This window comes from Sorex araneus, chromosome 4 (genome assembly GCF_027595985.1).
Source record: "Sorex araneus isolate mSorAra2 chromosome 4, mSorAra2.pri, whole genome shotgun sequence".
NCBI lineage: Eukaryota > Metazoa > Chordata > Mammalia > Eulipotyphla > Soricidae > Sorex > Sorex araneus.
In genome coordinates, this window is record NC_073305.1 from 10,957,249 (window position 1) to 11,025,243 (window position 67,995).

The window sequence follows — 67,995 nt, forward strand, 5'->3', positions numbered from 1 at the left end:
GGCGTCCCCTGGGATGCAGACCCGATGGTGAGTCTTCAGCAGCCAGCTTGGAGCATGAGGTGATATTGGCAAGGGAGATTATGCCAGGTGAGCAACAAGAAAAGGCCCGTTCCCAAGTCCAGGGGGTGACCTATCACCTGTTACCTCTTTTCTGATTTTCACATGGCCGAGAAATAAATTTCTAGCTGTGTGATCTGAATGTGTCGCCGGCAATCTCTCCCTAATGTTTACACGTGAGGGTGAAGAAACGAGGCCCTGAGAGGGGCAACGACTTGTCTGTGGGGGTCTCGGAGCTGCTCTCTTAGCTGCAGAGTGCAGTGGGGAGGGCTGCTTGCCTTGCATGCGGGTTCCATCCCTGACGTCCCATAGGGTCCCCAGAGCAGCACCAAGAATGACTCCTGAGCACAGAGACAGGAGTAACCCCTGGGCATCGCCAGGTGTGGCCCCCAAAAACAAAACAGAACATCAACAACAAGAATAACCCCCCACAAAGAGCAACAGCCATCCTTGGGGGAAAGAAGACGGGAGGCATCACCTTCGCCAACTTCAAGCAGGGCTACAACGCGGGAGTCATTAAGTCACCAGGGGCCTGGGGTGAAGACGCAGCCACGGGGCTCTGGTTTCCGGGGTGGGCCGTGCCGTGCCTCGCCTCTCCGCCTGGGCAGGCCGTCCCAGAACGCCTCAGACGCAAGGGGTGGGGCCTTCCACGCAGAAACAAAGGACTCGTGGTGGCCACACGTGGCCATACCCCCCTGAACTGTGGCCACCAGATTCTAAGATGCCAAACCGGATCAAAAGAAAACCCACCTCATGGGGCTGGAGCAATAATAGCACAGCGGGGAGGGCGTTTGCCTTGCACGCAGCCGAGCCGGGTTCGATTCCCAGCATCCCATATAGTCCCCTGAGCACCGCCAGGGGTTAATTCCTGAGTGCAGAGCCAAGAGTAACCCCTGTGCATCGCCAGGTGTGACCCAAAAAGCAAAAAAAAGAAAGAAAAGAAAACCCACCTCAGGCCAAGTCAAAAAAGACATGGGGGGAGGGGAGGGGTGTATTTTTGGTTCACTGCACCCCAAAGGCCATGCTGTCTGGTGCTGGCACGTATTGTAGGCACTTTGGGGGGAATCTAGATCCTGACCCCAGACTCTGGGACCACCAGTCTGACCACACACTGCCCAGAGCCCCTCCGAGCCCTTCTGTTCTCTTCTCTGGGGTGAGGGCCGGAGGGGCTCACCCAGCAGTGCTCAAGGGACCATGTGGTGCTAGGGACCAAACCCTGGGATTCTCACATGTGAAGTCTGTATTCCTGTCTCGGAGCCATTGCCCTGGGCTCCCCCCGCCCGAGCCCACTGCCCCCCACCCCTCACTCGCAGCTGACTTGCTTTTCCCCAGGGAGCTGTGTCAGCTGAAGGCCACATCTGGACCGAGGCCCACAGCGGAGCTCAGATCAAAGGGAACCATGAGTGCAAATGTCCTGGGGTGGACACATGCCAGAGCTGTTCCCGAAACAGCCAGGAAGCCCCGCGGAGCGGAGCACGCTAATGGGCTGCGATCCAAGAGGCACGGAAGGACCAGCTGGGGTGGGTTCCTCCAGCAAGGCTGGCCTTTCGAGGGGCTGCAGGGCAGAGCAGGGCCAGTGATCGTGGCGTGGTGGGGCTCTGGCTGGGACAGAGAGGAGGCTGCAAGAATCCCCTGAGGGGGGCTGAGAGGCGGGCAGCGGGGCTCAGGTTGGGAAATGGGGGAGGGGACCCCAGCTTACAGCCTCCTCCCCTCGAGGGGACTGTGACTCGGGCCACCGCCCCACTCACGCTGACGCTCTTACCCGCGGGGGGTCCTCCTGCCCACGGGGAGCTCCGTCCAAACTGCACCGTTATTTCTAGGTTATGACCGTGACGTTGAACCCTTCTAGCCCAGCCACCCGGGAAAGGCCACATCGCTTGTTTCCTTCCGTCTTAAATGTCAGCACGTTTCTCTCCCGCTGATTCAGAAACCCTGAGCTGACCCGACCCGCACCCAGGTTTGGGTCAGTCATTTGCCTCTTAGCGACTCTTCGGCTTAGAAAGACTCACACGGATTGCAAGGGGGGAAAGTCGACGAGTGAGCCCTGGGGGGTGGGGGGGTACAGGGCTGCGGGGTGAGGGGGATGCTGAGGAGGAGGAGGGGTATGGGCCGTGGTGGGGACATTGGAGCCTTTCCTCTCGTGGGTCCCAGGGAGCGTCTGCTTTTTCTAGAATGTGCCACACCCTCTCACCCCTGGCCTTTGCATACCCCATTCCTCTTGCCAGCTTGCATGTCGCTGCTGAAAATTTTTTTGCAATTTGTTAGTCATTTATTTTTCACATTTAAATGTTGAATCCATCTGGAGTTGATTTGGAGATAGAAAAGGGTGGGGGGGGAGGTCGAGTTTTATTTTCTTCCAGATGGACGTTCACTGGTGCCAGGACCATTTATTCTACAATCTTCTCTTTTCCCACTGAATTGAAATACTACCTTTGTCGTCTGCTGCATTCTCCTATATGCTGGAATCTCTTTGGGGGCTCTCCATTCCTTCCCACTGTCTATTCCTCTGCCAATGCCAGATTGATTTGATTATAGTGGCTTTTTAGCATGTTCTTATTTCCGGTAAGGCGAAAACCCCAAGTTACTCTTTTTCCAATTTTCCTTGGTTATTCTTGGGCATTTATTCTGCCACATAATTTTTGAGGTCATTTTATCCAGCTTTTAAAAAAAATGGCCCTGTTGGTATTCTAGTATGAAGTCCATTAAATTATCCAAAGAATAGGGGAGCCTTGACATTTTTATGGCATGAAGTTTTCCTGTCCAAGAATATAGCATAGCTTGTTTCCCCCAGATCTTATCTTTAGATCTTCCAGAGGATTTCATCCCGTTTCTGTCTCTATACTTTTACTACAGAGCCTCGGGTCCATAAACAACATATAGCATGTGTCATGCCTCAGGGAGTACCAGCTCTGCTCCCAGGGCGGGCTCAGAGGACAGTGCTGCTCGATCCCTGGGATGACAGATAAAAATGCTGGTTCGGTTCTTTCTTTGGCTAAAGCATCACGCGCCTTCAGCTGCTCCTTCCTCCTCCATCTCTCTCCCTGCTGCCACAGGCATCTCACCCAAAGCATGGCGCACTGGTGAGTTATTCAGTGTCCTTGAGGTGAGCCAAATACCTTTTCCCTGAGCCTCCAAATCCTTTCCTTCCTTCCTTCCTTCCTTCCTTCCTTCCTTCCTTCCTTCCTTCCTTCCTTCCTTCCTTCCTTCCTTCCTTCCTTCCTTCTCTTTCTTTCTGTCTTTCTCTTTCTTTTTCTCTCTTTCTCTTTCTTTCTTTCTTTCTTTCTTTCTTTCTTTCTTTCTTTCTTTCTTTCTTTCTTTCTTTCTTTCTTTCTTTCTTTCTTTCCTTCCATTCTTTCTCTCTTCCTTCCTTTCTTCCTTTCTTCTTCCTTCTTTCCTTCCTTTCTCTTTCTTTCTTTTCTTTTTTCTTCCTTCCTTGCTCTCTTCCTTCCTTCCTTCTTTTCTTCCTTCCTTCCTTCCTTCCTTCCTTCCTTCCTTCCTTCCTTCCTTCCTTCCTTCCTTCCTTCCTTCCTTCCTTCCTTCTCTTTCTTTCTGTCTTTCTCTTTCTTTTTCTCTCTTTCTCTTTCTTTCTTTCTTTCTTTCTTTTTTTCTTTCTTTCTTTCTTTCTTTCTTTCTTTCTTTCTTTCTTTCTTTCTTTCTTTCTTTCTTTCTTTCTTTCTTTCTTTCTTTCTTTCTTTCCTTCCATTCTTTCTCTCTTCCTTCCTTTCTTCTTCCTTCTTTCCTTCCTTTCTCTTTCTTTCTTTCTTCCTTCCTTGCTCTCTTCCTTCCTTCCTTCCTTCCTTCCTTCCTTCCTTCCTTCCTTCCTTCCTTCCTTCCTTCCTTCCTTCCTTCCTTCCTTCCTTCCTTCCTTCCCTTTCTTTCTATTTCTCCCTTCCATTCTTTTTCATTCTCTCCTTTCTTTCTTTCTTTCTTTCTTTCTTTCTTTCTTTCTTTCTTTCTTTCTTTCTTTCTTTCTTTCTTTCTTTCTTTCTTTCTTTCTTTCTTTCTTTTCCTCTTTCCCTCCCTCCTTTCTATCTTCTTTCTTCTTCTTTTCCTTTATTTCTTCCCTTCCTTTTCCCCTTCCTCCTTTCTTCCCTCCCTCTCCTTTCCTTGCCCACATCTCTTTCGTATGTATGAGCTCTCTCACATGTCTGGAAGAGGGATGACTGGGTCAGGTGGGGAGGGGATTTATATCTCCCACTTGCGATATGACCAAATGCCATAGCAGGTGTGTGCTGACATCTACCTGGCCTCAGAGAGGGACAAATTTTGTCTAATCACCGTCCAGTGACACAGACTTTCTCCCTGACATTTCTTCTTCTTGGCATACTTCTCCATTTTTATTTTTTTATTTTTTTTTGAGTCACACCTAGCGATGCTCAGGGGTTATTCCTGGCTCTGCACTCAGGAATTACCCCTCACGGTGCATGGGGGACCATATGGGATGCCAGGGATCGAACCCAGGGATCGGCCATGTGCAAGGCAAACGCCCTACCTGCTGTACTATCACTCCAACCCCTCCATATTTACTTTTTAATACTTAAAATTTTTTCGGGGCCAGAGCAATAGTACAGTGGATAAGTTATTTGCCTTGCATGTGGCCAACCCGGGTTCGATCCCCAGCCTCCCAGTGGTCCCCTGAGCCCACCGGGAAGGATTCCTGAGTACAGAGCCAGGAGTTACCCCTCAGCACAGCTGGGTGCGTCCCCCAAACAAAAACATCTTTTAAATTTTTTCTTTTTAAAATCTCTATTGTACGGGATAATTATATCCTGGTGTGTTAGGTGTGGCTCTGTCTATTATCTGTTCACCCATTCTCCCTTTCTCCCATGCATCATTTATCCACCCAACCTTCCATCCATCCACCCAACCTTCTATTCATCCATCCATCCATCCATCCACCCATCCATCCGTCCATCTTTACAACTTCAACAACAGTTGCACAGTGAAACTCTCTCCCCTCCCTTCCCCCAGCCACCCAGACCCGGTTGTCCTAGTAGGAACCAACCACTGGTAACAATTTCCCTTGCTTCCTACCGAGAGAAATTCTACAAACCTGCCAGCAAGCGTGGCCCCGTGGCCCCTCCCCAACCCGTCTGTCGCCCTGGGCAGCCCCATACTTAGCCCTGATCACTGCGGGCCTGGGGAAGGATCCAGAACTGTGGAAAGGCTGGCAGAGGCAGAGCCACCCCTTGGTTCCTTCTTTTCAGGTTCGGGGAGCAGCAGAGCGTGCCCGTTGGCTCACGTGGTGACACTCGAGTCTCACATCACAAGCACTTTGGTTTCCAGCTGTTCTTCAGTCATGCGCGGTGGCAGCAACTTCCCAGGTAAGCTTTGCAAGGGGGGGCGCCCTTCTCTCAGACAAACTTCTTTTTTTTTTTTTTTTTTTGCTTTTTGGGTCACACCCAGCAATGCTCAGGGGTTACTCCTGGCGGTGCTCGGGGGACCATATGGGATGCCGGGGATTGAACCCAGGTCGGCTGCGTGCAAGGCAAACGCCCTACCCGCTGTGCTATCGCTCCGGCCCCCTCTCAGACAAACTTCTATAAACGGAAATTCTTCTCCCACGCAAATCTGGGTCACTCTGAGTAGCAGTATCCTGCCCCCCCCTCAGGGAACGTATCACCAGTGGATACCCCCACGAGTATCTTGGTATCTTGATAGTATCAAGTCTGTGCCTATTTTTTAGTTGCTGGGGTTTTTTCTTGGAGGGGGGCTCCCACACCCAGTGGTGTTTGACTTACTCCTGGCTCTGTGCTCAGGGATCGCTCCTGGCGGTGCTCAGAGGACTATCTGTGATGCAGGTGAGTGGCCCAGGCGTGGCTGTGTGCAAAGTAAGTGCCTTAGCATCTGGACCGTTTCTCAGGCCCAAATCCAGTACTTTGCATTTATACTCATTGGTATAAATCAATGATTCAGTTTCTCCACTACCTCTCAGCAGTTGTCCTGTGGTATAAAGTCACCTCCCGTATACTCTGCTGCTTTTATTTTATTTTTTTATTTACTTGTTTTTAATCGAATCACAATCAGATACACAGTCACAAAGTCATTTGTGATTGGGCTTCAGTCATACAATGTTCCAACACCCGTCTCTTCACCAGTGTACATTTCCCACCACCAGTGTCCCCAGTTTCCCTCCCACCCTACTCCTACTTCTATGCTCCATGGCAGGTAATTTTCTTCTCTCTCTCTCTCTCTCTCTCTCTCTCTCTCTCTCTCTCTCTCTCTCTCTTTCTTTTTCTGTTTGCAATATGGACACTGAAATGTTATCATGTATATCCCTTTACCTACTTTCAACACTCAATTCTTCTCTAGAGTGCCCAAGAACACACGACTGGAGAAAGAACCTGTGGTATATCTACACAATGAAATACCACATAGCTGTTAGGAAAGATGATGTCATAAAACTTGCTTATAAATGATGGACATGGAGAGTATCATGCTGAGTGAAATGAGTGAGAAGGAGAGGGCAGGTAAATAAAGACTGCATCAAAAAACAACAAAAAGTATGAGACTAATATCCCAGGCCAGGGGAAACAGAGCCAGGAGGAGGACTGGTCAGTGGTTGGACGCTTGCCACAAGCGTGTGGGGGCAAAGGACAGTTAGGATAAAGAAGGGACCAGTATGACAGTAACAGTCTATTGCTTTCTGCCTCTTTGAGTGAGCGTTAGCAAATACGCAGCCTAATCTCAGAGCACGGTCCTTGCCCAAACACATCCATGTTGAATACATGTGACATCTCCTTTCTCAGGCTGAGCATGTTGCCTTGGAGAGCCCTGTTCCTCCTTTTCTGGGGTCCACACGCCCCGCCTGTTTCCCCGTGGCATTTTTTCCCTCTTGGTTCCTGGGATCTCTTTCCGTCGCAGCCCTCCTGTTCAGGGGAGCGCCTCTCCTCCGCCCGGCATCCTGAGCGTTCATCCTTCGGGTGGCGAGAAACAGAATCTCTGATGCCGAGTCTGCTTTCCTTTGGTGCCCCAGCTTCTCGCTCATTAACTAAGAAATTGCTAAGTGGTTTACGACCTGGAGGGAGAAACACGATCGCAAGTTCCTGCAAAGCGAACCGGGAAGCGAGGGCTCGCAGGAGAGACGGTGCCGTGAGTAAGGGGCTTACCCTGCTGGCAGTCGACCTGAGTTTGACCCCTGGCACCACACACGTTCCCCCCCAACCCCCCTAGGAGTGATCCCTGAGCACAGAACCAGGGGTGTGGCTCCCCACCAAACAAAAAAAAAACAACCAAACCAAACCTAGAGAAGAAAAGGCAAATCAATACTTCAGGGCACCTGTAAACTCATAAAGCACATGGACAGCCCCCGGGACTGTTGTGGGGGGTGCATGGAGGGGGTACATGGAGGGGGTACAGAAGTACAGGGAGCACACGTCTGTCCCCAGGCTCTGCGATTTAGAGCTTCAACATTGCCTTGCCATGCAGGGATGGGGCCTGGGGTGGCCAGTGTCCCTTCCCCAAGGGAAACGGGAACGGAGGCTCCTTCTCTGAATCCCCGTCCTCGGAAACATTGGTCATAACCCGTCATGGCATGGCCCCCTAAGACCCGGGTGGCTAGTTTACAAAACATGGATCATAAATTAATTTTTTGTGGGTTTCCACACCTGGCAGTGCTTATGGGCGACTCCAAACCCTGGGCATGGGGCTTCCTCCCGGCGGCTTCCCGGAAGGCGCAGGGATGTGCGTGTGCGTGCAAGTGCATGCCTGCAGTCCAGGGACGTGAACTTGGGCCTTCCACGAGCAAGGCATGTTCTCATTGCATGCTCTCTCCAGCTCCTGGAGTATGAAACCCTCTCGCCACCCTGGAAGGGAGCGGCAGAGGCAGACCGTGTGCGTCAGGGTAAGAAAGTGACTTGCAGAAGATCTCTCTCGTAGGGGGGGTAGAAAGAAACTTTAGTTGGGGAATAACTGATGCCCGAGGCCATAGAGAAATGGTTTTGGCAGGAAGCAGGCCCCTGGGGCAATGGAGGGAAAAGTCAGGAAGGAACACTAGGACAGTGGTGGAGGGGGGACGTGCTTGCCACAGAGGGAAGCCGGGGATGCTGGTGGAGGGGAGTGGGCTCTGGTGAAGGGACTGACTGAGAAGAATAACCACAGAGCAACTCTGTCACTCACGGTGAATCAAAACAAAAATGACAGGGCCAGAGCGATAGCACAGCGGGGAGGGCGTTTGCCTTGCACGCGGCTGACCTGGGTTCAATCCCCGGCATCCCATATGGTCTCCCAAGAACTGCCAGGAGTAATTCCTGAGTGCAAAGCTGGGTGTGACCCTAAAAGCAAAAAAAAAAAAAAAAAAATGACGTGGGAGCTGGAGTGGTAGGTAAGGCATTGTAGTAAGGCAATTTGCCTCACACGTGGCTGACCCAGGTTCTATTTCTGGCACCCCATAGGGTCCTCTGAGCCCCCCCAGGAGTGATCCCCGAGCACAGTCATAAGTAAGGCCTGAGCATGCACCACTGCGTGTGCCCCGCCCCCCAAAAAATGCCAATAGTCAGGTTACATGTGTACACACACGTGTGTGTGTGTGTGTGTGTGTGTACATGTGTGTTGAGGGAGGTGGCAGCGCCCTGGCCTGAGCTGCCCCATGTCATTCCCGAGAGGAAATCAGGCATTACTGGGGAAAGAGGGCGGGCACTCCCCTGCCATTCTGGTCCGGGCTGGGCTGGGCTGGGCTGGGGGAGGTGGGTGGCCCACGGCTTGATCAGCCCATGCCAGCTCCAGGGGTGCTTGGCCCAAGCTCCCACCTCAGCGTCTGTAGCCTCCTCTCGGCTCCTGCTCCTCCACTGGCCCTGCCTCGCACACAGCAATTAATCATCGCCGCCTCCTGACAGTTCTGGGATAATTATCTTGTATTATGAGTGAAGACGCGCCCAGCAGCCCGGGCCTCCCCAGAGAGCACACAGACCTCTGTCTGACACACGGAGTGAGGACAGTCCTCTGGTGTGGAGGGGCCTTCCTGGGCCTTGGAGCTCAGTCTGAGGCCCCTGGGGACCTGGGCGGCAGAACTGGAGCCAGCCATCCCCGGGAAAGAGGAGTGGAGGGGACAGGAAGGGACAATAAAGTGAAATGACCCTAGTGGGGACTGGAGAGACAGTGGGTAGGGCACGTGCCTCGCACCCAATCGACCTGGACTCAATCCCCGTCATCACCTCTGCTCCCCCCGAAGGCCACCCACAGTAAGCCCGGCCGGAGCATGGCAGGGGGCTCACCCCTCCCACAGCGTGAAATAATAATCATCTGTCCCACGTGCTCTTGTGCCCATTCATACATCCCCAAAGTTGCAGCCGATGCCAACCGATAGGCATGAGTCCAGCAGCTGGGCGGTGGGGCCTGGGCAGAACAGACCCTTCTCCAGGGAGCCCACTGGGTCGGGGACAGGCAAAGCAAACACAGAGACACGGTGTCTTGCACTGTGCCAAGGGCTCTAAAGAAATATCACGCAGGTGGCCGAGGGGGAGCGCTGCTATGCCGGGGGCGGGATGGGCGGTGATCCCACCGCTGGGGAGCGACAACGGAGCGACCAGCTGTGGGCAGCCCCTGGTGTGGACCCCGAGCCGGACACATACACACAAAAACCACCGTCCAGCCGAGGCTGAGAGAAGCGGGGCGGAGGGGACCGACTCAGATGGTAGCTGGGCACAGGCGGGCTTCACTCTGGATAAAGCAACCACAGCCCAGGGTGCAAAACGGCCAGGGGGCCCTGTCTGCGCGGCCGGCACGTTGTGATGAGGGTTCCAAAGGCGCTGGGCTTTTTTATTCCAGACTCAGAGGCTGCGTCCCAGGAACCACTGCTGGGGCCTTTGACAGCTTCTCCCCGTCCGTAATTTCCTGCCCGTCCATCCATCCTTGCAGCAACCACTTAAAGCGCAGCAGCCGTGCGGCCGCCTGGCCCCGGGGCCAGGGCGAGGCCAAAACAGAGCCCCGCGGGCTTCGGGGAGAGCCCACCTCTCCCACCCAGGGGCCCCGCGGGCGGGGGGCGGGCCCCGGGCCCGGCGCGTCCCGCTCCCGCAGACCCCACGCGGGGAGCCCGCGGCCGCCAGGTGGCGCTGCGCGCCCGCTCATGGGCTGCGGCTCGGGGTCGCGGGGCCGCGGCCCGCACGGGCGGGGGAGGGGCGCGCGGGCGCGGGGCGGGGCCGGCGCCGCAGGTTGTGTGACTTTGGGTTTGACCTGCCTGGAGATGAGCTAATCCCACCGTATAATAGACTCCGGGGAGATAGGGAAAATGGCTGCGGCGCTATCTGCGTCGTCATGGGGACCATCGCGGGGGCGCGCGCGCGCCTGGAAAAATACAGCCTTTGTCGGCGGCGCGTGTCACTCCGGGCGCGGGGACCTCGGGCCGGCGGGCTGGGGGTCTCAGCCCAGCTGCCGAGAGCCGGGAGGCCGCCCGGCTCAGCCCCTCTCCCCGCGCACCTGGGCATCCCTTCCCGCTCGCACCCCGCGCCTTCCCCTCTGGGTTCCGCCGCACACCGGCTCGGCGCTCGGCCGTCTCCCTGGAGCCAGCTCGGGGGGCGTCCCGGCGGGGAGTGTCCAGCCCCAAGCCAACGCGCCCCTTAGGCCCACTCACTCAGGCCACCGGGAAAGACGCAGCAGCCGTCGAGCGGAGCCTCGCAGCCCTCCAGGCGCGCCCTGCGAGACCCCGACGCTCACGGGTTGCGGGGGCGCCCGCCCTTACGAGCGCGCAGTGACCCCCAAAGAGACAGGGCAGGAGCGACCCTGAATCCGCACCCGAGCGCGCCGCAGGCGGCCTCGGCTCCGGCAAGCACGTCGAGGATCCGTTCCCGGGACGCTCCCCCGCCGCGCGCCCCTCCTCAGCCACTCTTTCTCGCACGTGTCCATCACCCCAGGGGCACGCACGCACCCCTCCACCGCCCAGGGGAAGCACCCCCTTTCCTCTGCTCTCGCCAGCGGCCTGGACGAGCACCCCAGCGTCCGTGCGTGTTCAGCGCTCGGCCAGCGGCGCACCCGCAGGTCGGCGCTCCCAGGCGCGGGCGTGCGCGCGCGCGCGCGCGCGGGGGGCGCACACTCGGGTGCCCCCCGGCGGGCGGGCGGGAGGGCGGCGCGGACCGGGGCGCCCGAAGTGCCCCCCGCGGACGGCTATCGGCCTGCCCATCAGCGCGCGGATCTGCGGTGGTAAATGATGCATTCGATGGCGGGCGCATTTGTTGTGCGCGCTCTGAAAGGGCTCCGATAATCTGGAAGGCAGAGATAAGGAACGCCATTTATTCCGCGGCACTTTGGAAACAATTCCCAGCCCTGTACAACCCCATTCTCGGGCAGCCTCCGGGAGCCGGGCAGATAACGATTGGCTATTCATTATCTTCGCCGGGAACAAAGATTAGCCGGCCGAGATGAAAAATTACCCCGGACAGCGGCGCAGCCCCGCGCGGACCCCCCTGCCCGCCTCCGCCGCCCTCGCCTCGTGCCCCGCCCGGCCCGCCGGCGTTTGCGCTCACGCAGTCGACCCGGCCCAGGTGCTCGGGCTTCCCCAACTCGCTCCTTCCCGCACTCGGTCCATCCCACCCACCCATCTTTGCCCGTTTCCAAATGCCTAGGTCCGCTCTGGGGCGCAGTCCCGTCTCCCGGGGAGGGCTCTCTCCACTCTTCCCAGCTCTATTTTCACCCTCGCTCCCTCTATTCCTCTGGCCCCTGCGCCTCGGTGCCTGTCTCTCTGCTCAACAGTTTGGCCGCTTTTGCTTCCACCTCTAAAAAGTGGCCTCCCTGCCTTCCTGCCACTTTTTAGTTTGTTTCTGGCCCTGAGTGCGCCCAATTCACCCTCCCACTCTCACCCATATCTCTATTCCTTTGGCATAGAAGTAGATGAGTGGGTGCGTGTGTGTGCGCGCGCGTGTGTGCGTGTGTGTGTGTTGTGTGTGTCTGTGTGTGTCTGTGTGTGTAGAGAGAGTTTAAGGTGATGGCACTTACTTGCCTTGCCTGCAGAGGTCCGGGCTGGATGGAGTCCCTGCCTGCATCTGGTCCAGCGAGCATCACCAGAAGTGTAGAGCCAGGAGGAAAACCGTAGCACAGCTGGGTGTGGCCCCCAAACAAAACAAAACAAAACAAAACAAAAATTCTATCCTGGGGACACCCTGTCCTGACCCTATCCCTGGGTCTCACACCTCTGTCCCTGCAGAGTTTGCACCAGGCTCAGACTGGAGCCCGGGAAGGTGCCTTGGGGTCTGGCAGGGAGATGGTGAGGGGGGTGGAGGGGGCGGGGATGCAGACTGGGAACCCTGGTCCCGAGAAACACAGCCCAGCTAGGAAAAAGTCTCCCCCCAGTGCTCCTATGCACCCCCCCCCAATGATTCTCCCAGGCCCCTCCCCATGAGGGAATATGAGGGTGGAGGCCGCCTGGGAGCGGGGGTCCCAGCGAGGCCACCTCATTAAAACAGTTATTCAGCATGGCGCTGGCGACGACAGATAAGCCTTATCAGCTCATCTCCCCCTCCCACAGACAGACAGAAAGTGCCCCCGAAAATGGCACCCAAGCCCCCGCCGGCTGCCCGCCCGCCCTGCCACTGGGGAAGGTGTACATGGAGGCAATCTGGGCAGACACACCGCCTGTCACCCCAGGACACTCTCCACAGACCACACAGGCGCACGCACACACGCGCGCGCGCGCACACACACACAGTGCCCCGACAAACATGGGTCCCTTTAAATTCTCTGCAGAGACGCAGACACACCAGGATACTCTCTGCTCCCACCCCATCCTTCATAACTTACCCCCCCCACACATGCACACACACACACACACACACACACACCACACAACTCCGAGTAACAAAGTATGGAGACACACTCTGCAGCTGGCCCATGATGTGAAGATACCATTATAGACACACACGGGCCAGTATGCACTACCCATCACAGACTTCTGAAAACAGTGGGGTCAGGTGGACATGCACAGGGACACGGGCAGTGACAGCCCCCCTCTCCCAGGGGCCCTGCCAGGACTGCGCATGCAGCTCACTCCCGCGCTCCCAGGCCCCCCACACACTTGGGGGCCCACAGGCTCCCTGCCTGCGCCTGCCCCGTCCACCCACACACAGGGTGGACTCAGGTCACGTCCCCTCCCACTCAGAAACACACTCTCCTGGCAGAACCGTACCAGCTTCCCGAAAGACCACTCCCCAGCTGGCACTCCCAGAGAGGGGGCTGGGCACATACCCCTTTCCCGGGACCTCGAGCACTTCTCATGCTCTCTGGGCAAAGCACTTTCTCTTTGGATTTAGGACCCCCGAGCCACAGTCCACAGTCGATGTCCTGGGCGGCAAGAACAGGGGACCTGACCATGGGTTTGAATTTCCTGGTAGAGACTTTGAAAGTTCAAGGGCCACCAGGCTCTCCAGGAGCCCGAATCCAGGTGCCTCCTTCTGGGAAGACTCCCTCCCTTCCCGCCCCCCCCCCCCATCCACGCCAACCATCCACTCCCCCTTGCCCCTCGGGCAAGCTAGGGCCCTTCTGCAGGGGCAGAGAACTCCTACCACGCTCTGGTCTGCTCTGCAGTGGGTGAGCTGGGGTCTGGGGGCAGGGGGGGGAGGGCGGAGAGGGGGGTCTGCTCAGGAAAAGGAGAAAGTAGGGGTCCTCCCTTGCAGGCCCCGGAGGGGGGAGAGCCTGGGAATACCCGGGACCTATAGGGTATAGGAGCCGGCTGTTTGCCTGGAGCGTGTTGCACGTGTGTGAGTCAGGGGGACCCAGATCTCTCCGGCCGAAGCCCGAGAGCCTGTGCGCTCACACGTGTGCAGCGCTGTGCTCGTGGCCGTGTAAGCACTGGCGGGTTGGAGCAGGCGGCGGAGGACGTGCGAGCGGAGCGCGTGTGCTCGCCACCCGTGAGGGTCCCCCGGGGACAGTGGCCATAAAAGAGACGTGGCCCAGCTTTCTGAGCGAGCCGTCCTGCGGGCAGGGGTGCGGGGGGCGCTCGGGAACCCAGTGACTGGGACCAGGGGGACGGGGGCGTAGAGCTCTGAGCACCCTCCTGCTCCTCTGCGGTGCTCCCGCCCCCTCAAAGTGCGGTGGAAATAAAGAGCGGCGCTGCGGCCGCCGGCCGGGAGGAGGGACAGGCAACGGGGAGCTCCACGGCGGTGGCCAGGCCAGCGCGGCCCGGCTCCCGGCTCCAGTCTCCAGCTCCGAGCTGCGGGCGCCCGCCGGCCACCCCGCAACAAAGCGGCCGGCCCGGTACCAAGAGGCCGCTCCGAGCGCCCGGCGCCCCGCGAGCCGCCCACCCCGCTCCGGCCCCGGCCCCGGCCCCGTCCGCCCGGGGGCGCCGCCCGCCGCATCGCGCTCGGTAAGTCCCCCCCACTCTACCTGGCCAAATCCCCTTCCAGCCCCTCTCGGCCGGGGCGCAGCCCGCCCGGCCGCCTAATCGCACGGTCGCCGGGCCCTGTCGCCTGTGATTTGTGACCTTCGGTGCTCGCACGGGCCTTGCCGAGGGCTGGAACCCCACATCCCTGGGCCTCAATCGGAGGGGGAGCAGTGGAGAATCGGGGGGCTCCCGTCTTCCTTTCCGGGCCGAAGCCTATAGGTCCCGGGTATTCCCAGGGCGCCGCAGCACGTCCCTTCTCGCGGCCCCCTCCCCTAGCCCCCAGAGCTGGGGCCTTTGTTCCGGGCGCCCCATCTCGGGGCCGCGCGGATGCGCCCGAGCCGGGCCGGCGGCGGCTGCACCTGCCGGCTGGTCCCGTGCGCCGGCTTTGCGCGGCTTAACCCGGCTCGCTCCTGCGTGCGCCCCTGCGCGCCGCGCCCCGCGGCCCTTTATCCTAAGCGACTGGGGTGCGGGTGGGGGAAAGCGGCGGGTCTGGAAGCCCCCACCAACCCCGCGCCTCAGCCCCCCGCCCCCCAGCCCCAAGTCGCAATCCGTTTACTGGGATTTCAATAAGAATGAGACCGGCACTAGAGGCGCGGGCTTGCGCCGGCCGCGGGGAGGCGTCGGCGCGGTCTGGGTCCGTCTGGACGTCCGGGCATTCAGAAGCCTTTAGCCCGGGCCGGGCTTGAACTTCAGGTTGCCCCCGCTGCGAAGGGAAAGGCCAGGCGTTCGGGGGGCTGCGGGGGCGCCGGCCGCGCCTTTCCCGGAAAAGACGGGAGGAAATTCGTTATTTTGGAAAAAGCCGCTTCTTTCCCCGGGTGAGGGAACCTCCGGCGAGCGAGCTCCGGGTCTACGCGGGCCCACCCCGTGCAGGGATTCGTTTGTGCGCAGGCCAGATTCGAGACGCAGGTAGGGCCGAGGCGGCCGGCCGGGGCGTCTGGAGAGTGTCTCCCAGGCGGGTTGACAAATTGCAAACAAATTGCGTCTAACGAAACGGATTTAGCAGTTGTCACGCCCCGGCCGCCGGGTGCTCTCGGTTAAACCGTGGCTGTCCCCGGGGGAAAACTGGGCCGCGGTGGGCAGGTCTGAGGCCGGACCTGAGGGAGGCTGTGGGCCTGAGAGCTGGGGAGAGCACCCACACTCGGACCTGCCCCCCGGGGGCCGCCGGAGCCCTGGCGCCCTTCTCAGCCGCGGTGACTTTAGGATCCCGAGAGGCCCAGACATAGGCGGGAGGCCTCGAGATTTGGTTTGGGGGGGAGCTGACAGTAAATTCCAAAGCAGGAGAGGCTACGGAAGCCCCGATGGACCACGGGGACCCAGCCCCTCTTTCTGGAGGGACAGCTGCCTCCGCCTGACCCTAGTTGAGGCCTTTTCCTAGAGAGCACTTCTGACCCCACCCCTGGCTCAAGCAGCCCCCACTTTCTCCCTCGCCCCCTTCAAGGCACTCTTGAAGGCAGTTTTGGGGCCTAAGAGGCCACCCTATGGATTAGGAATTAAAAGGTCCCCCCTGGAAGGCAATCTCTCTGCACACGGACCTTGGCAGATCCCTCCCCCACCCCCAACACATACCCTGTGGATGGGCCAATTAGATGCCCATGGGGAAAGGTGAGAAGAATTAGGTCACAAAGGTTGGGGGGACAAACTTATGGTCCCCGAGGCCTGGCTCTGATGATGGAAGTTTAAACAAAGGGCACTACAGGAGGACTCCGGAGGGGGTGGCCGCTGAAGCCCAGGCAGCTGAGAGCCCCGCCTGGGCCTAAGAAAGGGAGGGAGGACCCCTGTGGTAACACCCCAGCCCGTGTCCACTCTCAGCGAGGAATCACAGCTCGCTTGGAAAATTGTTAGAAAATTCAGTTTCGCTGGGGCTGGCCCCCTCTCTGTCCCACTCAGAAACAGTGACAGGAACAGGGCCAGGAACAGTGACAGTCTCTCAACAGCCCCGGGGAAGGGACACAATGGGGAGGGGACCCAGGCTCTCCCCACGGTGTTCTGGAGACTCCCCCTCCGCAAGCCAAGACCTTATGCGGGAATAAATTTGTTCTCCTTCAGCTATCTGGTGCCCCCTCGCCTCAGGCCCCAGTGACACTGGGCTGACTCCTGAGCAACCTTCCAACCAACTGTCTGCTGGAGCGTAGGTGGCAGTGCCGGGTCCCGGCTGCCCAGTGCGTGAGGGTCCCAGCCAGTGTCCGTGGTTCTGGCAGACACAGACACTGAAGACTAGGGTGGGGGGCGCTTGCTTTATTAGCCAGCTGGGCACTCTGCCGCCCGCCGCCCTGGCGGCTCTGCAGGTCGGTTAGTTCCTGCGGGAGAACAGAGCAGTCCCGCGTCCAACGCAGGAAACTCCAACCACTGCGAAGGTCGGCGCAGGCAGCCTGCGGCCGGCCTGCCCCGCGGAGGAAGCGACCCAGAGGGCGGCCAGAGAACAGGCTGAGCTCCCCTTTCCCCTTTCCCAGCCCCAGACAGGACTGCGGGAAGGAAGGCGGCGGGTGCGGGTCTCCCGAGGCCGCGGCTTAGGCATTGCTTAACTGCCCTGCTAAGCTCTTCGGAGCGGCGATTTTCTGAGCCGGCGAGCCAGCTCATTAAATTCCCGCCCGCGCTCTGCTGCGCACCCGGCCGGTGGGCAGTGCAGGCCACCCCCCGCCTCGCCCCCCACCCAATCCGGTGATTTCCACCCCAGCTCTGGCCAGGACGCTGCCCGGAGGAAATCGGCTGCCCAGGAGCAGAGCTGGCGGCGACCAAGCTGCAGACCCGCCCAGAACTCTGCGTGTGTGTGTGTGTGTGTGTGTGTGTTGGGGGGGGGGGTATCATTTTAACTGCGTCTTCTTGAGGTGGGAGGTGAGGAGGCGAATTACCTGCTTCCCGGAGGGCACCGAGCGGTCACCTCCCGGCGAGCCGAGGCCGATCGCGGCCCGGCAGAAAAGCCTGCGCTTGGCTCCAGCGTTCACGATCCCGCGGGCGCCCCGCGGGCCTGCGGCAACTCGGGCTCTGGGGACCGGGGTGGAACCTCGCGCGGGACAGGCGGGCCGGACGGCGGGGACTGGGGAGGTTCCCATTTAAGTTCCGGAGACGCACTCCCCCCCCCAAAAAAAAAAAAAAAGAAAAACCCAAGAAGAAAAAAAAAAGAAAAAAGAAAGAACGAAGGGAAAAAAAATCCAGACGCGAGGTTCCGCCGCGCTCCCCCCCCCCCCTTTACGCGCCGATGAATCTTAAGCTTCAGCCGCGGGGACCCCGGCCCGCCCCGTGCGCGGCGGGGAGCGCGAACCCCGAGGCCCGGACGCCGCTCACCTGCCTGCTCGGCCGCCGAGGCCCGCGCCCCGGGCTCCCGCTGCTGCCGCCGGCTCGGGCGCGCCGTCCCGGGCGGACGCCGGCCTCCTCGCCCGCCGCGCCGCGCTCCGCCAGGCCCCGGCCCCGCACGCCCCAGCCGAGCGCAGCCCTGCGGCGCCGGGACGCGCGGGGTCCCGGCCGGGCGAGGCCCTCTGCTCTGCCCCCGGTCCCGCGCCTCTACCTGAGCCCGGGCCTCGGACGGGCGGACGCTCGGACCTCCGGACGCAGACGCGGCAGGAAGCCCCGGCCCGGCCCCGCGCCCCGGGGGCGCTGCTCGGCGTTGGCCAGGGACTGGGTGCCGGGGGCGCGCCCGCGGAGCGGGGCCTGGCCCGGCGCCCCCGGAGCCGAGGGGACCGAGGGCTTTCCTCCCTCCTCGGATTATTAAAAAGTTCATTTCCTGGCGAATCGGGTGACGTCAGGGGCCCGGCGTCGCGGTGGCGGGGCCGCCCGGCAGGAGAAGCCGCCTCCAGTTACCCAATTACCGACTGTCAATCCCGGCGCCCCTCCCCCCACCTCCCGGGGGGTGGCCCGGACCCCCACCCGCTCCCCGGCCCCGGACCCACCTGGGATCCCTCGGGGCTGCTCGGGAGAGAGCTGTGGGCCCGGTGAGGGGCGGGGGTCTGCAGGTTGCTGATGCCTCCCCGTGGCCCCCCGCACCTGTCTCAGCCACCACCGCCCCCCTCACCCCCCATTTTCTGCTTCCGACCCCCCCGGTCCTCGGCCTCGGGCTTGCTGGGAACCTGCGTCTCCTGCGTCGTCTGTACGACGGGCGACGGCGAGGGAGGTGCTGCCCCAGGGCCCCGGGGCGCAGAGCTGCACCCCTGCCCTGCACAGCGGTTCCAGGTGACCTAGAGGCCGTAGTCCTCCGACCACCACCTCCTCCCCCTCCCCGAGACTTAGGGACCCCCCCCAGAGGGAAGAAAAATTCCTTCTCCTGCCCCAGGCGTCTCCTTCGAGCCGGCGCCGGCGCCAGTCCGGGTCTCCACGGCCTCGCCCCAGGCAGTTCGGCCCGTTGGTCTGCGGAGGCCACGCCCGGGAAGGGGACGCCCCCTCCCCCCTCTGGAGCCGCCACCTCTGGCCAGGCCACCTCCAGCCGGTCCAGCACAGTCGTAAGCGGCCGTGTGTCCCGGCCCAGGTGCCCACCGAGGGCCCCGGGTCCCTGTCCCTCGTGGCTCCCACTACCCCCAGCCGTCCGCCCCTCGCACCCTTAGCCCAGGATCTGAGCAGGGACAGCGCGCGGCGAGGGTAGGTAGTGGGACTGCGACGCGCCACGCTCCGGGTGGGGGACAGGAGGTGGGATCCCCGAGAGTGAGCTAGCCGGGGTCGGAGGGGGAAGACCCCCCGGGGGTTCCCGGCCTGGGCTCCTCCTGGAGAGGGAGTCCCAGTTCCAGGCGAGTCCCCCGGAGCGGGGCTCAGAGGTGAGGGGGGACGCGAGAGGGGACGCAGCGGAGGGCCCACAGGGGGGGGGGGCCCGGGGGGGCGGGGGGCTCCTGGCAGCAGGGGCCGCCGGGAGGGCGCTGGGAGGGGGCCCGCCCGCCGAGGGGGGCAGGCCCGCGGGTCAGTCCGGGAGTCCAGCGGGCCTGGAGTTGCGGGCGCAGCCAATGGGGGGCGGAGGCTGGGCGGCGCGCGGCGCTGATTGGCTGGCGCGGGCTTCTTAGGCGTGCGCGGCCCCCGCTTCATGTCTGTGCAGGAGTCGCGAGCTGGCGCCAGGGCGGCCGGAGGATGCCGAGGGGCCGGAGCCCGGCGGGCCTGAGGCCGAGGCGCGCGCTGCCCCCCGCTCCCGCCGCGTGAGCCCCGCAGCCCGGGGCTAGCGCCGCTGCCGCGCCCCTCCCGAGGCCGCGTCCCCCCGCCGTCGCCGCGGCGCTGCGTGTGTAAGTTTGGGCAGCGGGAGCCTGGAGGGTGGGGAGGGGGGCTGGGCGCACCCAGCCCCGGGAGATCTGCGTGGGGCCGGGGATGGCACTGGGCGGCGGGGGGCCGCCCTGGGGTGCCCGGAGGCGCGCGGTTCCGGGCGGTGCGCGCGGGAGGCCGGCGCCGGGCGGGTGGGGCTGCGTGCGCGCGTCTCGGGGGCGAGGTCGCGAGGTGCGTCTGGCACCGAGTGTCCGAGCAAGTTGTGACCATCGCGTGCCTCGCTCCGTGGGTGCGGGGGGCGCCCGCCTCCAACTTTTGCGTCTGTGTTTATGTGTCCGCGCCGCGGGAGGGTGGGGGCTCGGCGCGAGCGGATCCCAGCGTCGCAGCGGTGTTGCGGTGTGCGGGGGGCGCCCGACGTCGGGGGTCCCTTTCCCCGGGTGTGGCCCGGGGCGGGGGTCGCCACGTGAGCGTGCGTGGATGCGCCTTCGCCCCTTACTTTTCTTTCGTTTTGAGCCTGGCGCTTTCCTCCCACCCGGGACGTGCCCGCCGCTGAACTCGGCTAGGGCGCAGGAGGGGTGGGGGGTGGGGGCGCGTGGCGGGACCTGGGGGTTGTCGTCCGAGTGAGTGTGGTTGGGGGGGGGACCCGGCAGCGGCGGCGCCCTTCCACGCCAACCTCCCCCATCCCTGCCCCCCTTCCATCGCGCAGGGCCGCCGCCGCCACCTCCACCCAGATCCGGAGTCTCCGCCGCCGGCCATGGAGGTGGCGCCCGAGCAGCCGCGCTGGATGGCGCACCCCGCCGTGCTCAACGCGCAGCACCCCGACTCGCACCACCCGGGCCTGGCGCACAACTACATGGAGCCGGCGCAGCTGCTGCCCCCCGACGAGGTGGACGTCTTCTTCAACCACCTCGACTCCCAGGGCAACCCGTACTACGCCAACCCGGCCCACGCGCGGGCGCGCGTCTCCTACAGTCCCGCGCACGGTGAGCCGGCCCCGGGGGCGCGGGAGCCCGGCCGCTTGGCCCCGCGCGCGCGGCGCAGGCGGGGAGGAGGGCCCCGGCTGCCGCCTGCTTCCCGGATGTGAGATCCGCAGGAACGGGAGCTGCCGAGCCCGGGCGCAGGAGGAAGGTGGGGGCAGCCGGCGTCTTCCAAGGGGGGGGGGGTCTGCGCTCCCCGCAGGCTTTCTGCCGGCCGGGTGGGTTCCCTCCAGGTTGTCCTCCCACCCGGGACCGACATTCCTGATTATCACCGCTTGGGGTGTTACGTTTCTGGTTTTCTTGGGGGGGAGTCTGAGCTGGGGGTGGTTAGGAGACGTCAGTGACCCACGCGTCTGGGCCTCCACTCACCCCCCGGCCTCCCCTCTTCCACAGCGCGCCTGACCGGGGGCCAGATGTGCCGGCCACACTTGTTGCACAGCCCGGGCCTGCCCTGGCTGGATGGTGGCAAAGCCGCCCTGTCCGCCGCCGCCGCTCACCACCACAACCCCTGGACCGTGAGCCCCTTCTCCAAGACGCCCCTGCACCCCTCGGCTGCAGGAGGCCCTGCCGGCCCCCTCTCCGTGTACCCTGGGGCCGGGGGTGGGACTGGGGGAGGCAGCGGGAGCTCCGTGGCCTCCCTCACCCCCACGGCCGCCCACTCCGGCTCTCATCTCTTCGGCTTCCCACCCACGCCCCCCAAGGAAGTGTCCCCTGACCCCAGCACCACCGGGGCGGCCTCCCCGGCCTCCTCCTCGGCCGGGGGGAGCGTGGCCCGCGGGGAGGACAAGGATGGCGTCAAGTACCAAGTGTCCCTGACGGAGAGCATGAAGCTGGAGAGCGGCAGCCCCCTGCGTCCAGGCCTGGCGGCCATGGGCACGCAGCCGGCCACGCACCACCCCATCCCCACGTACCCGTCCTACGTGCCGGCCGCTCACGACTACAGCGGCGGGCTCTTTCACCCCGGAGGCTTCCTGGGGGGCCCCACCTCCAGCTTCACCCCCAAGCAACGGAGCAAAGCACGTTCCTGCTCAGGTAGGACCCCAGAGAGAGTGGAGGGGAGAGGGGGTGGCGGCGGTTCTTGGGGTCTCGGGTACGGAGAGGGTGGCTGGTCTCCTTCGTCTGGGGCTGGGCAATGCCCTCCCCCCTTCCAAAGGCCTGCAGGGCAGAGAGGGGAATTGAAAACTTTGCTTTTCCGCTCAAAGTTTTTCTCCCAGCGTGGTGAAGGGGGTCCCCAACTTTGAGCTGCCTCCCCTCACCCTGTTCTTGCCCTCCGAGAGGCCGGCCCTGGCCAGAGAATAGAGAACAGACTAGAAATTCCCCACCCCGTCCCCTCCCTGAATCCCAGACGAAGCAAGAATTCCGATCCCGTCCCACCTTAGCCCGAGAGGGGCGGCGGCGGCGGGCAGGTGAGGGGGGGAGGGCGCATGTAGGTGTGCGGACGTGTGCCTTGGAGAGTGCGCGTGCTGCGGGCGCCGACCCTCCGGAATCTGGTTCTCCCACTCCGCAGTCCGGCCCTGGGCGTGTGGTCACTCCGAACCTCCTCCGGAGATGCCCCTCCACCCCCTGCGACATTCCCAGGACGGGCTGCCACTCCCCGCCCCCTGGGCCGCTCTCCTCTCCTCGCTCCCTCCCCGAGGGCTGGATCCGAGAGGGACCCGGGGCCGCCTTCTGTCCCCCACCTGGCCGTGAGTGGGCCGGGGTGAGGCTTGGCTTCTCCCCCACCCCGAATCCACCCGATGGCATGGCACATGCTCACCGTCGTCGACGCTTTCAAAAACTTTCGATCCTGAGCCCAGGGGCCGCCTCCCCTCGCTGGGAGATTCTGACAATTACGTGGGTTTGAACTAACCGGGAAGAATTCCCAGGGTAACGAGATGCTAACTGAGGCAGCATCCAGCAGGGAGTGGCCCCGTCGCCCTGAACTCCCTCCTTGGGACCCCCCCACCACTCCAGTGCCCAGCAGTGAGTGGCCCCGCCGCCCCAGCTCCCCCTTGGGCTCCCCCACCACTACCCTGCTCCCCGGTCCCTGCTCGCCCAGTGCGATGCCTTCTCCTGGATCTTTGGCGGTTCCATTCTATTTGAATTCCAGATGGTCTTTAAACCACAACAATGACCAAACAAAGCACTCCCCCCAGCCCCCAGCAGCAGCAACAACAGAAAACAGGGTCATTCCGTTCACTTAGCCTCAAAAACGAGAGGCTCCCGTTTAATTTTAAAGAAAGACGTCAATCTGAGTCCAGGACTCTGCTCTGTGTGTGTGTGTGTGTGTGTGTGTGTGTGCGCGTGTGTTGGGGGCTTACGGGGGTGGGGGGGGGGTGGAAGAAGGAAATTGCCCGGGGTTGGGCAGAAAGAAGGCGCCAGGACTGAGGGGATGGACGGAGGGAGATGGCAGCGGAGTCGGGGAGCGTGCCGTGTGCCGGAGGGTGCCCTGGTTGTCCCCTGGCCCAGCCAGGTCCTGCCGGGTAACTCCAGTCCAGCCGCCCGCCGGCAAAGTTTGCTGTAAATAACCTTTCCCTGGTCCGAGCCTCCCTCCCAGGGACCCTGGCCCCTCTCCTCCCTCCAGCCCTGCTTTCCTTCCTTCTGAGGATGTCGGAGGGCATGTGGCCTTAACCTACTCCTCTCTGAACCCCTTTCACCCACCAGGAGTCCCTTCCCCGCCCCCCCATCAGATCCTTCTAGAATATAGACTCAGCCCGCAGGAGCCCAGGACGGGCTCTGCCCCGCTCCTGCCCACCCCGGCCGCCTGCCCCTGACCTTGTGGGCTAAGCTGACCTGGTGTTTCTCCCTGTCCCCCTCCAGAGGGCCGGGAGTGTGTCAACTGTGGAGCGACGGCCACCCCTCTCTGGCGGCGGGACGGCACCGGCCACTACCTGTGCAACGCCTGTGGGCTCTACCACAAGATGAACGGGCAGAACCGGCCCCTCATCAAGCCCAAGCGGAGACTGGTAGGTCAAGGCAGGGGGTGGGCGGGAGGCAGGTGCGGGGGGGGGGGGGGGGGGGGCAGCGGCTCCCTGGGGCTGGACCCCTCCGCGCCCCGCGTCCCAGCCTGAGCTGGAATCCTGGCTGCCCCCTTCCCACCGCTCTGTCTCTTTTATCATGAAAATCACTTGGGTGTCGGTTGGGGTCGCCCCTCTCTCAGACCCTCCTCCCCACGCCCCACCCCCAGGCCTGGCCGGACTTCCTCCTCTGCAGCCCCCCCAGGTACCCTCTCACCCCGCCCTCTCGCTCAGGCATCTCCACCACGGGGACTGTCCGAGGGCCTGCCCGCTAGCTCCTGGCCCTTGGCCTCTGTTTAACTCCCCCTTTAAAAAAAAAAAAAATTAGGGCCATGAAGTAATTTTCCCTGGGAGCTGGGGCCGGGCTCCCTCGGCTCCCACCCCAGTCTCCTCCTGCTGATTTAAATAAAAACCCACACATACACCAGCACACCCCCCCTCCCCTAAAGAAAAAACCTGCTCTTTATTATTTTTCCATGGAGTCACCTATACTGTGTATTTTCATTTGAGTGATTTTAAAAAAATGCCCTTTCGGATCTCCTGCCCGGCTTCCTATCCGGACATCTGCAGGCCGCGATAAGGAAACTCCGCGCTCTGTTTCCGGACTCGGCGAGTTTGGAGAGTCTCCCGCTCCGTCCCGCCTCTCGCTGGGCTGTTTTGAAAATTCTAATACCCTCCGCTCTGCAAATAATGCGTAAAATGCTAAGAATAATAAATATATTTTTTCAGGGCGAAGTGATTTACGAGGCTTAAGTGGCTGCCCGCTTTGCCCCCTTTCCCCTCGCCCTCCTCTCCGCCCTCCCCCCCCCCCCGTTTTTTTTTTTTTTCCTGGAGCGAGGGTGGGGTGAGGGACCCGGGTGGGGGTAGAGGTGGAGGATGCGATGTTGGCCCCTGAGTCAGAATTCCAGCCTCAGGCCTGCTTACTCACCCTCACCCCTCCCCGCCCCTGTGGCTGCAGCCCTGCTCGGGCCTGGGGCCATTCCAGTCTTGCTGGCCCCCCCACCCCCAACTCTGTGGCCTCTGGGAAATGTGTGTGTTGTGGGGGGGAGGGCGGCGGTCAGTCTGTTGCTTCAGGGGGCCGGGCTGAGGGACAGCACTGCTTTGGGGGTTTCCGTGCCGGCCCCCGTGGGGTGGGTTCATTCCTCTCTCCAGGAACCAGACGCTCATTTCCAGATCACCTCTGCCCTGTATCCCCTGAGGTCCGGGGGGCGGCCACTAGAACTCTGGGGTACACCAGGTGGGACCCACAGACTGGCCCTGTCCTGCCTAGGAGAAGGGGTCTGCGGTGCCCAGCGTGGAAGCCTGGTGGCGGCCCCCAGAAGCGCCACGTTGGGTTGGTGCAGTTCCGAAGGCCCCCGAATCCGAGTCCGTAACTTGATTCAATTACGGCTCAATTTCATTTAAGTAGCCACATGCGGCTAGGGGCTACCGTCTTGGACAGCGGCGCCTCTGGACTCCTGAAACGCTTTTCCATCCCGGCGTTGGGCACTTTTGTTTGAAGGCGCCTCCGCTGCTGCCCAGCCCGAGGGTCTGCTGGCCCCCCCCGCCCCCTCCCCCTGGGGTTTTTCTGAGAAGTTTTGTGGGAGAAGACCCGAAAAGCAGTTTCTGAGCCCGGGGCCCCAGGGGGGGATACCGAGGGAGCCTTTTAGACTACGGAGTCCTTCTCGGGGCCTCAGTTTCCCCAACTGTGAGCTCAGGCGGGTGGGCGGCGGCGGCAAGACTGGCTTCCCCTACCCCGCCAGTCCCTGCTGGCCCTCCGGCTGCCCTGCTTCCGAGCTCGGCCCCCCAGAGAGTTCTGTGGAGGCCTCGGATTCTAGAATTCCATGGCTGGAGCGTCCCCCCCGCCCTGCCGGGGCGTGGGAGCCTGGCCCGCTGACGCCGCCCGCCCCTCTCCCCCAGTCGGCCGCCAGGAGAGCCGGCACCTGTTGTGCAAATTGTCAGACGACAACCACCACCTTATGGCGCCGGAACGCCAACGGGGACCCCGTGTGCAACGCCTGCGGCCTCTACTACAAGCTGCACAATGTGAGTCGCCCCGCCCCGCCCGCCCCACCCCTCCCCGGGGGCCGCAGTGCTTTTGTGCGGCCGGGAGCGGCCCCCAGCCAGGCCGGGCTGCTTGGCTTGGCTTGGCAAGCTGCTGCCGGGCGCCAGAGGGGTTCCCAGAAGAGGGGCCGGGCTGGAGGGCAGGCAGGGCCCCCTGCCGCCGCGCCCCCACCCCGGGGCCGGCCGCTCCCTCCCAAGCCACCGTCTGGGGCAGGGGGCGGGGGTGTTGGGAGGCGCCCAGGGCCGGGCAGCGCTGGCCCTGCAGGGTGCGCGTGGGGCCGGCCCCACACAATGAAAGGCGCCCTTCCCGTCCCAAAGGCCGGCCAAGCCCGGCTGGGAAGGCGGGCAAGGGGACGCTCCCAGCGCTGACCTGCGCTGCCCCAACCCCCCGGAGCCGCGCGAGTGAGCGGGGCGCCACGTCGGGTGCGGGTGTCTGGGGGAAGGGAACGGGACCCCTGAGGTATGCCGGTGGCCCCTCTCCCCCGCCCCCGCCCCCCCACCGCAGGTGAACAGGCCGCTGACCATGAAGAAGGAAGGCATCCAGACCCGGAACCGGAAGATGTCCAACAAGTCCAAGAAGAGCAAGAAGGGCAGCGAGTGCTTCGAGGAGCTGTCCAAGTGCATGCAGGACAAGTCCGCCCCCTTCAGCGCAGCCGCCCTGGCCGGACACATGGCGCCCGTGGGCCACCTGCCGCCTTTCAGCCACTCCGGACACATCTTGCCCACCCCGACGCCCATCCACCCTTCCTCTAGCCTCTCCTTTGGTCACCCCCACCCCTCCAGCATGGTGACCGCCATGGGCTAGGGACCCCACCCCCCACCGACCGGACGGAGACCGACGGATGCCTCGGAGGGCGGCCGGCGATGTGCAGGACGGGTGGACAGACCCTCAGCTGCCCAGCTCTCCCCCCCACCCCACGCCCCCGAAGACTGATGCCACTCCTCACGCCCGTGGAGCCGGCGCGCCCGGCCCGTGGGCACCCCACTCAGCCATTGGCCGCCACTGTGAAGCTTGCCCTGGGGCTGGGAGGGGCCCTGGCTGTGGACCCCCGTGGGGGAAGCAGAAAGGACCAGGATGTGAGAGAGGAGGCTAGGAGGGGCCGGCAAACGAGGAATCCGTTTGGAGAGAAAAAAAAATGGGAAGAGGCAGAAAGAATTCGTTTTACTCTGGTGTCTGCCGAGGACCGGGAGTCGTGGGAACTCCGAGCTGCCTGCGACCCCAACACCCCCAACTCCCCCAACTCCCCCACCACCACCGCCCACCCGTCCTGCAGCTCCTCCCTCTGCGCCCAGTGCTGCCCGGTCAGTCTGTGCACCTGCCAGGCTCTGGGGGCCACATCCGCTGCCCCGCACCCTCTCCTCTGGCTCCCCGCTCGGAAACAGCTGCACCCCCCAGTCTGGGCTGCACCGGGGCCCGGTGGGGGGGGGGTCCCAGGAGTCCGAGCCCGAGTGCCCGGCCCCGGGGCCCCGGAGGACAGAGACAATCACGGGCCGAGCCACGCAGCTCTCCAGGCCAGGGCTGGGTCACAGGAAGGAAGCAAGAGTTTCTCGAGGTGGGGGTGGGGGACACGTCTCCCCGAGTACGCCCCAGCCCCGAGACGGAGGCTGCTGGAACCTGTCTTCCTGCCTGGCCCCGCCGCACCTCTCTGTACATAGAGCCTTTTTCTGTGACCCCCCACCCCCGCCCCGGCACCCTCTCCCCTCTCATTCTGAGACAAAAGGAAAAAAAAATATTTAAAAAAAAAAAAGAAGAGAAAGAAAACTGCATAAGCTTTTAACTCTCTGACGAGTTAATCGTTTTATTTTTAAACTCATTTTGGGGTCCAGTCCATTGTACTCTGCCACCAAAGCCCGTGCCCTGGAAAGGAATAAAACCTACAAACCGAGGCTGTCTTTCGGAGAAGTTCTTGGACCTCACGGCCCTGGACGGGGGCGCTAGGGCCCGGGGAGAGGCGTGCGTGGCCACTCTCGGCATCCTGGGGGGGCCGGTCTGGCAGGGGGGTGACACGGGAGCTGGGGGGTGGGAGAGGCCACGGTCCCGGGGGTCCCCCGGCAGATGCCTGGGTTCCGCCCTGCCTGTCTGTGGCCGGCTGGACCCTGCCCAAGGTACCGCTGTATATAACATGTCCGACCTGAGATGCCGTGTGCGGTGGTGGCGGCGGCGGCCGGGGTGGCGCGGCCCGGCCAAGGCTTGTGCCGAGGCGATCGACCAAGTGCAATAGTGGCAGGTGATTGCCACGGGGGCACCACAGCCGGAAGTAACTTATTTTGTACTAGTACCCGCCTGAGAGAAAGAATCGGCAGTATTTTCTGTTCTTCTGTTTTACTGGGCTTGTTCTATTTTGGATTAGTGAACTAAGTTATTGTTAATTATGTACAACATTTATATATTGTCTGTAAAAAGTGTATGCTATCCCCCTATTCCTTTAAAGTGAATACTGTTAAGAGTAATAAAATACTTTTTGTGAATGCCTCTGGCCTGTCTTGTGGGCTCCGGGCCTGCGGGGTCCCGGGGTGGGGGGGACGCAGTCGGACCAAACCATTCTCATCGCTGAAGCGGGGCCAGGCTCAGATGGGTGGGGAGGGGGGGCGGGGGCCCTGTCTGCTGCCCCCACCTGAACGTCCTCTCTGGTGTCTGCTGTTGCCAGCACAGGCTGGTGCAGACCATGGTCTCTCCCCTCTGGCCCCCGCTCAGATTCCTTACCCGAGGGCTCAAGTGTGGGTCTTGCAGAAACCCACCAAGACTGCCCCCCCCCATCCCATCCGCTGTGTCTCAGCTGGATGAGATGCTTGTTCCGAGTTCCCTGACCACTGATACTCTTTGTCGGTGAACAGACCCGATCCCCAGTGTCTCTGATGACTTGTCATTGGCGACTGCGTCTGACCGGTCACGTCGGCTCCTGAGAGATGGTTATCATCGCGAGTGGCCATCACCCGGACTAATCATCAATATTTCATCCATGCTTCTGATTGACGAACGTGATCGCCCCTGACTCCAGTGACTGTCTTTGCTTCCCAGTGTCTGATGATAGTTTTTGTCACCACTGCTCCTGACCAGTTTGTGCTGCTGGTCATCACTGGCCATCGCTGGCCATGGCTCTCCAGGGTGCCCACCACTGCTGCCAGCTGGCTCTTCTCTTCAGGTCCCCATGGCCAAAGTGGCTGGCACTCCGGATCCTTACGCCGCAGGTCTGCTGGATATGGGGCTGACTGGGGTCTGTTTTCCTAATACTGCTACTGGCCATGTTCGTGGTTTGCAAGTGCCTCTCGCCGACTAAGGTCGTGTGTGCCAATCTTGATGGCCCATGCACTGTCGCCACTGTCTCAGGTCAAAAAAAGTAGTAGACTGACTCCTCAATGTCTGTGATCAATATTCTTCCAATCAATGGAAGATCTGATCGCTCATATGTGAGCGCCCTAAGCCTTTGGTCGCGTGTCCCTAGTCACCAATATCTCTAATCAGCCTTATGACCAATGTCCCTGACGTCAAATCATTTCACTATCAAAGTGTGTCTATTAGTGTGGTCACAGTGACTCCAGGGATCATTGCTGGCCACCAAGCTCCATGGTGTCCACCATTAATCATCTTCTCTCAAAGTCCCAATGGCCAAAGTCCCCGGTCCCCGAGATCCTCAGAGCACAGCTCACCGACCTCCACTGCCATCTCCCCGTGCCCACAGCCCCTCTGTGTCTGATAATGAGCCCCGGGAGGTCACACACCCGGGATCTCTGGGGCACCTGCAGACTTGAGCCGTCACTCAGCAGGGCCCTGAGCACCACGTGCTCTCACCGCGGTCTCCAGTCCTCCATGTGCCTGATCCGTGCCTAAGGGCACGTCCTGCCTCTGTCCCCCTGCGGACCCTCCATTGGCACCCCCCCGGGTCCTTCATTCTCTAATTTCGAGCCATTCTGGCCATGCACACTCACTGGCGCTCGCCTGCCCTCTCCGGTCCGCTGAGTCTTCAAGGACAAGGGTTCCTGACGGGCAGCCTCTCCCCCTTGACCGCCCTGGTGTCCAGGAGGCACTTCTGTACTTCTTGCCTTAGGCCACTGGCACTGGCTGGCCGGACCCTCGCTTGAGGCTGATGAGGCAAAGGTCCCACAGGGCCCAGTGCCTTGTCCCCTTGGCCAGTTAGACAGCCCAGGGGCTGGTGTCTGCACCCTGAGCTCAGGTCACTGCTGGCCTTGGTGTGCCAATCTCCCCTCCCTCCCCCGCAGAGGGGACACTGACCCAACAGAGGGAAAGCACTTGCCGTCCGGACACAGAATAGCCTGGCCCAGCGGCACCCTGGCACCCGGGCACCCCTTCCCCAGCCTCGTGCCTTCCGACCGCCTCTCCCACCACTAGGACCCTCCCGCCGGTCTGTGCCCGGCTGGCGACGGAGCCTGCGTGCAGGTGCGCACACACGTTGCGTCTCGGGGACGCCTCCCGGGCACCAGACTCGGCAGCAGACCAGCCCCGCAGCTCACTCCGCCTGGGCGCGGGCTTGTGTTCGCGGCAGAAAGCGCAGTCACGCTGCCGCAGTCCTGCGCGCCTGGCACCGATTCCCGGCCCGGAGCTGGCACACACAGTGCCGCCTGCTGTGGCCTCCCACCCAGAGCACAGAGCCTGGACCCCCGCAACCCCCAGCTCACAGCCCAGAATCGGAACCCAGAACTTTCACACGAGAACCGAGAGCCCCCCCCCCCCGGGACCTGGAACCAGCCTGCAGGTCCGGTTCCGAAGGGCAGAACCGGGAGCCAGGAATGTAGCACTGGCACGTGGATGGAGCCCAGGGCCCGGGTCCGGAGCCACAGCACTGGGGCAGGCCCGGAGCCAGCGGGGCCCCCTGACGACGCCTCCCTGCTCCTGTCGCCCTGTCGTCCCCTTTTTGCCCACCGGTATTCGGGAGTCCCGGCACGGCGGAAGTGCCAGGTGGCAGTTGGTGAGCTGTCGCGGCCAGGAGAGCTGTCGCCACCTGGCCACTCGGCCTGAGGGAGCAGGGTCCTGCCACTGTCCTGGGGCCTGCCCCGGGTCGCGAAAGGCGCTTCTCAAACATGGCTTGGAGAGATGCCTCCACGGAACCCGCTCACATCTCTGGGCTCCGCTGTCCTTATTTATGTATATTTTTATTCATTTATTTTTGCTTTTTGGGCGGTGCACAGGGGTTACTCCTGGCTCTACGCTCAGGAATCACTCCTGGCGGTGCTCAGGGGACCCTATGGGATGCTGGGGATCGAACCCGGGTCGGCCCCGTGCAAGGCAAACGTCGTTCCCGCGGTGCTATCGCTCCAGCCCCTGGACTCCGATGTTCCTGCAGGGTGGGCGAGACCCAAGGAGGTTCCCTTTGGCTGCCAGGGGCTCGCGGAGGGCAGGGCTGTCTCTGCACGGAGCGGGTCAGGCCCTGGGAGAGGGGGGAGTGGGGAGGGGTGGGGTGGGGAGGGCACACTTCGCAGAGGGGGCTCCGGTGGCCCCAGGCCTCAGCCCGTCACCCAGTGCTACCCAAGGCTTCTGCTCCCCGACATTTGTCCCCCCCTCCAAGTCCCAGCACTGCTGTGAAGGGCTGTGGGGAAGCAGTTTCGATTCTGCGGCAGGGCAGGGCCGGGCCCGGGCCGGACTGGCCGCCTGGCAGGGTGCGGGCTGCCTTTATGTGTCCGTGGGGCCCGGTGCCAGGGCGCCGGGGAGCTGGGGGGCCTTTGTTCCACACCCAGGTGGGGCTGGCTGGCCCCGGGCCCGACCCTGCCAGGGCGTGCCGGGCCCGGGATCCCCGTCCCCCCTCGTTGCCCTCCCCGCGGGGCCAGCTCTGCTGTCCTCCCAGGCCCTCCAGCCCTCGGTGACCTGCCCCTGGGAACAAGCAGGGACAGGATCTTCCTGGCCTCCCGGGAGGATGGGCAGGCCCGCGGGCAACGCCTGCCTTCGCCCCCACCACGGCGGCCGGCCTCACCTGAGCGAGGCCAGAGGGACACGGGCTGGACCCACAGGCCACGGCAGCTTTTCTAGGCAGACGAACGTGAGGAGCCCAAACCTCACCAGCAGAACACGAGCAAGAGAGGAGGACGGAGAGATGGTCAGTGGGGCGGGCCCGTGCCGCGCACATGGCTGACCTGGGTGTGATCCCCCACCCCACAGGCACCCGCGCTCCACCAGGAGTGAGCCCCGAGCACAGAGCCAGGAATGAGCCCCGAGCACAGAGCCAGGAGTAATCCCCGAGCACAGAGCCAGGAATGAGCCCTGAGCACAGAGCCAGGAGTGATCCCCGAGCACAGAGCCAGGAATGAGCCCTGAGCACTGCTGGGGGTGGCACAAAAACAAAATCAAACAAAAAATGGAGAAGTGGGACAAGTTGGAAAATTAGGGACATTAGTGGAGGGTGAGTGTATGTGTGTCGGGGTGTGTGTGTGTGTGTGTGTGTGTGTTGGGGTGTGTGTAGGAGTATGTGAGTATGTGTGTGTCGGGGTGTGTGTGTAGGGGTGTTTCTTAGTTATGTGTGTAGGGGTGTGTGAATATGTGTGTGGGGGGATGTGTGTTTAAGTTATGTGTGTCGGGGTGTGTGTATAGGGGGCGCATAGGGGAGTGTTTGAGTTAGTGTGGGGGGGTGTGAGTGTGTATGTGAGTATGTTTGTGTACGGTTATGTGCATATATGTTTGTGTAAGGGGTGTGTATGTGTGTGTAGGGCTGTTTTGGAGTTATGTGTGTAGGGGGTGTGTGAATATGTGTGTGGGGGTGTGTGTTTAAGTTATGTGTGTGTTGGAGTATGTGTGTAGGGGTGTGTGAGTATGTGTGTGTAGGGGTGTGTGAGTTGTATGTGTATAGGGGGGTGTATAGGGGAGTGTTTGTGTGTGTAGGGGTGTATGTGGGGTGTGAGTGTGTGTGTGAATATGTGAGTATGTGTGTAGGGGTGTGTGAGTATGTGTGTGTAGGGGTGTGTGAGTATGTGTGTGTAGGGGTGTGTGAGTTGTGTGTGTATAAGGGAGTGTTTGAGTTAGTGTGTGTAGGGGTGCGTGTGAGTATGTATGTGTGTGGGGGGTGTGAGTGTGTGTGTGAATATGTGAGTATGTGTGTAGGGGTGTGTGAGTATGTGTGTGTAGGGGTGTGTGAGTATGTGTGTGTAGGGGTGTGTGAGTTGTGTGTGTATAAGGGAGTGTTTGAGTTAGTGTGTGTAGGGGTGCGTGTGAGTATGTATGTGTGTGGGGGGTGTGAGTGTGTGTGTGAATATGTGAGTATGTGTGTAGGGGTGTGAGTATGTATGTGTGTGTGCGTATGTGTGAATGTGTGTGTGTGTGTGTGCATGTATCCTACTTTCCAGCAGTAAGGGTCTAAGATCACAATCACCCAGTGCTGTGGGTCACTGTGGGGAAGGGCAGAGCAATGGTCAGAGCAAGCCTGGGACAGCCCGTCAGTTACCAGAGTGGCCCCGCAGGTCCCGAACAGGGAATGGGGTGGGGTGGGTGGCGCCAGGACGTTCTGGGGTGGACGGCCTCTTGGAGTAGGAAACCGGCAGCGACAGCCTTCTCCGGCCAGCTCACAACTTCTGTCTGCACTACACAATGCAGCGGTGTTGCTTAAAAAAATAATAATAATAATCAAAGAATGAACTCCACATCATGAATTTTTTAAATTATTATTTGTGGTGTTGGGCCATCCCCGGCAATGCCCTGGGGTTATGCCTGGCTCTGCACTCAGGAACCACGCCTGGCAGTGCTCCGGGGGTGCATCTGGGGTGCTGGGGTTCGAACCCAGGCTGACCACGTGCGAGACCAGCACCTTACTGGCGCCCGCTCCAGCTGGAAGGAGATCCCGCCCCAGTCCCAGTGATTGTCAGTGGGCAGCTTTGTGACCACAGGCTCCTTCTACGTCTCTCCACGCAGGGGTGATGGGTGCTGTTCCCCGGGAACCTCCTTCTGCCTCTACCCCCCGCTCTTGCCTGCACCTTGGGGACACTGAGGCTGAGTCCTGCACCCTCACCCACCTTCTCTCCATGTTCAGCAGTAAGGAAACAGATGTGTGCTCCCGATGTGCACGACCTACCCGTGGGGTCCCCCAGCTTGGTTCCCTCACAGCGTATGGGAAGAGGAATGCTGACCACCCCATCCCCCCCACCCCGGGTTCAGTTCAGTCTTTCTCGAACCAGAACCAGGAAGTGGTTGATCCCAGGACATAAAATGTTTGCAGCCTGGGGGCTGGAGCGATAGCACAGCGGGGAGGGTGTTTGCCTTGCACGCGGCTAACCCGGGTTTGATTCCCAGCATCCCATAGGGTCCCCTGAGCACCGCCAGGAGTAATTCCTGAGTGCAGAGCCAGGAGTAGCCCCTGAGCATCGCCAGGTGTGACCCAAAAAGCAAAAAATAAATAAATAAAAGTTTGCAGCCTGGAGGGCGTGTTGGGTCAGTGGGCCCAGAGGACCCCTGGGCCGGTGCCTTAGACACGAACTCCGAGTCATTCCAAGACCAAGTGTCCATTCCTTTCCCCCCAATTCCTCTGCAAGAAGCCCCGACCCCAGGGTCTCCAGGAATTGTTATGTATAGCACTAAGCTACTGGCTCTGACCGGAATGCTCAGTCCGAGGCCAGGAGGGGAAGACAGACCTGAGGAGGAGAAATCAGGGGCTCCCACAGACTCACAGGTAGGGAGCCCCCCCACACCAAGGACCGTTGCCAGGAGAGTGAGTGGGAGTCAAAATGCGAACCCCCAAGAAGGAAGCTGAAAGGAGCCCGAGTGCCCCTGGGGATATGATGGCCCCAAACCATAAAAAAAAATGACCAAACCACTGTAGGCAACGGGGAGTGAGTGTGCAGCGGGGAACTGGGCCTCCAACAGACTTCAAAAGAGAGGCTGAGGGGCCGGAGAGGCCCTGCAGGGCTGACAGTACTGGCCTGCCTCGCACACACTCGGCCCTGAGCACAGAGCCAGGAGCAAGCCTTGAGTGCCCAACCCGCCGACCCTCCCCTCGAATCATTCTCAAATTGGCAAAAACTATTTGCCAATACACCAAAAAAAAAAAAAAAACGGCAAAATACAAAAATGCAGCAGTACCCCTCCCCCACCCCCCAATTTAGGGCGCATGGCTGGGTCCTTCCCAGCAGAAAGGCATATTGAGGTGCTACTCTGTCCCTGGGGTCCCCTCCCCCTCGGTGGCTCGGACACACCGATTCACAAGACCGCATCTTGGTCACCCCCCAGCTCTGTCCACTGTGCGGGAGCAGAGGGGCCAGGCGCCGCTGGGGAGAATGATAATCCAGAAGATTCCACACGTGCTCTGGCGGATTCCAGCCACTCCTTCTCCGCCACAGGTCATTGGGACTGGCGGGGCAGAGAAAGGTTCTCTCAAAGGGAGAAAAAAAAAAAAACAAAAAACCAACAAAAAGGAAAAACCACACCAGTGCAGGGAGAAAAATGCCCAAAGTGTCTGTTTTCTAAATATTTGTGGAGAGAGAATAATCTGGGCTGCGCCCCCTTCACCAACCAGCCTTGAGCAGAGCACGGCGGAGACAGAACACTTTCCACTTTAGAAACTTTTCCCCTGGTCTTTGCCCTGCGAGGATTATGTGCTGGTGCGTTTGTAAGTTAGAAAGGAATCATTAACAAAAAACCGGTTTTCTTTGCCTGGCCCTGGTTCCTAAGGGGTCTCTCCCTCGGGGGATGTTTTCCATTTTGGAGCAGCTTAGAGGACTCCTCACCGGGCCTCAAAGCCCCAGGCAGTGAGGTCCCGGGAAGCCTTATCTGGAGGCTCCTTTGCTCCAAGGAACCTGCAGGCTCTCCAATAAAAACCCAAAAAACTGGCAGGAGACCTGTTTGTCCTCAGGGTGAGAGGGCCCCAGCCAGGGGGGCCCCACCCACTCCACGCCTTCCTCATCTCCCAGAAGCCCAGGGTGCTGGGGTCTTGGTGCTCCTGCAGCCCCAGCAAGGACACTCTCACGGCTCTGGGCTCCTGACAGTTTAGAATCAGCAGCCCCCCATATCGGCAGGAGGGTCCCCGCAGAGCAGGCCTGGGCATGTGGGGAAACTGAGGGAAGGGGGCAGTCTTGCCCCCTGGGAGGGGGTCGGCTAGAACGGTTCTCACTGGGGGGCTGCCCAGCTGCCTCTTCCCTCCGCCCCCACTCGGACTGCTCCCCCGGGCACCCTGGGAAAGTGCTGCCGGCCACCCCCAGAGGGTGGGCTGCGTTGGGGCAGCTGGGATTGTGGGTGCACATCAGCCCTGCATCCCCACCCAGTGCCTGGACCCTTCTCTGGACATCTCTAGGCTGTTTCTGCCCCGGCCGGCTGGCACCCTGGCTTACACTCTGCCACTCTCCCCTGGAGGGACTGTCCTTAACCTTTGAATGAAAACAGTGACAGACCAGAGAGAAGAAAGAAAGAAAGAAAGAAAGAAAGAAAGAAAGAAAGAAAGAAAGAAAGAAAGAAAGAAAGAAAGAAAGAAAGAAAGAAAGAAAGAAAGAAAGAAAGAAAGAAAGAAAGAAAGAGAGAAAGGGAGAAAGAGAGAAAGAGAAAAAGAGAGAAAAAGAAAGAGAGAGAAAGAAGGAAGGAAGAAGGGAAGGAAGGAAGAGAAAGAAAGAGAGAGAAAGAAAGAAAGAAAGAAAGAAAGAAAGAAAGAAAGAAAGAAAGAAAGAAAGAAAGAAAGAAAGAAAGAAAGAAAGAAAAAGAAAGGAAGGAAGGAAGAAAGGAAGAAAGAAAAGAAAGGAAGAAAGAAAGAAGGAAGGAAGAAAGAAAAGAAAGGAAGAAAGAAAGAAGGAAGGAAGGAAGGAAAGAGAGGAAGAAAGAGAGAAAGAAAGGAAGGAAGGAAGAAAGAAAGAAAGAAAGAAAGAAAGAAAGAAAGAAAGAAAGAAAGAAAGAAAGAAAGAAAGAAAGAAGGAAAGAAAGAAAGGAAAGAAGGAAGGAAGGAAGGGAAGGAAGAAGCGAAGGAAGGAAGGAAGGAAGGAAGGGAAGGAAGAAGGGAAGGAAGAAGGGAAGGAAGGAAGAAAGGAAAGAAAGAAAGAAGAAAGAAAGAAAGAAAGAAAGAAAGAAAGAAAGAAAGAAAGAAAGAAAGAAAGAAAGAAAGAAAGAAAGAAAGAAAGAAAGAAAGAAAGAAAGAAAGAGCAGGCCACTAAGATCACCAACCCCCTGGCCCCTCCTCGAGGCCCACCTGAGGGTCTGCTGCCCACCACGAGTCCCTGACGTCGGAGCAGCTCAGACCCGCACGCTCGCCCCGTCTCATTACTGACTGGTTTCTTTGCCGAGTTCAAGGGGCTCGAGGGACCTGCCAGGGATGCCGAGGATCGAACCCAGGTCGGCCAGGTGCAAGGCCGGCGCCCTCCCCGCTCTGCTATGGCTCCCGCCGCTGGTTCCCGTGGCTTCACTGAGGCCCCCCTCAGCGCCCCAGGGCTGGCTCCCCTCAGGTGCTCGGCCTGGGGTGTCTGACCGGTGAGCTGTCCCCTTGGTCCCCCAGACCCTCCCCGGGGCTGCAGCTCTGGGGCCTGGGCACCCGGTTACTGCAGAGCCGGCAGGAGACTCGGAGCCTGGAACCAGACAGTGGGTGGAGCCTGAGCCCTCGCGAGTCCCGTGGCTGTGCCCTGACCTCCCAGTGCCTTCCCCAATGCTCCCGGCTCTGCCAGCCGCTGGCCCCCACCCTCCCGGGCCCGAACTCCCCCAGACAGGAGAACAGAGGCGACGGGGTCAGCCCGACAGGTGGGTGCCTCCAACCCGTTCCTCCGCCCTCACCCCGAGACCTGCTCAGCTTTGCTGCTTTATTACCTGTGTCTGAGTCTGAGCCCCGGAGAGAGCTGTGTTACTCGGCCTGTTGTCGCACGATGCCACGGTCGTTCTCCTAAACACAGGAAGGGTTGGTTTTGTTTTGGCTATGCCAAGGTTTAATCCTGGCTCTGCACTCAGGGATCACTCCGGGTGGTCTTCGAGGGACTCTTTGAGGTGTCAGGGATCAAACCTGCATTGGCTGTGTGCAAAGCAGTTCCCTCGATCTGCTGTACTCCAAACATAGGAAATTTGGACTCATTCCTTTGTCTCTGCTGTAGACTATTTCACAGTGCTCACATAGCACCCACTCTTTGCCCTCTGTCCCATTTCCAACTATAAACAGGGCAGCAACGGACATTCTTGTTACTCAGCCTAGAAGCCGAATAAGTGAATGAAGGAACTCCGGGCTCTCCCATCTACAAGGAATTTTCCTAACAGGTTGTTTTCGAGTTCATGCCAGCAGCAGGGGTGGGATTCCCATGGCTCCGCTGCCTCGCCTGTGCTGGGTGATGTCAGACGTTTACAGTTTTACCAGTTTGCTGGGTATGGCCTGGGGGATGTCATTGCTGTGGACAGATCTTTCTAGAATGTGCAACAGATCACATTTCTCCTGGTTCGCTTTTTCCCTAGGGCCTTCCAGTTCAGGACAGAGCCCAAGGTCTGGGCATCGAGCCTTCCCTAGCCCCGACACCCACCCCCTCACTCCCCCTCAAACTCAGACACGGGTTGGTGACACCCCCCATTCGAGCCCTGAGTTGGCTTTCTTCTTTTTATTTTACTTTTTGCTTTTTGGGTCACTCCTGGCGATGCACAGGGGTCACTCCTGGCTCTGCACTCAGGAATCACTCCTGGCGGTGCTCAGGGGGACCCTATGGGATGCCGAAGATTGAACCCAGGTTGGCCGCGTGCAAGGCAAACGCTCTCCCCGCTGTGCTATCACTCGGGCCCCTGGCTTTCTCCTTTTTAAGCCTTGCACTTCATTGAAAAAAGTGGCAGATCTCCTGCTCTTTTTGGTCTTATTTTGGGGCCACACCTGGTGGTGTGCTCAGGGCTACTTCCAGCTGGGCACGCCAGGCTTCCTGCTCAAGCACGTGTGCCAACCACTGAGCTCTCCCTCCAGCCCCAGCCTCTGAGTTTTTCTTTTCTTTTTCTTTTTTTTGCTTTTTGGGTCACACCCAGCGATGCACAGGGGTTACTCCTGGCTCTGCACTCAGGAATTACTCCTGGCAGTGCTTGGGGGACCATATGGGATGCCGGGGATCGAACCTGGGTCCGCCGCGTGCAAGGCAAATGCCCTACCCGCTGTGCTATCGCTCCGGCCCCCCCGCCTCTGCGTTTTAAGGAATTGGATTAAAAGGGTTGGAAAGAAGGTGCAGCAAGTAAGCTACTGGCCTGGTATGCAGCCGGTCTGGGTTCGAAACCTGGTGCCACATATGGTCCCCTAGGGCTGAGTCCCAAGTGCGGAGCCAGGAGCGAGCCCTGAGCACAGCCAGCTGTGGTCCCCGAACCAACCAGCCTATGAGGACCGGAGTCCCCTTTGGAACGCCCAAGGGTGACACTCGTTCTCGTGCGTAGCCGATGATCGGCTTCAGGGCTTCAGCTGGGGGCTTGGCGCGGCTGCCCTCGAGCCAGGCTGTGCTCTGGCGTGGACGCTGACCCGTGCAGGGGAGCAGGGGAGCACCACCCCTCCTCGCTCACGGCCGAGGAAAGGCCTCTCAGCGTTGCCAAGGGCGCCCTGGGAGGGAGCACTGTCCCGGGTGAGGAGTGGGTGGGAGGCTGATTCTTCACACCCCAGGCCAGGTGGCTGGGAAATTGGGCCCAGCCGCAAGCCAACTGCCGCTCCCCGCCCTAGGGGTCATTTGTCGTTGGGGGGGGGTGACAGTCCATCTCGGCTCTGTTGCCACCCCTCCCAGGCCAGCACAGGAAGATTTGGGGGCGTGAGGGGTGACTCGCATTGATGTCGCCTCAGACCCTCTCAAGTGAACCCAGCAAAACCCAGCTGCAAGCTGGACTCCGGGAGAGCAGAGCTGGTGAGGAGACGGTCCTTTTTTTTTTCCCCCCATATTTATTATTTATTTATTTAAATTTTTGTTTTTGTTTTTGTTTTTGGGTCACACCTGGCGATGCACAGGGGTTACTCCTGGCTCTTCACTCAGGAATTACCCCTGGCGGTGCTCAGGGGACCATATGGGATGCTGGGAATCGAACCCGGGTCGGCTGTGTGCAAGGCAAACGCCCTACCCGCTGTGCTATCGCTCCAGCCCCCATTCAAAAAATTTTAAATTTTATTGAATCACCGTGAGATAGTTACAAGCTTTCCTGTTTGGGTTACAGTCACACAATGATCGAACACCCATCCCTCCACCAGTGCACATTCCCCACCACCAATATCCCCGGTATACCCCCTCTTTCCCACCCTCCCCCTGCCTCTATGGCAGACAATATTCCCCATACTCTCTCTCTACTTTTGGGCATTATGGCTTGCAGCACAGACACTGAGAGGTCATCATGTTTGCTCCATTATCTACTTACGGCATCTCCCATCCCAACTGGTTCCTCCAGCCATCATTTTCTTAGTGATCCCTTCTCTATTCCATCTGCCTTCTCCCCTTCACTCGTGAAGCAGGCTTCCAGCTATGGGGCAATCCCCCTGGCCCTTGTGTCTACTGTCCTTGGGTGTCAGCCTCATGTGATGTTACTTCATACTCCACAAATGAGTGCAGTCCCTCTATGTCTGTCCCTCTCTTTCTGACTCATTTCACTTAGCATGAGACTCGAGGAGACAGTCCTTGATGGGAGCCAAAGCGCCCGGCTGGGGATGGAAGTGGTCCCTCTGCAGGTATTGCGTCCTGACATTAGGCACGGCAGGGCGGAGTGGCCTCACGTGGGCCTTCTTTGTGTGACTGTGTTCCCATGTGTGGAGTATGCCTGCATGCATAGGACACGGATGCCCGGTGGCACCGCCACGATACTCTCTCTCTAAGAGTGTCATACTCATCTCTCTAGGTCCTCTTTATCCTTTACTTCTCTCCACGGCCTCTGCTGTGCCACCCGACATTACGTTAAATGGTCATTTGTGGTCAGTTTCTTGTAAACCCCCAACTAGGTGGGAGGTCCACGAAGCCAAGGTTCTGCCTGGTGCTCTGAAAAGCAAAATAAATCTTCAGCACCTTGAACAGTGCCTGGCACACAGCACAGGTATGGATAGTGGTAGAAGGGGCTCAAGGAACAGCATGGCAGGGGCTGAGGGGCTGGAGGAGCACGTGGGTGGGTGAGAGTTTGGGTCAGGGAGGGAGAGGAGGGATGGACGGATGGATGGATGGATGGACGGATGGACAGATGGATGGATGGATGGATGGATGGATGGATGGATGGATGAATGGATGGATGGGTGGGTGGGTGGATGAGTGGATGGATGGGTGGATGGATGGATGGATGGATGGATGGATGGATGGATGGATGGATGGGTGGATGGATGGATGGATGGATGGATGGGTGAATATGTGGGTGAGGATGGATGGATGGGTGTGTATGCCAGCAATGGTGTGGACGGGGGTGTGGGTGGGTGGGTGGGTGGGTGGGTGGGTAGGTGGGTGTACGGTGGGTGAGTGGGATATGTAGGTGGGTGAATAGGTCAGTGCCTGCCAGTGTAAGTGTTTTAACTTGCACACAGGTCTGTACCTTGGACCATGCTTCAGACGCTTCTTTAGCCTGTACTCTTTCTAGAAAGACCCAGAAACTTCCCTACTTTAGAAGCTGCTCTGGGCTGGAGTCCAGGAGGCTTCGGCCCACCTGCTGGGCCGGGAGCAGGCCAGAGTCACGCCAGTAGGGGGGCTGGGGACAAGGGCGCCAAGGTCAGGAGGGAGGGTGGAGAGCGGGCAGGCTGGGCAGGTGCAGGGCACGGACCCCACCTGGGCAGAGCGCGGAGCCCTGCCGGGGGGTCAGGTCAGGGGACCAGTCCAGGGACACGTGGGCACCCATCAGCACCGCCTTGCCAGGGTTGGACAGGAAGATCCAGGGAGGAGAAAGCAGGTCTGGGCGGGCGTGTGTTGGCACCTGACCTGGGCTCGTTCTGTGACCTCTAGAGAAAAAAAGCCGCGCCAGCCTCCACCCACCTCCCTCTCGGCCTTGCTGGGTCTCCACCGGCCCTTCCTGTCCAGCCCCCACCGGCCCGTCCATGGGTGTCCATGTGCCTTCCGTGCACGTGTCCTGCCCATCTGCCCGTCCTGCCATCCCACCCACCCCCAACTCCTTCTCCGTGCCCAGAGAGGCAGCTCGCTCTGCTCGGAGCCTGTGACTAGCCCCCCTCACAGATGGGGAAATTGAGGCACAGGTCGGGGAAGTGCCTTCCCCAACAACACATGGCTTGCACCCAGCCGGGCCGAACTCCGGGACGGACCGAGCTCACGGCCTCTCAGGACGTCTGTCGGCCTGTCCACCTGGCCTCCCGTCCCACCTCACCTGTCACAGCCGCACAGGGGCCCATCCATCCCCTGCTGTCCCTCATCCATCCTGAAGGTAATGCAGTTAGAGCAGCGGGGCCCCCGAGGGCAGAGGAGGCCCGAGCTGCCCATCTGGCCGGGCTGGGGCGGCCGCTGGGGGTGGGGTGGGTGTCCCAGGCCGGGCAGGGCTGCGTGGGGGCTGGAGGGAATTAGCTGGAGTGACTGCAGGATCATCTAATTAGGAACGCTAGTGATAAGCAGATAGCATCGGGGGTGATTAGAATCCTTTTAAAAAGCCACTCCATTAATTACGGAGACAGAGCGGGGCCTCTGGCGGCCCAGAATACCAATTGGCTGCCTAATCGGCCTCCATCAGCCCGCCCTGCTCGCGGGCTCCTGGAACGCTGTGTGACCTTGGCTCTGCCCTGCCCTCTCTGGTCCTCCCCAAGCAGGGCCCGGTTGGGCTCTGCTGCGGTCACCTGGTGGCCCGAGTGCCTTGTTCTCTCTCTCGGCTGGTCATGGCTCAGGGGCACAGGGTCGGAGGTGTGGGGAGCCCCCCACGGTGGAGGCGGGGGGACTCCCGTGAAGGTCTCCACCCGCTCAACTGTCTCTCCTGGAAGCCCCTGGACCCCGCTCTGCCACCCGCCTCCCAGGCGCCTCCAGGCTCCTCTTTCTGCCTGGCCGGTGGCCAAGGAGGGGACATCCCTGGGGCAGGCGGCCACAAGGCTCCACCCCTGCCTCCTGGGCCCCCCCCCCGTGGCCCAGCAGGCTGGGGGGGCCACAGTCCCTCCCCCAGCCGTGAGCCACGGGGCCCCTGTCCCGGGACCTGCTGGCCGCTTGGCTTCCTGGGAGGGCTGGGGGCGGTCCACAGCTCTGCCCCGTCCAGCCGCACCCCCAGGAGCTGGGACAGGGCCTGTGGACACAGCAGTGGCCGCCACAGTCTCCCCGGGGTGCCGGAGTCCTGCGCCAGGCGAGACCTCAGCCCCTCCTCCCTCTGGGCCGCCTCCCGTGTGCGGGACCCAGGCCGGCACCCACCCCCCCTCCCTCCAGCAGCGTCCCCAGGGACCCGGCCTCCCCCGCCACCTTGGCCCTCTCCACCCACCGCCGCAGCCCTTCTCGGCCAGGACCCCCCCCTCGGGCACCGCCGACACCCCTCGGCCTCAGCGTGCCCCGCCCGGCCAGCTTCCCGCTCCCGCCGTCGCGCCCCACCACGGCCGCCATCAGACCCGGCCCCGCGCCTGCAGGCACGGCCCTCACCAGCCCCCACTGCCGGGACTGCACCGCCGCCAAGGCCAGCACCGCCGTCTGCAGCGCCGCCGCGTCTGTCTCAGCCAGACCCGCCACTACCCCGTCCCCCTCACAGCCCACCCCAGCACCGCACAGCCCCCGGGGCAGCAGCCTGCACCGCCACCATCGTCACGCCCACTCCATGCCGCCTTCGCCACTGCCTCACCAGCTCAGCACCTCCCCCACCTCCGTCACCTCCATCACCATAGCCACCCTCCACTATCACCTTCATCGCCTCCATCACTGTCTCCATCACCTCCACCAGCTCCATCACCATCTCCATCACCTCCACCATCTCCATCACCATCTCCATCACCTCCACCATCACCTCCATCTCCATCACCATCTCCATCACCTCCACCATCACCTCCACCATCTCCATCACCATCTCCATCACCTCCACCAGCTCCACCACAATCACCATCACCTCCACCAGCTCCACCACAATCACCATCACCTCCACCATCTCCATCACCATCTCCATCACCTCCACCAGCTCCATCACCATCTCTATCATCTCCTCCATCTCCATCACCATCTCCATCACCTCCACCAGCTCCATCACCATCTCCATCACCATTTCTATTACCTCCACCATCTCCATCACCATCTCTATTACCTCCACCATCTCATCACCATCTCCATCACCTCCCCCACCTCCCCCACCTCCATCACCATATTCACCCTCCACCACCACCTTTATTGCCTCCATCACCATCTCCATCACCTCCACCATCACCTCCAGCATCCTCCACCACTATCTGTACCACCACCTGTCACCCCTCCCCCTCCATCACTACCTTTATCACCTCCATCACATCTTCATCACCTCCACCATCTCTGTCACCATCTGTACCACCTCCATCACCACCTCCACCCTGCACCTTCCTCACCATCTCCCCCCCCACCTCCGTCCCCACCACCGTCCCCTCCAACGCCTGCCCTGACCCCCCTTCCGTCTGTCCGCTCACCACTGCCTTCACCTAAGCTGCAGCCGCCAGGGCCACGCGTCCACGCCGCAGGGTGAAGAGACCGGGTGGTTCCCCTCACCCCTGGACGAGCCACGGGGGGAAGCCCAGGTCAGCCACGGGGACTGTGTGGCCTCGGAGGGCTGGAACCTGCCGGAACCTCAGAGTGTTCCAGAGTTTCCCGAGGACACCAGCCCCAAAGCAGGAGACGGACAGTGGCCCGGACGCGGCCACCTGCCGCGCTCTCCCGCTGCTCTCTGGACACACGCCGCACTCCTGGCCGGACCCACCAAAGCAAAGACAGTCTGACAACCTCCGCAGACCGCAGGGGCCACAGGTGGCAGGAGCCTGGGCAGCCCCCTGCCCTCCCCCCCCCCCCGCCCCTCACTGACATCCTCCACGGCCCCCGGAGAAACTCCTGCCACTCCTCAGGCTGGAGTGACGGTGCCGTGGGCCGGGGGCTTGCCTGGCTGACTCAGGTTTGGTCCCAGCACTGCAGGGGTTGTCCCGGGCCCACCAGGAGTGATTCCTGAGCACAGAGCCAGGAGTCCGTCCCGCGCAACTCCAGGGGTGGCCCCAGACAGAGCAAAAGGAATCCTGTCACTTTCCACTAAGTGACAGACCCCGTCGCCTGAGCCGCTCGGCCCCTCAGGCCCCCAGCACTGCTGTTGCCAGGCGCCCCGTGGCCCCCGCCCGGCCGGCATGGCCCTCCCGCTACCGGGACCAATATTGTGCGCCCGGAAGTAGCCCTGAAGCAATCAACGCTTCCTGGAGGCGGCCGTTCCCGGCCCACCCTGGCCCTGGCCACACGCCCCGGGAGCGGAGAACGCCACATTCCAACAGGGGCTTGCGAAGGCCCCGCCCCTGCCCCGTGGTCCTCGTCCTTGCAGGGCCCCTGGCACGAGGCCGGTGTGCCCAACAGAGCTGCCCTCGGCCGCAGGTCAGAACAGGGCCAGGTGGGCAGGGACCCTGCGCTGGCCAGGACAACCACTGCCGCCCGCCCGGGAGGAAACATCGCCCAGCTCGGCCCAGCCCCCCTCACCGGCCGCCAGCGCCACTGTGGGGCCCTGCCCCTCACGCCCACGCCAGGCTCCACAGCCACCGCCACGGCCCCTCCCGCCTTCCCCTCACGGCGCTCCCACGACCCTCCCCCTCCGTCCCCCCATCCTCACATCCCCTCCGTCCCCTCCGTCCCCCCATCTCTCCATCCCCCCGTACCTCCATCACCTTCGTCACCATCACCTTCACCACCTCCATCACCATCACCTCCACCACCTCTGTCACCATCACCTCCCCCACCTCCATCACCATCACCTCCCCCACCTCCGTCACCATCACCTCCATCATCTCTGTCATCATCACCTCCACCACCTCCATCACCATCACCTCCACCACCTCCGTCACCATCACGTCATCACCTCCGTCACCATCACCTCATCACCTCCGTCACCATCACCTCCATCACCTCCGTCACCATCACCTCATCACCTCCGTCACCATCACCTCCATCACCTCCGTCACCATCACCTCATCACCTCCATCACCATCACCTCCATCACCTTCGTCACCATCACCTCATCACCTCCGTCATCATCTCCTCTGTCACCATCCCCTCATCACCTCCGTCACCATCACCTCCACCACATCCGTCACCATCACCTCATCACCTCCGTCACCATCACCTCCATCACTTTCGTCACCATCACCTCATCACCTCTGTCATTATCACCTCCACCACCTCTGTCACCATAACCTCATCACCTCCATCACCATCACCTCTGTCACCATCACCTCCGTCACCTCCGTCACCATTGCTTCCATCACCTCCATCACCATCCTCTCATCACCTCTGTCACCATCACCTCCACCACATCCGTCACCATCACCTCATCACCTCCGTCACCATCACCTCCATCACCTTCTTCATCATCCCCTCATCACCTCCATCACCATTACCTCCACCACATCCGTCACCATCACCTCATCATCTTCGTCACCATCACCTCCACCACCTCCGTCACCATCACCTCATCACCTCCGTCACCATCACCTCCATCACTTTCGTCACCATCACCTCATCACCTCTGTCATTATCACCTCCACCACCTCTGTCACCATCACCTCATCACCTCCATCACCATCACCTCCATCACCTCCGTCACCTCCGTCACCATTGCTTCCATCACCTCCGTCACCATCCCCTCATCACCTCCATCACCATCACCTCCACCACTTTCGTCACCATCACCTCCTCCACTTCCATCCTCCCATCACCTCCTCCACCTCCATCATCACTGTCACTACCTCCAAACACCTCCGCCCTTCACTATCTCTGTTCCTCTCTCCATCACCTCCATGACCACCTTCACCCCTACCGCCTTCACCCCCGCATCACCACTCCATCTCCATCCCCCCACCCACCTCCATGCTTTGCCGTAAATCTCCCCTGCCTGGCCATCTCCGTCACCTCCACTTGCACCCCCAGCTCCACGTCCACCCCCTCCGCCGCCCCCAACGCCTCTGTCCCCTGCAGCCTCACCGCCCTCACTCCAGCCCTGCAGGCGTGTGCCACCAGCAGCCTCTCTGGCCAAGCCTGCTCCCAGCTCCCCTCACCTCCTCTTCATGTGCGCCCCTCCCTCTGGCCTCGTCCGCGGCCACCAGTCAGCAGGGGCCCTGCTGACCCCCGCCACCAGGGAGCTGGCGGGGACCACTGGCCCGCCAGCCCCAGGCCCAGTGAGCCTGATCGGCAGACTCGCCCGTGAGGGGTCCTGGCACTTTGTCCACCACCAGGGGACACGTGGGAGCTGGGGATGGCGGGGGGCAGAGGCAGGGGCGGGGGTGGGGGTCCGAGGCTGGCTTTGGTGTCTTGGATGGCGCTCTGAGCCCTGGTTCCTCTGCGCCTTTGGGCCCGGGGAGACCAGGGCCCCTGAAACTTGCTCCACTCCTGACCTCTTTCGCTCAAGAAACTTTGATGCAGCCCCAGGCGTAGAGTGCTCCCTAATAGGCACACATCAAACACAGACGGGTAGAGAATCCTAAGGACATTTACTTGGGGGCAGATTTTGCTTAAAAAAAAATTTTTTAGGGGCCGGAGCGATAGCACAGCGGGTAGGGCGTTTGCCTTGCATGCGGCCGACCCAGGTTTGATTCCCCAGCATTCTGTACGGTCCCCCAAGCACCGCCAGGAGTAATTCCTGAGTGCAGAACCAGGAGTAACCCCTGGGCAACGCCGGGTCTGACCCAAAAAGAAAAAAAAAATTTTTTTAGGGGGCAGTTTTATAATGTTCCATGACCCCATAGGGGGCTGGCGAGCCATGTGCCAACATGTTGCTTGGGCCACACCTGGAAGACAAGTCCGTGACAACTGAGGTAGGGGGAGGAGAGAGGAAGAGGAGGAGGAGGAGGAAGAGGAGGAAGAGGAGGGAGGAAGAGGAATGGCTGGCAGGTGGTTCCCGACTTCCGCTCCTACCTGGAGGGGAACAGGTGGAGGTGGGAACCGATGCCGGCCAGGGTCCTCGATTGCGGATCCCGACGGCCAATGGGGGAAGGTTCCGGGAGCTTCTGCTCTCTCGCTCACCTGCTGCTGCTCCGGCTGCCAGGACGGGGCCCCGGAAGTGGGGGTTGACCCTCAGGTCACCCCCCGGGTTCTGGAGGCTGCAGAATCCGAGCTGTGGCGGCACCTCCGGGGCAAAGTGGCTTGCCTTGCGCGTGGGCGACCCGGTTCAATTCCGGGCACCACGTTGGGTCCCCCCAGGGCCGCTGGGACTAGCCCCCGAGCACTGCCGGGTTTGGCCCAGCAGACCCAAACAAAGTGAAACAAATGAGGTGTCTGTCCCCTGTGGACACCAGGGACCTCCCACCCCACTTTCAGCCTCTGGACCCACAGTGCGGCTTCTGCTGTGGCCTCGGGTCGTGTACCTGACCCCCCCCCCAGCCCCAGCTGTCCCCCCTCCCCTGGGATCCCGGTGGAACAAGCTCATCCAGAGACCCTCCACTCAGTGAGAGCTCCGAGCCCCCTGGTCCCAGGGACGAGGCCGGAGCTTTTGGGGTGAGCCCCGGTGCCCCCGATCCTGTGAGTCCACACGAAGGGTCGTTGCCCACTTTCCTCACTAGGCGGGGGGGTGGGGGCGGGACGTCCATCCTCTGACCACCACAGACCCACTCTCCCGGCTCTGCCCGCCCAAACCTCCACCTTGAGCCTCCTGTACCCTGCAAACATCCCGCCAGGCCCCTGCAGAGCCCGGCCCCGTCCTGGGAGGGGCTGATGGGCCCCAGGAAACAGTCACCCGGGCCCTGCCCTGCCCGGGGCCCACCTCGGGGACCTTCACTCATTCACGGGCCCAGGAGCTCCTAGAGTCACCCCACAGGGTCCCCCTGAAGGGCCCTCTGCCCCCTCCCCCTCCCTCCTCGCCCCTTCCTCTCCCTCTCTCCCCTCTCCTCCCTCTCGTCTTCGAGCCCCTTGTCTCCCAGAGACCACCCCCACCACCCTGCTCAGCGTTCTGGGCCCACCCTGGCAGCGACGGCCTTGGGCCAGGCCAAGGTGCCGGGCTCAGCTTCCCCGCTCGGCCCAGAGGCTGGGGGGGCGTGGGGGGTGAAGGTGCCCCGCCCGGGGGCTGAGGTCACAAAGGCTCCAGGGCGCAGCTGGGCGGGGGGCCCTGGCCTGGCCTGGCCCCTGGCCGCAGTGTCCCTCCCCTCCCCCCGCCCCTCAGTGGAGGCGCCCCTGTCCCTGGCCAGGGGTGCTATGAAAGGGTGACCCCGGAAGAGCAGCACCCCCTGGAGCTTCCAGCCCGGCCCCCGCGGCAGAGGGAGCCGGTCACCACCCCGCTGCCTCGCGCCCCCCCAGCCCCGCCCCCCCACTGGCCCCAGCTCCCGCCCCAGCCCCCGCCCGCCGCCCGCAGCATGGGGAGCTACTACGAGGTGCTGGGCGTGCAGGCGGGCGCCTCCCAGGAGGACATCAAGAAGGCCTACCGCAAGCTGGCCCTGCGCTGGCACCCGGACAAGAACCCCGGCAACAAGGAGGAGGCGGAGAAGCGGTTCAAGCAGGTGTCGGAGGCCTACGAGGTCCTGTCTGACGCCAAGAAGCGCTCCCTGTACGACCGGGCGGGCTGCGGGGGCTGGCGGGCGGGCGGCGGGGCCAGCCCCCCCTACGGCAGCCCCTTCGACACGGGCTACACCTTCCGCAACCCCGAGGACATCTTCCGCGAGTTCTTCGGGGGCCTGGACCCCTTCTCCTTCGACTTCTGGGACAACCCGTTCAGCAGCGACCGGCCCAGCCGGGGCCACGGCCTGAGGAACGCCTTCTCGGCCGGCTTCGGCGAGTTCCCCGCCTTCCTGGAGGCCTTCTCCTCCTTCGACAACCTGGGCCGCGGGGGCACCGCCAGCCGCGCCACCTACTCCTCCACCTCCTTCGGGGGCGCGGGCGCCGGCGGCTCCGGGTTCAAGTCGGTGATGTCGTCCACCGAGGTGGTCAACGGGCACAAGGTCACCACCAAGCGCATCGTGGAGAACGGGCAGGAGCGCGTGGAGGTGGAGGAGGACGGGCAGCTCAAGTCCGTCACCATCAACGGCAAAGAGCAGCTGAAGCGCGTGGACGACAAGTGAGGGCCGCCCGCCCGGCCGCGCCCCCGGCCGCCGCCAGCGCCGGGCACCAGGGGCTGATGCTTAATAAACGGGCCCAGTGAGTTCCGAGCGTCCTCGGTCCCCCGGTCCCCGTCGGGCGCCTGGCGGCCCCCGCCCCCCCGCTCCTGCTGCTGGCCTGTCGCCGCCCAGGTGGCCACCAGCCGCAGTGGCCTCCAGCGTTGCCCTGGGCCCCTGTACCCACCACCCAGGCCTTAACGTTGGCACAGGCTGGTGGTCCTCACGAGGGTCCCGGTGCCCCTCTTGCACCCCCGAGGGCTTGGGCCTGGCCAGTGTTTTGTTTTTTGCTTTTTGGGTCACACCCGGCGATGCTCAGGGGTTACTCCTGGGTCTGCACTAAAAAATTAGTCCTGGCAGTGCTCGGGAGACCATATGGGATGATGGGAATCGAACCCGGGTCGGCCACGTGCAAGGCAAACGCCCTACCCGCTGTGCTATCATCACTCCAGCCCCATGGGCTCGGCCGGTTTTATTCTAGTTTGGTTGGTTGGTTTTTGTGGGTGTTTTATTTTTATTTTTTTGCTTTTTGGGTCACACCCGGCGATGCTCAGGGGTTACTCCTGGCTCTGCACTCAGGAATCACTCCTGACGGTGCTCAGGGGACCCCATGGGATGCTGGGAATCGAACCCAGGTCGGCCACGTGCAAGGCAAAGGCCCTCCCCGCTGTGCTGTCACTCCGGCCCCTGTTTGTTTGGTTTTTGATTTGGGGCCACACCTAGAGGTGCTCAGGGCTTGCTCCTGGCTCTGCACTCAGAAATTACTCCCGGCAGTGCTCGGGATCGAACCCTGTGCGGGCGCCCGCAAGGCAAACGCCCTCCCTGTTGCTGGGCTCCCGGTGGGCTCCCGGTGCTCGGCCAGTTTTCCCGGGTTCCCCCCTCGGCTCTAAGAGACCGCAGCCGCTGCCTCTCACCTGGCCCCTGACCCCTGACCTGCTCCCACCCCCAGGACCTTCCTCTGAGCTCCAGTCCCAGGGGCCTCCCCTCTACCCCACCTGGAGTCGGGGGTCCAGCAGCATGCGGGGGCCTGGGCCCCCCGAGCACCTGCTCATCTTCTGCTCCCAGGAGACCTTCCCCAACGGCCCCTGGCTTTCCCCTGGGGGGCCGCGGCCCCGGGCTGTGTGGGAGCTGCCCGAAGGCAGAGGGGCCCAGAACGGGGCAGCTGCTTAGACCCCACAGGCGGGGTTTGGGGTGAGCGTCTGCCTGCTCGGCCCCGGGTGGGTGCTCTGAGGCAGGGTGAGCACTTTACAGGGGGCTCCTGAGTTTGGTGGGCTGTGGGACAAGGGGGCTCTCAAGCACGTGGGGGCTTCGAGTCCTGGGTCACGTGGGAGGAGCCCGGCAGGGTCCCGAGGGTGGGGACTGTGGTGTTTGCTCCGCCCAGTTCACCCCCCCACCCCGGCCCCCAGGGGACTCTAGCCCAGAGAAAGGGGATTTAGGGCCAGAGAGACAGCAGAATGGTTAGGACACTTGCTTTGCCTCTGGCTGACCCGGGTTCGGGCCTGGCATCCCACATGATCTCTGGAGCCTGGAGTGACCCCTAAGCACAGAGGCTGAAGTGAGGCCCCCGCACAGCCAGGTGTGGCCCCTCAAACAGACAAACTGTCACTGTCACCGTCATCCCGTTGCTCATTGATTTGCTCAAGTGGGCACCAATAACGTCTCCATGGCGAGACTTGGTGTTACTGTTTTTGACATATTGAATACGCCAGGGGTAGCTTGCCAGGCTCTGCCGTGCGGGTGGGATACTCTCGGTAGCTTGCCGGGCTCTCCGAGAGGGACGGAGGAATCAAACCCAGGTCGGCCGCGTGCAAGGCAAACGCCCTACCCGCTGTGCTATCACTTCAGCCCAAACAGACAAACAATAATAATAAATAAGTTATAGCCGAGGTGGTCTCATATAGACTATTTTGCTTTGTTTGGGGGCAGTGCTCAGGGCTGAGTGCAGACTGCACTCAGGGGTCTCTCCTGGCCGGCTCAGCGGCCGTATGGGCGCCAGGGACGGAAGCTGGGTCTGCCGCACGCAAGGCCGACACCCTCTCCACTGTACTGTCATAGTTTTGAAAGAGAAAGGGTTGTCTCGTTCCCTCCAGGGTGAGCCTGCAGCTCCACTAAAGCGGGGTCACACATTGCTCTGGGGAATCCCGCTGGCCCAGGGCAGGATCCAGTAGCTGCTTAAAAAATATCTGGGGGGCTGGAGCGATAGCATAGCGGGTAGGGCATTTGCCTTGCACTCGGCCGACCCGGGTTCAAATCCCAGCATCCCATATGGTCCCCTGAGCACCGCCAGGAGTAATTCCTGAGTGCAGAGCCAGGAGTAACCCCTGTGCATCGCCGGGTGTGACCCAAAAAGCAAAAAAATAATAATAATAATATAAATAAAATAAAAAATATCTGGAGGGGCCAGAGAGAGAGAGCTCAGTGGGCTGAGCACAGGCGTGGCACGCGGGGGGGCCCGAGTTCGATTCCTGAGCATTGCCCTGAAGATCCTTAGTCTCAGGCCCCCCGCCAGGAGCCTGGGATGGGCCCCGAGCCCCTCCAGGTGTGGCCCCCAAACCAAAACAAACAAAGAATTTGGAGCCAGAAGAGCCGTGGAGGAGCCGGGGTCAGGTCGCTTGGGCTGGCCCCCGGGACTTTGTCCTCAGCGCTGACCAGGCCCCGGTACGGGCGCCCCGGGAAGGCGCTCGGCCCAGGGTGGTTGCCGCCGTCAGAAAGGAGAAAATGGGAGTTGCGGGGTTGGAGCGACAGTACGGCGGGGGAGGGTTTGCCCTGCATGCGGCCGACCCGGCTCAGTCCATCCCCGCCAGAGGGACCTTGAGGTGCCTGAGCAAGGAGCCAGGAGTCACCCCGGAGCACTGCGCGGATCGCCCAAAATCCAAAGGGAAAAAAAAAAGAGAAAGAAAATGGGGAGAGAGGGGCTGGAGTGATAGCACAGCTGGGAGTGCGTTTGCCTTGCATGCGGCCGACCCAGGTTCGATCCCCGGCATCCCATATGGTCCCCCGAGCACCGCCAGGAGTAATTCCTGAGTGCAGAGCCAGGAGTGACCCCTGAGCATCGCCGGGTATGACCCAAAAAGCAAAAAAAAAAAAAAAAAAAGGGGGGGGGAGAGAAATTCAAGGGCTCGACACCAGCTCTGCTTGCGGTGGGGGGGGGTCCGAGTCCATTCCTGGCTCGACACCTCCCTGGGGTGCTGCTGTTTGTGGCCCCAAGACCCCCCCAGTGAAAAAGGAAGCACCCAGGCCCTGTCCCTGGAGCGGGTAGAACGCTTCTGCCCTGACGAGCGGGCGTGGAGCCGGGGCCCCAGGGTGCCGCAAGCTCTGTGTGACGGGAGGTGGCCGGTGTCCTTCGGGGAGGGACACCTGGTCCCACTCTGCGCTCTCGGCTAAGACGCTGGTCTGGGGCAGGGCCAAGGGCAGGGGGTCGGCCCAGAAGCAGCTGGGAGGGAGGAGGCCAGAGTTCCCATGGCAGAAGGAGGAGGGGGCAAAGCCTTCCTCGTGGGTCCCGGCTCCTGTCCCCGAGTGCCCACAGGCGGGGACTGTTCCGACCGCCCCCCAGCCAGCATGCTGTCCCCGCCAAGGGAGGGTCAGTCCTGCATTCTCACTGGCTGGGGCCCAGCGAGGGCCACTGGCCAGCCGGCAGAGGCTCAGACATCTCCACTCAGTGTGGGCCAAGAACTGGGTGTTTCTGTTTGTTGTTTGTTTGTTGGGGCCCCACACCTGGTGGTGCCCCAGGGGTTATTCCTGGCTCTGTGCTCTGGGTTCACTCCCGGTGGGCTCTGGGGGCCACGGGGGATGCCGGGGGTCGAACTCTGGCCAGCCTTGTGCAGGGCGAGCGCCTCCCCGCTGCCCCCTCTGTCCGGCCCCGGGCCTGAGAAACACGAGCCCAGCGCCCTTGGGAAGCAGGCAGGGCCCCCATCGGAGAGTCCCGCCTGCCCCAGGGACGCGGGGCTCGTGTGAGAAGGACGACGGGACCAGGTCAGTCGGCACCCCGCCTTGGACGGTCCCCGTGGGGCCTTTGTCCGGTGACGTCCATCTGGACAGAACTGTGGGAAGGGGCCACAGACCAGCTGTGTCTCGGGGAGAGCGCGGGCGTGGGGGGACAGTCAGGGCCCCCAAGGCAGGACGAGGCTCGCCGTGGGGGCCACAGGTGGGTCCCCCCACGCCACCCAACGTCCCCAGCTCTCCCCTACCTCCCCTGGGCCTCCTACTCAGGGAACCCGGGCAGGCACGGAGGGCGGGCGTCACGTCGGTGGCAAGTGGCCGGGGTTGCCCCCGGGATAACGACTCCAAAGACGGTGCCTCTAAGTGAGTGACAACTGGCCCGGAGCCACGCTGCAGCAAACAGCCCACCCGGCCTTGGTCTTGGCACCAGGCGGGGGCCCCCGGGCACAGCCAGGAGTAAGCTTGAGCACTGTCAGGTGAGGCCCCGTAAAACAAAAGACTAATCATTAGTGATGACAATAATAACCATGATTGGGCTGGAGAGATAGCACAACGGGTAGGGGGTTTGCCTTGGACGCGGCTGACCCGGGTTCAAATCCCAGCATCCCATAGGGTCCCCTGAGCACCGCCAGGAGTAATTCCTGAGTGCAGAGCCAGGAGTAACCCCTGTGCATTGCCAGGTGTGATCCAAAAAGCAAATAATAATAATAATAATAACCATGATTGTTGAGAGAGTGTGCATGTGTGTGTATGTGTGTATGTGTGTGTATGTGAGTGTGTGAATCTGCGGATGTGGGTGTGTAAAATATTCTCAGGGGCTGGAGCCGGGCCAGGAAAGGTGGTGCAGGTCTCGGGGTTCTCCGGCCCCGACAGGCAGGGGTGCGGGGGTGCGCACAGGGGAGGTTCTCTGGGCGCTGGTCGGGTTCCGCTCACCGGGTGCCCAGCAGGTGTGGCAGGGCGTGGGGAAGTGCAAGGAGGCCGGGCACACCTTCCGGGGAACGGCAAGAGCCCGGGGGCTGCTCGGGACGGGGACAGGCCCTGAGCCTGGGGGAGAGGGGCCAGGGGCGAGGGGGCCAGACTGGAGGGCTGCCGGGGGGCTTTCTCCCGGGGAGACCGTTTGAAGGTCGTGCCCCCCAGACCCGAGGAGCTGCCAAGCCCCTGCACTTCCCGAGTCCTTAGCAGGATGCGCAGACCACTGGGCTGCCCTACCACACGCACCTCCAGGCTGAGCCAGGCTGCGGCTTCCTGGGGTCCCGCCTCCTGGGGTCCCGGGCTGGTCAGCAGCTGGAGGCCCCCTAACCAGGTTACCCCGGGCAGGAGAGCCCGCGACACACAGAAGGCCGAAGCCCAGCCCTGCACGGGGACTAACTTCATCAAAGCCCCCACGACCGCATTAACCACCTGACCTCTGACCCCGCCGACCTACTAATTTCACCCATTACCGCCGGGGTGCGGCCGCCTTAAGTGGGCCTGTTTAGCCCCGACAGCTGCAGGCCAAACCCAATTAGGGCCCGCGGCCCAGGCGGGTGGGCGCTCCCAGGGTCCTGGGTGAAATCGGGGTGCTCACAGGGCTCAGGCCTTCCTGCACCCACCCAGGACCCCCGAGGCTTCCCCCAACCTCACACCTGAAGCTGGGTGGCTGCCCTCCTCCCCACACACCTGCCATGGAGCCCCCCAAACTCCCGCTGTGCCCACGCAGCCTCTCACAGGCCCTCAGCTGCCTTGCTGAATCTGCTCACAACCCTCAGCTCCATTTTACAGATGGAGAAACTGAGGCCCAGGCAGGTTGAGGGGCACTAGGGACCCACCATAAAGTGGGGGTCCCAAAGGTGACTCGCCGCACCCACAGGTGCCGCCCCGGGCCCTTTAAGGGTTCCCGTCTTGGGCGCTGCTGCCCTCCTGAGCTGCCCTTCCCAGTCTCTCAGGCCCGTCTTTGGGGTCCTTCCCTTGCCACCTTCTGGGGAGGCCCCCCCCAGGCTGACGCCCCCCAGGTTAAGAGGCTGTGCAGGAGCCCCAGCCCCGGTGCTGGGATTGCAACAGGAAGCTGGGAGGCGGCTTCACACACTGAGGAGTCCAGCATGGCCCCTGCTCAAACCCTGTCCGGACCTCCTCAATCCTGCACAGCAGCCCGGCCGCCTCGCAGCCCCCTGCCCGTCCCCTTGCGGCCTGTTCTCGTCCCAGCAAACAGAAGGATTTTATGCAAATTGGAGAGTTTGTGGGGCCCGGGAAGAATGCCACAAAGGCCCTCATCCTGGCTTCCACCTCTCACCGATCGGACCTGCCCCAGGACCTTTGCTCACGCCTCTCCACAGTGCCAAGACCTGCTGGAACTCTCCTGGTGTTCCCAGCCTGCCTTCAGGTCTTGGCTTCTCTCCCCACATCCCTTCACTGTGTCTCGGGGTGGGCAGCCACCGCCTCTCCCATCTTGCCTCTGGACATTTGCACATGCCACCCGCTCCTTGAACAAACCCCTCCCACACCGCCTTGCCCCGCTTGCTCCTACCACTGTGTCTGCCAAGAGGAGGTTTCTGGCCCCGCCCGTCACTCTGTGGCCCCCTTTCTCCTGCCTGAGCCCCTGTGAGGAGGAGGGTGAGACTCAGGGGAATCCAAGAAGCTTCGAGGACTCTGGGGTGGCCGAGTCAGTCGGCTCCCAGAGCGGGTGCGGGGCGTCTCTCTGCTCTGAGGGCCCGAGGCTGGCTGGGGCCTCCCCCAGGACTCTCGTTTCTGGTGGGCTGCAGTGTGGGGGGGTGGGGGCAGCCGCTCAGCCCAGCAGAGCCCCCAGGGAGCAGTTCGCCTGCAAGCTCAGCCCAGGGACCTGGGCTGGCCTCCTGGTGTGGCTGCTTGGCCCCATTTCACAGATGGGGAAACTGAGGCCCAGAAGGCTCGAGACTGCGTCAAGGTGACGGGGCCGGGGTGGACGAGTGGCGGGGCCCTGGTCACCCTCTCCTCCCGGGGTGGGGCCCGGCCTCCCCGGCAGCCCGCCCGCCCCTGGCCAGTCCCAGTCGATGTTATCGCGGCTGATTTAATTTCAAAGACGGATTGAGCGGCGGCGGGAGGGAGCGGGCTAATCGCAGCCGCCATCTGCCCCGTTGTCATGGGGATGGGCTCCCAGCAATTGTGCCGGGCTGGACCCAGATAAGGGCACCGAGTGGGCGGAGGGGCCTGCCGTGGGCCCGGCCGGGAGATGGGGCTGCAGGAGGCAGGAGGGACCCCGACGACGCCCCGGCAGGCAGGGACACGGGGCCGAGGGGACGGTGACAGCGGGAGGGCGGGCGGCGGGAGGTTCGGGGGCTGGGCGGGGGGGAGAGGGGCCCGTGGCTGCTGGAGGCGGGGGTGCCGGAGACCCCCCCACTCTCCCACCCAGCTCCCAGCGTCGCCCTCGGGGCCAGGGCCATCGACGTGGGGCGACTCTCCGGCCTCCCAGCGTCCCCCCGTCCCGGGCCCCTGCCCGGCCACCAGGCTCCCCGTCGATGCCAGAGGCCTTTGCCTCACAGCTGGCGGTGCCCGGCGGGCCGCGAGGGCACAGGCACCCCCGAAACCCGTCAGGTCGGCAAAGGGCCACGTGGCTCCAGGCTGTGCCCCACAGCCCCCCGGGGCACCCGCGCAGGCCACTGGCAGGAGCTGCGCCAGGGTCCCTGTCACCGGGCGTGCCCTGCTGGACAGCACGGGACGCGCCCCACGCCCAAGGGTCCCCGACTCGGTGGGTCTCAGTGCCCCGGCCCCACCCACACAGCCCAGGCCCTAGAACATTCCACCCTGGGCCCTGCACTTCGGTGGGTGCCGCCCCTTCCCCAGAAACCCCCCCTGGCCCCCTGGGGGGGAGCGGGCACCCTCTCTGTGGCCCCCACGCCCCCAGCTGCTTCCTGGAAGGGCTGCTGGCCACTGTCTGGTCTTGCCCTGCTGGGTTGCCAGCGGCCAGCGGCTCAGGAACGCGTCCCCCGGGGCGGGTGCGGGCCGGGACTGGCGTCTGGAGGGCCGCTGTGGGCTGCCTGTCCCCCTCCGGCCTCCGGGCATGACCCAGGAGGGACACAGAAGCCTGACCCCGGCGGGCCGGCCCGCAGAGACCTGTCCCCACCGGCCCGGCCCTGCTCCAGCCCGCAGAGCGGACCAGGCGCTGGCCAGGGAATTAGTGCAGGGGTGAGGGCATGCGAGGGCCCTGGGGGTAGCCCCCGGACCACATCTGCTGCCCTGGAGGTCCTGAGCACGGGGGGGGGGGGGGGGGATGGAGACTCCCTGCTGAGCATGGCTGGGACGCCCCTTCCCAACATACAGACACAGACACACGGACACACAGACACACAGACACACACACAGACACACACACACACACACACACACACACACACACCTGGGCATTTTTTTTTTCTTGCTCATCTCTACTTTGCTCTAGGGTCATTCAAGGTCAATTCTCAGCAGTCCAGACTCTCCGAAAAGGGCGCCCAGGAGGACTCTAGAATCTTCCTGGGAGCCTTTAGGACACACTGGAATTCCTCCCGTGCCCCGGGGGGCTGGGTGAGGGGAGCCTGCTGGAGCCCGCTGACCCCTGTCCTCACCTCCCACCCCTCCCCCCTTCCGCGCCCTCCCTGCGGTGGCTCCCGGGTGTGGGAGAGACGCAGGGTAGCAGCGACCACACCTCTCAACACGGTTCCATGCCCAGGGCGGGGGCACCGAGAGCCCTCACCCCCCTGGACCTCAGCCGCATTTGCAGCTCCGGAACCGGCTTCCTTGTCCCAAGCAGAAGCTGCCCCTTCCCCGGGTCCAGGACGCTGGGGCACGGGGTGGTCATGTGTGGGACAGCCTGGCCGGCTCCCCTGTCCCTCGCTGACTGTGTGGACGCGTCTGTCCGGCCAGCGGGAGGTGGGCTTCGCAGCGCCCGGGGGGAGCGAGAGAGAGAGACCCTGGTGTGCGCGACGCCCCGGGCTCCATCCCCAGCCCACAGGACAGGCCTCTCGGGGGGGCCGAGACGCTGAGTGTCTGCCCTGCTCCCAGGAGCCCCCACACCAGGGTGGCAGCCGGCGTGGCTGGGGACATGGCCCTCTCCGGGGGTACCCTCTGAGCATCACTGGGCTCCCCAAAAGCGTGCGGAAGAAAGCGCCCCTGGACCTGCTGCCTATCTGGACACCGAGCCCGGCCCCCGCCCACCCCCCAGCAATCTGGGAGCCTTCGGGCCTGTGTCCCCGGGGACGCCCACTTTCCCTGGCTCACGGCCCCATCCTCCCCCCACCCAGGGCCAGCACCCTCGCACCCTCACACTGGAGTACGGGCACTGGGTGACGCCCCTACTCCAGCGTGGACCTCTCCAGGGTCCCTAATGGCGCCTGAAAAGCCCCTTTTGCCGTGGGAGGTGGTTGGCAGGGGCTGAGGGTGAGGGTGTGGCAGCCCCGGGTGTGAGCGGGCAAGAACACCCTTCCCTCCGCCCTCCCTCCTGGGGGCCGGCCCCGGGGTGTCCCCATTTCCCTGGAGACCTCTTGGGCACGCCTGTGGCCTGGAGGAGCCTGGGGGCAGTGCAGAGTTGGGGTCTTTGCCCGCTGGGCGGCAGGACCAGGCCTGAGGAGCCGTGTCCGTGTTCGTGGTGGGGTGGGGGTAACTGGGGGCGGTGCCAGGACCCCCGGCCTGTCGGGCCTGGCGTGTCCTTCCTTTCTCTCCCCCGAGAGTCTCCCAGTGGGTCCCCCTCCGTGCCGTGACACCCCGGCACCAAAGTCAGCCCTTCAACGGAAGAAACAATGTGTGGTCCGGGCACGGGCCCCCGAAGGCCCCGAGGGCGGCTCAGGGTTGGTGCCCACCGGGCCCAGGCCTCCCCCACAGGATGACCCGGCCGTGGCCCCAGGCTGCGCGTGACCTCAGGCGACCACGCCGGGGCCCCTGGGGCCACCCCCTGCCTAGCCCCGGGTGCCCCGGCCAGGCATGTGGCGGCCCGGTGGGGTCTGGCCGGTGGGTCGGGCCCGGGAGTCGGGGACGCTCTGCCGACAACCACAGTGCCCCGTCACACCCCCAAAAGCAGGAACCTGGCAGCGCCGGCACTTGAGCCCCCGGGCGCCGTGGTTACGCCTGCGGTCGCCCGAACAGCCCGAGAGGAAACCCCTGGGTCGCGGCGTGGCCAGGGACACGGCCTTCTCCCGACGCCGGGATCCTGCTGCCGGTGCCGCAGGCCCCCCCCACCCTCCTGCTCCCCCACCGTGGCGGCCACAGGCTCGGCCCTCCACACGCCGGCTCCTGACCCTGTCCCGGCTAGGGGGCCCGGGGCTGCTGATGTCCCTAGCGGGCGGCAGGGGCAGACCCAGGGGCTCCGACGGCTGAGGGGACGGGACACACCTCCCCAGGCCGGAGCGACAGTGCAGCGTGGAGGGCGCTGGCCTGGCACGCGGCCGACCCGGGGTCAGTCCCCAGCGCCCCGAATGGTCCCCCGAGCACTGCCAGGACTGAGCCCTGAGCATCGCCAGGTGCCGTCCAGGAAGAACAAGACATTTCTGCCCGGCTAGAGGGAATCCCCGTGGCCGAGGAGTGGCAGAGGGGCTGGGTGGCCCCGTCCCCACGGCCAGGTGCCCCCTCGGTGCCTCGTGGCAGCCCGCCCACCTGCCTTAGAGCTCGTGCGAGGGGAAGGCTGGACCCTTCGCTGCAAGCCCGGGTGCCCAGGTCCGTTTTTAATTGATATTTAATTAAAAAGTTAATGATTAGTTTGGCTTATCAATGGCCCGTCCCGAGCTGGGTGGGGAAGGCTGGGGGACTCGCCCGCGGTGGCCTGAGGTGGACAGAGGCTCTGCTCACGACCCGGCCCTTCTCCACGGGCCCCTCAGGAGGGGGACGCAGCCTGGATCCGGGCCCTCTCAGGGGCCTAGGTGGTGGCTGTCGCCAGCTGGGCCACCGAAGCTGTGACTGCTTCTCCACGGACTCAGCGGGGACTTGGCACCTTCCACATCTGACCTCCAGTCTCTGCTGGTGGGAGACCTCCCCAAAGTCCTCCCACTCAGACCCCGCATCCGCAGGACAGCCTGCCACTGTCCTAAGCCCTGCTGACCCCTCACCTGGAGGGGTGGGCAGGATTCCCGGCAGAGAGCTCGGCAAGTGCAAAGGCCCTGAGGCCGCCGGCTTCCCAGCAGACTGGACAGCTGTGCGCAGGAGGCAGGGAGACGAGCTATGGCAGGGGGTGGGAGGGAGCAGAGGTGAACACACACAGACTCGGGACCCTGGACCAGAGCAAAAGCACAGCGGGGCGGGGTGGGGGGGTGGGATGCTGGCCTTGCTTGTGGCCATGTCAGGTTCGATTCCCGGCGTCCCCTAGGGTCCTGAGCACCTCCGGGAGCAAACCCTGAGCACAGAGGCAGGAGTCAGCCCTGAGCACTGCTGGGTGGGTGGCCCCCCAACAAAACCCCCAAAAGCCACAGAGGAGGGGCCCTGGGGAGAATCCAGCTGGCAGACAGAGAGTGGTCGGCTGTGCTGAGGGGGAGCCCCAGGAGGCCCCCAAGGAGACCCCAAGTTTCTGACAGGACGTGAGAGGTGCTGAGCAGAGGGGAAGGGCTGGGAGCGGGCGTGCGGGAGTTTCGTGGCGGGAAGCCACGAGTCCCGTTTGCCGAGTGTGACATGCGTGACAGGCAGCCAAGCAGATACAGCGTCAGCCTCGGAGATGGGGGGGGGCAGGAGAGGCCAGTTGGGACGAGGGCGCAGACCCCGGTGCTGATGGCCCCGAGCTCCAGCCGGGGGCGGCCCCAGCCCCCCTGCCCTGCCCATGAAGCTAGAGTCGGGGGCAACCCCGAGCACAGGGCCCTGAGGAAGCCTGAGCAGAGCCGGGTGCTTCTTCCCCCAGCCCGGAGGGGAAAGAGACGGTGAGGCCAGAGAACTCGGTCATGCCCAGACGCCGGGCACGTCGGCAGGGGGACCTAGCCCCAGTGAGGGGAACCCCCGGCGTGAGCTGAGCTGGGCATCGAGGGTGGTAGGGAGACGAGGGTCCTTGGAGCACCAGGCGCAGGAGAAGGCCAGCGGCCGGGGGAGAGAAAGAACGAGAGGCAGGTTGGGACACAGGGCCCCGGAGGAGGCGTCACCTCAACCTTAAAATAACAGGATGTGACAAGTGCCCGAGAACAGACGACTGGTTACAGAAACTTTGGTACAGCGACACCATGGAATACCATGCAGCTGTTAAAAAGAGGGAATCATGAAACGTGCATGTAAGTGGATCAACATGGAGAGTATCATGCTAAGTGAAATAAGGCAGAGAGAGAGGGACAGACATAGAAGGACGGCACTCATCTGTGGAATATAAAGTAACAGAATGGGAGACCAACACCCAAGGATAGTAGAGATAAGGGCCAGGAGGATGGCTCCACGGCTTGGAAGCCGGCCTCACATGCTGGCAGGGCGGGGGGGGGGGGTGGGGAAAGGCAGCTGGGACAGAGAAGGGACCACAAGTGAATGATGCTTGGAGGGCCTGCTCAGGATGGGGGATGCAGGCTGAAAGTAGACATGGACCAAACATGATGGCCACTTACTACCTGTATTGCAAACCATAACACCCAAAAGGAGAGAGAGAGAGAGAGAGAGAGAGAGAGAGAGAGAGAGAAAGAATGTGCCTGCCACAGAGGCAGCAGGGGAGGGGGACAGGGGGATGGGGATGGTGGGAGAAACACTGGGAACATTGGTGGTGGCGAATGGGCACTGGAGGAGGGATGGGAACTTGATCATTGTAGGACTGAAACATAATCACGAAAGTTTGTAAGTCTGTAACTGTATCTCACGGTGATTCATTAAACAATATATCACTAAATAAATAAATGAATAAAAAAATACACTGTGTCACTGTATCACTGTCATCCTGCTGTTAGTCATTTACTTGAGCAGGCACCAGTAACATCTCTATTCCTCTCAGCCCTGAGATTTTAGCAGCCTCTACTTACTCGTCTTTTGAATGATTGGAGGCTCTTTCAGGACCAGGGGAATGAGACCTATCATTACTGTTTTTGGCATATCGAATACGCCACGGGTAGCTTGCCAGGCTCTCCGAGAGGATGTATATACTGTCATCCTGTTGATCAACAATTTGCTTGAGTTGGGCCCAGTAACGTCTCCGTTCGTCCTAGCCCTGAGATTTTAGCAGCCTCTCTTTACTCGTCCTTCCCAATGGTGCCTCATTAGAGGCTCCTCAGGGTCAGGGGAATGAGACCCATCATTGTTACTGGTTTTGGCATATGAATACGCCACGGGGAGCTTGCCAGGCTCTCCCGTGAGGGCAGTAAACTCTTGGTAGCTTGCCAGGTTCCGGGAGCTTGGTTTTATAGTCTCTGGATGTTGGCCGTTGGTGGGATTACACAACGCCGGGGGCAGCTTCTGGGTGTGACTGCCTTGCTACTGGAAAATGGGGGATCTGGGCGGAAGAGGCCCAGTCCCGATCTGAGGAGCCTTGGAGAACATATATAAAAGAATCAAATAAAAGAAGAGAGAACAGGATGCAAAGAGGAAGGGGTGGCAGGACAGTGGCCCCGGCCAGCAAGGCTTGGGGAGGCAGAGGTGACAGCCCTCCAGGCAGAGGGGCAAACCATCTGGGCGAGGGGTGGGGGAGACGGGGCGCGGCGGCTGGACGTCCCCGGGGTCTCAGAGGTGCCCGGGTGCTGCTGGAGGTGGTGGGGCCCCCAACTTGGGGGGTGTGGAGACGGCCTCGTCGTTGGGGAGCAGGGCACGGTTGGGATTTAGATGCGCGGGGTCCCAGGTCCCCTCCCCATCTCCCAGGCCACCCGCAGGGGGTCGGGATGCCGGGAGGGGCCGGGCCAGGCGCTCAGGTCTGAGAAGGCGTCCTGGGAGCAGGCGGCACTGAAGTCAGCTGCAGAGACAGCGTGGAGGGGCCGGGCGTCTCCCGAACGCTCCCCCCAGTCCCCTGGAAACACGGCGCCAAGATGGGAAGGCGGGGACACCCCAGCCTGGACAGTGAACACTGCCCCATTGGGACAGCATCCCACCCCGCCACAGCTCAACCCCCGAGACGCAGAGCACACACACACACACACACGTTTCCCGGGACGGGCTCCGCTCTGCTCCCACAAAGCCGAGGCTCGGTGGCCCGGCGGGAAGAGGGGAGCCCCATCCTGCTTCCTGGACACTCCTCACCCAGGCGGCCGAGCACTGGGTGTCGAGTCTCTCCCCACCCTTCACGCACTCCCATGGCGGCCGGCCAGTCTTCCCACACCCACTTCCAGCAGCTTCCACCCAGAACCAGTCTCCGGGCCAGAGCCAGGGTGGGGACTAAGGGACACGATTTGCGTGTGGTCGATGGTGGAGCCACGCGGTCCCTCCCGTGAGCATCGCAGGGTCAGCCCTGGAGGTCCCCGCACTGTTGGGGTGGCCTGGGGGGGACCCCAACACCGCAGCGCCTGAGCAACGCCGCATCTTTCAGCCCTTGCATTGAGCCACCGGCCCTGGCTGGTTGCTGGGAGTGGCCGTGCACAGGGTCAGTTCCTGCTATGTTGCTGGCCGGGGGCTGCACACTGGGGCACACAGTCCTCATGCCCAGCCCCGGGGCTCGCTGGGGGCACTCTCCCAGACAGTGCTCACACATCCACACTTGCCACGCTGCTGATTCTGAGAGCTGCTGGTTGGGTGTGTGTGGCACGTGGTGACACCGGGGACCAAACTCATGGACCTCGCGCTGGCAGGGCAATTGCCTCAGCCTCTCAGCCATCTCCCAGCCCCAGGCTCGAGTCGTCTGATGCCAGTTCCTGGGCCTCCGTCCCACCTGAAGAGCCGTAAAGCTTAGTATCATCCTCCAACTACCTCCTTGGGACTCAATTTGGATGAAATTTTGATTCAATTCTCAAAGTATTTGATTGACAGGACATTTAGCTCTTCACCCAACGCCCCGCCCCCAGGCTTCCCTTTTGTTGCTGAGAAACAGGGTGGGGGGTTAGGGGGGTGTTGTTGGTCCCTAAGGTCACACTTGCTAGTCACCTACCTATCTGCAGTGACTGGAGAAAGAGCACAGAGAAGCCAGGGGTGGGGGGTTGGGGGGGGGGGCGGGAGCACTTGACTGGGTCCAGGCGAGGGTCTGGGGCCAGGGCGCTGCTTAGAGGGGTCCCTCCAGGGGACCCCCCCCACCCATCACTTCCCTTTTGTGGGACTAAGACTGGCCCAGTGAGTTGGGAACTGGTTTTACACCCATTCCGCCCGGCATGTAAGTGGCTGTACAATCATATAGAAATGATCCCGCCATTCCATCGAACTGTGTCCATGCATTTCTGTGTTATATGCATGTGTACACGGTTTGCCTTTGGGTCACACCTGGCTGCGCTCAGGGGTTCCTCCTGGCTCTGCACTCAGCAGTCCACTCCTGACAGTGCTTGGATGACCCTGTGGGATGCCGGGGGCTGCGCCTGGGGTGGCCGTGTGCCAGACAAGCGCCCCGGCCCCGTGGCAGAGGTCCCTGACGTCTAGATCTTCCTGCTTCCCGCTGCCCGCAGATCTGGCCGTGATCCTGGCACTCAGCCGGGTGAGACGCCAGCCCAGGTGGGGCATGGTACGTCCCAGGCGTGGACCCAGAGGTGCTGCTGTGACTCTTTATGGGTGGGCCATGGGGTTTCTTTCGGGAACCCGGGAAAGACAAACTTCCAGGCATCCCGGAGTGAGGAGAAGAGAGGGAGGTCTTGAGTCTCTCCGCGGCCAGGGGCAGGCGAGGGAGGAGCCGAGAGGCCCGGGGAGGCCTCGTGGGAGAGAGCTACCGGGGGACGGCCCCAGGTTGAGGAGGCCGGGGCCAGGGGCCAGGCCCAGGGGCCGGGGGACGGATGGGCCGGAGGCCTGCATCTCTCTCCCGAGCTGAGCCTGGGTCACAGGAAGATGAGGGACTTCCTGTCGCTTCTATTTTTTTCTGCCGGGCCGAAGGTGAGGTCATGCTCTGAGAATAAAGCAGGGGAGAGGCTGCCGCTCGGGCAGGGCCCGTTGCGGGGCAGTTGTTCCGACGGAGAGAAGCACACGGCGGCCCGGAGCCTCTGGCGGGCAGGGCGGGAGAGGGCTGAGCGTGCAGGACGGCCTCCTGGCTGGCGGTCAGCCCCGAGGGTCCCTCACACCCTGGGCCGGCTCCTGCCTGGCAGCCTGGCTACTTCGGGAGCGGCCGTGGGACGGCTGAGCTCCTAACATGACCCCGTGGCCCTGCCCGCCTGGGCCCATCTGCCCCCGAGGGAAGTCCCCTGCGGCTCCCGCCATGTCCGGCCACCCTGGGCTCCTGACCCCCGCGAGCGAGCCCGCTTGGCAGCGGCCCCCAGCCCAGCTCAAGCCACCCCGTGACGAGAGCCGCCATCCTGGCCGTCGCCCCACGGAGGCCGCGTGATGTAGCACGGGGTCCTCAAGCTCTGTCCCCTCGCCACCCTCTTAACCAAGGAATTCCGTGGCCCCGGGTACCAGCAGAGCCCGGGGTGGTATTTGGTGGTAAGAATCAAGTCTCTCTCTCTCTCTTTTTTTTTTTTTCGCTTTTTTGGGTCACACCTGGCAATGCACAGGGGTCACTCCTGGCTCCACACTCAGGAATTACTCCTGGCGGTGCTCGGGGGACCCTATGGGATGCTGGGAATCGAACCCGGGTCAGCTGCATGCAAGGCAGACGCTCTCCCCACTGTGCTATCGTTCCAGCCCCCAGAATCAAGTCTCTTTTAAGACAGACTTTTAGGACCCCCCTCATTCAGGGACCCCCATCTGGGGCCGCCCTCTGGGTGGAAGCACCGTGGGCCAGAGGGTGACCCATCACACAGCAGACTGACCAGAGGACGGAGGGGCGGGGAGTGTCGTGTCCCGAGTTGGGGGGGTGGTAGAGAGGCCGCACTGAGAGGACTGATGGGCGTGTCCTCGGAAGCCCCCCCCCCCAGACAGATGGGCCTGGGAGATCTGGGAGCCAGGCCCAGAGTCCCGGGGGAGGAGGAGGGAGCTGGAGAGGGGGTTCCAGTGAGGGGGGGTAGAGGGGCCTGGAGGGAGGGGTGGGGTGGAGGTCTCTGTCCTTTCGTTCTTTCTGACTTTTTGGAGGGGGCCACACCTGGCGATGCTCAGGGGTTACTCCTGGCTCTGTACTCAGGAGTTACTCCTGGTGGTGCTCCGGGGGCCAAATGGGATGCTGGGAATCGAACCTGGGTCAGTCGTATGCATGGTAAGTGCTGCCCCACTGTACTATCGCTCCAGCCTCCTTCCTTCCTTCCTTCCTTCCTTCCTTCCTTCCTTCCTTCCTTCCTTCCTTCCTTCCTTCCTTCCTTCCTTCCTTCCTTCCTTCCTTCCTTCCTGCCTTCCTGCCTTCTTCCTTCCTTCCTTCCTTCCTTCCTTCCTTCCTTCCTTCCCTCCTTCCTTCCTTCCCTCCTTTCTTCCTTCCCTTTCTTCCTTCCTTTTCTTCCTTCTCTTTCTTTCTTTCTTTCTTTCTTTCTTTCTTTCTTTCTTTCTTTCTTTCTTTCTTTCTTTCTTTCTTTCTTTCTTTCTTTCTTTCTTTCTTTCTTTCTTTCTTTCTTTCTTTCTTCCTTCCTTCCTTCCTTCCTTCCCTCCTTCCTTCCTTCCCTTTCTTCCTTCTCTTTCTTTCTTTCTTTCTTTCTTTCTTTCTTTCTTTCTTTCTTTCTTTCTTTCTTTCTTTCTTTCTTCCTTTCTTTCTTCCTTCCTTCCCTCCTTCCTTCCTTCCCTTTCTTCCTTCCCTTTCTTTCTTTCTTTCTTTCTTTCTTCTCTTTCTTTCTTTCTTTCTTTCTTTCTTTCTTTCTTTCTTTCTTTCTTTCTTTCTTTCTTTCTTTCTTTCTTTCTTTCTTTCTTTTCTCTTTCTCTCTTCCTTCCTTCCTTTCTTCCTACCCTTTCTTTCTTTCTTTCTTTCTTTCTTTCTTTCTTTCTTTCTTTCTTTCTTTCTTTCTTTCTTTCTTTCTTTCTTTCTTTCTTTCTTTCTTTCTTCTTCCTTCCTTCCTTCCTTCTTCTTCCTATCTCTCTCTCTTCCTCTTTCTTTTTCTCTTTCTCTTTTTCTTGTACACAGCAGTGCTCAAGGCTCACTTTTGTGAGCTCAGGGATCACCTCTGACAGTGCTCATGGGACCATACGGGGTGCCAAGTATCAAGCCTGGGTCAGCCCCAGATAAGGCACCTTAGCCCTGCACCGTCTCTCTGGCCCCTGACGTCTCTTTATTTTCCATGAGGAAGCAAAAGGAAAATGGGAGAGAAGGTGAGCAGCCCGCTTCCTAGCTCTGGGATCAGTGGGGACTGAGACATTCGGGTCCCATCACACCACCACTCTGCTGTCACCACTGCCACCACAGCGTCATCCCTGCCACGGGCACCACCATCAGGACCAGCAAAACGGCCAGGAACATCCCACACTCAACTCACTGCAAGCCCAGATCCCACCATCAAACACCACCCGCACCACACCTCCACCGTCACAGACGCCACAGACACCATCACCTCTGTCACTTCCACCAGAAACACTGCAGACACCATCACCTCCATCACAGACACCATCACCTCCGTCACCTCCGTCACAGACTCCATCAC

General features: G+C 61.8%; 3 protein-coding genes across 11 annotated transcripts; 2 read left to right on the forward strand and 1 right to left on the reverse strand.

The window, feature by feature from the left end:
* Window positions 1-5,715: 5,715 nt before the first annotated feature.
* Window positions 5,716-18,294, reverse strand: LOC129404315 (translation initiation factor IF-2-like). 5 transcript variants are annotated; one of them, XR_008629832.1, is made up of 4 exons: window positions 17,645-18,294; window positions 8,251-8,330; window positions 7,665-7,862; window positions 5,716-7,075 (listed from the first exon to the last, which is right to left on the reverse strand). XR_008629832.1 is itself a non-coding variant. In XM_055136618.1 (2 exons), exons 1-2 carry the CDS (start codon window positions 18,075-18,077, stop codon window positions 17,164-17,166), a joined length of 666 nt encoding a protein of 221 aa, XP_054992593.1. In that variant the 5' UTR covers window positions 18,078-18,294; the 3' UTR covers window positions 17,140-17,163. The 5 variants fall into 5 exon arrangements, 1 of the variants encoding a protein (XP_054992593.1); XR_008629831.1 differs by having other exon boundaries at window positions 5,716-7,862; XR_008629834.1 differs by lacking the exons at window positions 5,716-7,075; window positions 7,665-7,862; window positions 8,251-8,330 and adding exons at window positions 11,118-11,252; window positions 11,983-12,084.
* On the forward strand, window positions 13,651-28,010 carry GATA2 (GATA binding protein 2). 5 transcript variants are annotated; one of them, XM_055136612.1, is made up of 7 exons: window positions 13,652-14,344; window positions 19,374-19,554; window positions 20,238-20,514; window positions 20,902-21,540; window positions 23,308-23,453; window positions 25,404-25,529; window positions 26,053-28,010. In XM_055136612.1, the coding sequence occupies exons 3-7, from the start codon at window positions 20,286-20,288 to the stop codon at window positions 26,350-26,352; spliced, it is 1,440 nt and encodes a 479-aa protein (XP_054992587.1). In that variant the 5' UTR covers window positions 13,652-14,344; window positions 19,374-19,554; window positions 20,238-20,285; the 3' UTR covers window positions 26,353-28,010. The 5 variants fall into 5 exon arrangements, with proteins under 5 accessions (XP_054992592.1, XP_054992587.1, XP_054992590.1 ...); XM_055136613.1 differs by lacking the exon at window positions 13,652-14,344 and adding an exon at window positions 18,798-18,928; XM_055136617.1 differs by lacking the exon at window positions 19,374-19,554 and having other exon boundaries at window positions 13,651-14,344.
* Window positions 28,011-48,850: 20,840 nt separating this feature from the next.
* DNAJB8 (DnaJ heat shock protein family (Hsp40) member B8) lies at window positions 48,851-49,552 on the forward strand. The gene has a single exon (XM_004603788.2). It carries the CDS (start codon window positions 48,851-48,853, stop codon window positions 49,550-49,552), a length of 702 nt encoding a protein of 233 aa, XP_004603845.1.
* The last annotated feature ends 18,443 nt before the right edge of the window (window positions 49,553-67,995 follow it).

Coding starts and splice junctions, on each gene's coding strand:
- LOC129404315 (XM_055136618.1), bottom strand. CDS start 18,077: ATGAACTTTTTAATAATCCGAGGAGGGAGGAAAGCCCTCGGTCCCCTC. Junction 17,397..17,644: donor CTCGGCGGCCGAGCAGGCAG/GTGAGCGGCGTC, acceptor GAACCTCCCCAG/TCCCCGCCGTCCGGCCCGCC.
- GATA2 (XM_055136617.1), top strand. CDS start 20,286: ATGGAGGTGGCGCCCGAGCAGCCGCGCTGGATGGCGCACCCCGCCGTG. Junction 20,515..20,901: donor CTCCTACAGTCCCGCGCACG/GTGAGCCGGCCC, acceptor CCTCTTCCACAG/CGCGCCTGACCGGGGGCCAG. Junction 21,541..23,307: donor CAAAGCACGTTCCTGCTCAG/GTAGGACCCCAG, acceptor GTCCCCCTCCAG/AGGGCCGGGAGTGTGTCAAC.
- DNAJB8 (XM_004603788.2), top strand. CDS start 48,851: ATGGGGAGCTACTACGAGGTGCTGGGCGTGCAGGCGGGCGCCTCCCAG.